Source organism: Papilio machaon, chromosome 23 (assembly GCF_912999745.1).
Source record: "Papilio machaon chromosome 23, ilPapMach1.1, whole genome shotgun sequence".
Classification (NCBI taxonomy): domain Eukaryota; kingdom Metazoa; phylum Arthropoda; class Insecta; order Lepidoptera; family Papilionidae; genus Papilio; species Papilio machaon.
In genome coordinates this window covers 6,054,708-6,107,402 of record NC_060008.1, presented here as the reverse complement: position 1 = coordinate 6,107,402, position 52,695 = coordinate 6,054,708, and the positions used below count along the sequence as shown (strand labels likewise).

At 50.1% G+C, this 52,695-nt stretch overlaps 3 protein-coding genes across 7 annotated transcripts; 2 read left to right on the top strand and 1 right to left on the bottom strand.

The window, feature by feature from the left end:
• The first annotated feature begins 10,704 nt into the window (after positions 1–10,704).
• Positions 10,705–13,249, top strand: LOC123722331. The gene is made up of 2 exons (XM_045683812.1): positions 10,705–11,837; positions 12,082–13,249. The coding sequence occupies exons 1-2, from the start codon at positions 10,705–10,707 to the stop codon at positions 13,247–13,249; spliced, it is 2,301 nt and encodes a 766-aa protein (XP_045539768.1).
• A 20,307-nt stretch (positions 13,250–33,556) lies between these two features.
• Positions 33,557–34,306, bottom strand: LOC106707755 (Na(+)/H(+) exchange regulatory cofactor NHE-RF1). Its single transcript, XM_014499173.2, has one exon. It carries the CDS (start codon positions 34,278–34,280, stop codon positions 33,768–33,770), a length of 513 nt encoding a protein of 170 aa, XP_014354659.2. The 5' UTR covers positions 34,281–34,306; the 3' UTR covers positions 33,557–33,767.
• Positions 34,307–34,370: 64 nt separating this feature from the next.
• LOC106707756 (epidermal growth factor receptor kinase substrate 8) lies at positions 34,371–52,214 on the top strand. Of its 5 annotated transcripts, none has more exons than XM_045683752.1 (16): positions 34,371–34,552; positions 43,194–43,487; positions 43,926–43,996; positions 44,179–44,378; positions 44,973–45,072; positions 45,962–46,515; positions 46,908–47,000; positions 47,087–47,245; positions 47,360–47,466; positions 47,689–47,813; positions 48,058–48,222; positions 48,522–48,570; positions 50,806–50,928; positions 51,162–51,271; positions 51,370–51,558; positions 52,054–52,214. In XM_045683752.1, exons 2-16 carry the CDS (start codon positions 43,274–43,276, stop codon positions 52,123–52,125), a joined length of 2,331 nt encoding a protein of 776 aa, XP_045539708.1. In that variant the 5' UTR covers positions 34,371–34,552; positions 43,194–43,273; the 3' UTR covers positions 52,126–52,214. The 5 variants fall into 5 exon arrangements, with proteins under 5 accessions (XP_045539708.1, XP_045539712.1, XP_045539711.1 ...); XM_045683756.1 differs by lacking the exon at positions 34,371–34,552 and adding an exon at positions 34,559–34,722; XM_045683755.1 differs by lacking the exon at positions 34,371–34,552 and adding an exon at positions 38,517–40,567.
• Positions 52,215–52,695: the final 481 nt, after the last annotated feature.

Here is a 52,695-nt window from a genome sequence, read left to right as displayed (position 1 = left end):
GAAATGCTTGAGTATCTAAAACAGATGGACCCCAAAAAGGCACCAGGACTAGACGGACTGACTGCTGACATCTGCTACCAATTCGCGTCTGACTATCCCCAACTCATCACGGATATTTTTAACAAATGCCTCGAAGCTCGACATTTCCCTAGGCAGTGGAAGGAGGCTTACGTCAAAATCGTCCCCAAACATGGTAAACCAGATAACACCCAACTAACTTCATTCAGACCTATCGGGCTCCTCCCTGTTTTCGGAAAACTTCTTGAAAAATTATTCATCAAACGAGTCACATACACAGCTTACAAAAATGATAAACTCAACACGAGACAATTCGGATTCAAAGAGCAGACCAACACAATATCAGCCATACACAGCGCATTGGATATAATTAAAACTGCCAAATCAGAGAAACGTCTTGTAATAGCGGTCTCTCTAGATATTAAAGCAGCGTTTGACAATGCCTGGTGGCCGGCACTCTTTCATCGCCTCAGATTACCTAACTGCCCTAGAAACATTTTTGAACTCATCCAAAGTTACACACAGAATCGTAAAGTCACTATGGAGCATGCTGGAGCACGAGTCACCAAAAGCATGACCAAGGGATGCGTCCAAGGCTCAACCTGTGGACCCATCCTTTGGAATATAATCCTAGATGAACTTCTCGATCTACCCCTCCCCCCAGGATGTCATATACAGGCGTTTGCTGATGACGTCTTCCTCACGATTACCGCAAAAAACGTCGAAGAGATAGAACACCATACAAACAGCGCCTTAGACACAATAGTTAAATGGGGAAGGAGCGTTAAACTGGAGTTCGGCCCATCTAAAACTAAAGTAATTTCATTCACACCCAGATGTAAAAGAGCCATTATTAAAATAGACAATCACAACCTCATTTTTGATAAAGAAATTAAATATTTAGGCTTAATAATAGACGAGAATTTGACGTTTACCAGCCATGTGCATTTCATTATAAATAAAGCGAGTCGAATTTTCAATAAACTTTGCCTTTACACAAGACCCACTTGGGGCGCACATCCAGAGAACATCAGGACCATCCACAATCAAGTAATAACACCTATAATCACTTACGCGGCGGGTATTTGGGGACACATTGCCCATAAACTATATATAAAAAATGACCTACAGAGATTACAACGAGGCTTTGCAATTAAAGCGATCAAGGCATTCCGCACTGTCTCCACAACCGCAGCGCTAGCGCTCGCTCAGTTCACTCCTTTTGACCTAAAAATTTTAGAACAACATGCTATAGAAACCACCCGACTCACAGGTGCATCCCCCATCATACCCAACAATATCCCCTTAGAACGTCCTACCCCGCCAGGCAAGCTTCTTCACCCTGCACTCAGAATAAATACTGAAATCAGTAAACTAAGCAACCAGGAGGAAATCGTCCAAATTTGCCCCCCACACGCCTGTCAAATTTACACTGACGGCAGCAAACAAGAGGACGGGGCGGTAGGTGCAGCATTTGTATGCTGGGACCCACATACCAATAGATCCACACCCAAAAAATACAAACTCCACCACACTTGCACAGTTTTCCAAGCAGAGCTTTTTGCCATCGCAGAAGCATGCAACTGGGCACGCAATAAAAAATTCACAAGCACATATATCTTTTCCGACTCTCTCTCATCCATACAGGCCATTCACAATAGGAGTAACACCCATCCACTAGTCACTAAAATTCATTACATTATACACTCACACAGAGATATAGGGGAAATCAAAATTTTATGGGTCAAAAGCCACATTGGCATAACTGGCAACGAGACCGCAGACTCCTTAGCCAACTCAGCAGCCACATTACATAGAAGCCCCGATTATGCCTACTTCCCCCTTTCACACATCAAGCAACAAATACGTCTTCGTCATCGTCAGTCTTGGGAGAGGAGATACCAGAGCGCGCCTCAAGGGAGTCACACACGTTCTTTGCTCCCCACTTTAGACAGCGTTGACAATCTATGGTCTGCTGCTACGACATCTTTTCAATTCACGCAGTATCTCACAGGGCACGGCTTTCACAAGTCATACCTCTACAGATTCAAAATCGCAGATAACGAAGCGTGCCCCTGTGATGATACCACTGCACAAACTTTTGATCACTTAATTAAGGACTGCCCACGCTTTCAAAATTATAGATTAGACCACAAGCTCCTTTGTAGGTGCCTCAAGGTGTCTCCATACTCCCTGCCCGAACTCCTGTCTAAGAAATCTGCCCTTGATTCTTTCACTAAATTCATCACATATATAGTTGACCATTTAAAAGAATTCAACAATCCCAACCCTTAAGACTCAAATTGACCCTTCTTGTTCATTACATTTACACATATGTCATATCCATTTATATGTTTTATTTTGTTGTATAAAATTTTTCTATAATAGTCTAGCTTTAGGTTTAATTTTAAGTTAGTCTTTATTATGAGCACTGTGTCCAGGCAGCAGTCAGACAATAGTATCAAATCGCTAAGGAAGACTGCTGTCTGGACCACGCGAACAATGTTTTATATAATTTAATGTGTAAGACCATGTATAAAATTTTGTGGAACATGACAATATACTCCCACCCGGGAGGGTGTACTCTCGGGTGGAAAATCAAAAAAAAAAAAAAAAAAAAAAAAAAAAAAAAAAAAAAAAAAAAAAAAAAAAAAACCTACCTACCTACCTACCTACCTACCTACCTACCTACCTACCTACCTACCTACCTACCTACCTACCTACCTACCTACCTACCTTAAGTCGGGGGTGCTAGGGTCGGAAACCTCCACGTTGGGCCGCCGCTTGGATTGCTCTGGGACAAGTCCTGGGGGAATGGAAGCGGTTGGTCCGGTGCACCCTGGACGGCGGCAGATGGGTTCCTTTTCCTCTACGGGGGGAGGGAAGTCATCTGCCGCTGACCAATATCCGGCCAGCTGACCCATGGAGGGGTCGTGGGATGGCGGACCTTCAAGGTCCGCGGCGAGGCGCTCTTTTAAGAGCGCCCCGCGAGTTGCCGGGTCTGCTCAGTGCACGGTTTGGCTCTGTTTTCAGAGTCGACTGGTGAACTGGTGCAGACCGGCGTCGTCGCCGGCTTAGTCGGCTTGGGAGCGGTGTTCTCCCCATTGTCGGTCCTGTTGGACAGCGGTCTTCGGACGTAGTTTCGGCGGGAGTATTCCGCGGCGCGGCGGTTCCCCTGGGTGTGCTAACCCGCACTCAGGGGGATGTCCTTCGGGACAACGTCGGGCAACCTGTCCCGGTCAGACGTGTCAGTTGATCACGTCTAGCGGCGTCGCCGGGACAGGGGGCTTGCCTTAATTGGCCGGCCCAAGACAAGGATCAGTCACTAAAAACCCGACAGCGAAGTCGTTAAAACCTGTGGATACCGGCGGACCTCCACAGTATGTACGCCCAGTCTGGGTATAGGGGGCTCTGCCTGTCTGGAGTATCCTTTCCCCCACACTCGTGGGAACTATATGGATACAGAACACAAAAAACACAACGACGACAATGGCAACGCACAAAGGATAGAAGAGACGCACAACGATGTGGAAGCAGTCGAAGGCGGGAACAGGGCCGCGGGTGTGGCCGTCCGGGAGTTGCGGGTATCGCTCTCTCGGTGCGACTCGCCCATGGTCCTGGAGAGGAGGCAGCTGTCCGATTCGGACAGCGGCAGCTGCGCCTCATTGGAGGCAGTCGGGGGTGAGGGCATGCGCTCGAGATCGCGCTCCCCACCCAGCCGATTTTGGCGGAAGAGATCTCTGACGCCGGAAGAGGGAGCGGCTGGCGCCAAAACAACGGCGCCACGAAAGAGAGGCCGCGGACGCCCCGTAACAACGGGGGAGTACGCCGGCCTGGCCCGAGCAAAGGCGGAGCTCAACGCTCAACGGGAGCGGGAGATAGAGCTGCAGGCGGAGGCGGAGCTGGCGGCGCAGGTCGCGGAGAGGAGCCGGGTGCTGCGAGCCCGGGCCAGAGCGGCGATGCCCGAAGGTCCGGGAGAGGCGGCGTCCGGCGAGCACTCCGCTGAGGACCTCGCTGGCACGGTCGAGGCGGCGCTGGACGTAATTGCCAGCGTCGCCAAGAAATCGGCCAAGATGAAGTGCCAGCACATCGCCAGCGTCCGCGAGGCGGTGGCGACCATCGGCGACGCGGTGCGAGCGCTTCGGTCCCGCACTGAGTCGCAGGAGGTCGCTCACCTGCAGGCCGAGCTGGCCGCTATGAGGGCGGAGCTGGAGGCGGTAAAGCGGCAGGCGGCTGCCCCCCCGCAGATGACCCGGGAGGAGATCTTATTTATGGTAGACTCCCGGATCGCGGGAATTGGCGACCGCCTGCTGCCCGAGCCGAGGCTGCGCCCTCCGCTGGCTGCGGACGCACATAATGCCGCCGCCGCCGCCGCCAACGCAGGAGCGACCAGCACTCGTCGCGAGGCGAAGCGCGCTGCCCCCGCCCCGGCCGTAGAGCCAGTGCCCGCCCCGGCCGTAGAGCCGATGCCCGCCCCGACCCCAGTCCCCGCTGCGACGTATGCCGCGGCGGCGAAAAAGGGTAAGGGGAAGGGCAAGAAGAGCCTGGCTGCCCGCGAGGCCGAGGCCGCCCGCAAGCCAGAGCCGGCGCCCCCCGCTCCCCAGTCCCAACCTGAGGAGGCCTGGAACGTGGTGACGCGGAAGGCGAAGGCCCCGAAGCAGGCGGCAACAGCCCCCGCGACGCCCGCCGCATCCAAGAAGAAGAGGAAGAGGGCCCCCCGACGGCGACTGCGTGCTCCTAAAACGGCAGCAGTCGTCATAACATTACCCGAGGGGTCCATGACGACCTACGAGGCCGTCCTGGACAAGGCCGAGAAGTCTGTCGACCTCTCGGCCCTGGGCATAGAGGGGCTCAGGTTCCGCACGGCGAGAACCGGCGGCCGAGTCTTGGAGGTGGCTGGCGCCGACAAGGGCCAAAAGGCCGATGAACTGGCGGCCAAGCTGCGGGCGACCATCGGTGAAGTGGCCCGCGTCTCCCGACCGGAGCTCTGCGCTGAGATACGCATCTCCGGTCTGGGCGATGCGGCCACCAGCCAGGCGGTGGCGGCGCAAGTGGCGAAGTTGGGGGGTTGCCCTCCCGAAGGTGTGAAGGTGGGCGCCATAAATCGCCCACCTGGCCGCCAGGGCACCGTGTGGGTGAAATGCCCCGTCCTGGCGGCCAAGAAGATCGTCGACGCCGGCCGGTTCACGGTCGGCTGGTCGACGGTGAGGGCAACCCTCCTGGAGGCGCGGCCGCAGCGGTGTTACCGCTGCCTGGTCCCCGGCCACCTAGGGGTGCAGTGCGACTGCGGCGTCGACCGCAGCGCGCTGTGCTTCCGATGTGGCCAGCCGGGCCACAAGGCCGCGTCGTGCAAGGAGGAGCCCTCCTGCGCAATTTGTGCGTCGGAGGGCGTGGAGGCCGGTCATCGTCTGGGACACAAGAAGTGTCCAGCGATGAACCGGCCCCCCAATAGAGGCGGCAAGAAAAAGACAGGCGGGGGCAATCAGGGACCCCCCGCCTCGTCGTCTACAGCAGCCGCTGACACGGAGGCGATGGACACCGCCCAGTAATAATGGCCCCCAGTGTCTCGATCCTGCAGGCGAACGTCAACCACTGCGTCGCGGCTCAAGATTTATTGATACAGACCGCGGCGCAGTGGAAGATCGACGTAGTCATAGTCGCCGAGCCGTACTACGTCCGCGACCGCGATGATTGGGCGGGCGATCGCGACGACTCGGTGGCTATCGTCGCCTGGAGACGCACGGGCCCCACACCCTTCAAAAGTATAACAAAGGGTCGCGGTTGGGTTCTTGCGTCGCTGGGCGGCATTGCAGTGATCGGGGTGTACTTCGCGCCGAGCAGGAGTTTTGCCGACTTTGAGCGGATGCTCGCTGAAGTCGGCGCTCTTGTGGCCGATGTGCACCCCACCCCTGTGGTGGTCGCTGGAGACTTCAACGCCAAATCGAGTGCATGGGGTTCTCCGGTGACAGACCTCAGGGGGGAGACACTGGCGGACTGGGCGGTGTCCACGGGGCTCGTCCTCCTGAACAGGGGGGCGGCCCAGACGTGCGTGCGCAGTCAGGGCGGGTCTATCGTGGATCTTTCATTCGCTAGCCCCGCACTGGCTCGCCGCACGAGGAGGTGGAGAGTGGAGGAGGGGGTGGAGACTCTGTCGGATCATCGGTATATCCGGTTCGACATGGTCTCCACCCCCGCGGACGCTTCGGCTGTAACGCCGGACCGTCCCTTGCCGGGAGAGGGCCCACGGTGGAAGGTGTCCACCCTGGACCCGGAGCTGGCCAAGGAGGCGGCCATTGTGGAGAGGTGGGGCGCCAATGGCACGTTGAACGGCCTGGACGCAGACGCGAGGTGCGAGCGACTAGCTGGAGTACTGACTCGCGTCTGCAACGCGGCGATGCGACGCGCAGGTCCGGCCCTCCCGCGAACGCGGGTGTACTGGTGGAGACCGCACCTGGCCGGTCTTCGTACGGCTTGTCAGGTGGCACGCCGCACGTACACCCGCAGCCGCAGAAGAAGTAGGAGGGACCTCGACCAAGAGGCGCTGCTGCTCGCCGCGTACCGGGCCGCTCGTGCGGCGCTGACCTCGGCCATAAAGGCCGCCAAGGAGGAAGCCTGGAAGGAGTGGCTCGAGAGCCTGAACCGTGATCCGTGGGGGCGCCCATATAAGATCGTGAGCCAAAAGCTCCGACCATGGGCCCCCCCGCTAACCAGGTCTCTCGACCCGCTCCTCACAGAGCAGGTGGTCAGCTCCCTCTTCCCGGCAAGGGAGGAGTGGGTGCCGCCGAGGATGGCGGCGCCGGATCCTGAGGGACCGGCCGTATCGGGCGAGGAAATCCCGCCCGTATCTGAGGCCGAGCTCGGAGCCGCGATTCTGAAGCTAAGGCTGAAGAACCGCGCTCCGGGTCCAGACGGCATCCCTGGGCGCGCCCTCGCCCAAGTCGTGCCGGTCCTTCAGGAGGAGACGCTGTCCCTGTTGTCGGAGTGCTTGGCGTCCGGAAGAGTCCCGCGGCGGTGGAAGACGGGTAAGCTCGTGCTTCTCCGGAAGCCCGGGCGCCCGGCCGACTCGCCGTCGGCCTACCGCCCCATCGTGTTGCTCGACGAGGCGTGCAAGCTGTTCGAGCGAGTGCTCGCTGCGCGTCTCGTCGCGCACATGGAGGCGGTTGGGCCCAATTTGAGCGGTGGCCAGTTCGGCTTCCGTCGCGGGCGGTCCACCATTGACGCCATCACCCGACTCAGGGACAGGGTCGAGGAGGTTGTCGGCCACGGGGGAGTGTTGTTGGCGGTGTCGCTGGACATCGCGAACGCCTTCAACACGATCCCCTGGCCGACAATCGCGGAGGCGCTGAGGTACCACCGCGTCCCGGGGTACCTCAGGCGAGTCCTTGCGGACTACTTCGTCGACCGGGCCATATTTTATCCGGCCCGAGACCAGGTAGTCCGCAGGGACATGACGTGCGGTGTTCCACAGGGGTCGGTCCTCGGGCCGCTCCTGTGGAACATCGGATACGATTGGGTTCTGCGCGGTGCCAATCTCCGGGGTGTCGAAGTTCTTTGTTATGCCGACGACACCCTGGTCACCGCGCGGGGCCCAACGTTCCGGGACGCGGGCGTGCTCGCAACTGCGGGCACGGCCCACGTGGTGCGCCGCATCAGGGCCCTGGGCCTCAACGTGGCCCTCGAGAAGTCCGAGGCCATGTTCTTCCATGGGCCTCGGACTAAGCCCCCCCGCGGCTATTCCATCGTTGTGAGCGGCACCCCCATTGCTGTCGGGGGGACTATGAAATATCTTGGTCTCGTCCTCGACAGCCGATGGGGGTTCGGTGAGCATTTCCGGATACTTGCACCAAAGCTGGTGAAGTATGCGGGAATGCTCGCCAGGCTGCTCCCCAACTGTGGGGGGGCGGGCGGTGTATGCCGCCGCCTATACGACGGTGTGGTGCGCTCTAAGGCGCTCTACGGAGCGCCCATTTGGGCGTCGAGGCCCCTGAGCAAGGATAACATGGTCCTGTTGCGACGTGCACAGCGGACCATGGCTCAGCGGGCCTCCAGAGCGTATCGCACCGTCTCGTACGAGGCGGCGTGCCTCATCTCCGGGAGCCTCCCTTGGGACCTCGAAGCCGGGGTCCTGGCGGAGGTTTACCGGAGAAGGGCCCTGATGCGACAAAGAGGTGTAGAACCCCTCCCGGAAGAGATCGTACGCTGGAGGAAGGAAGGACGTGACGATCTCTTCCGGCGATGGGAGGAGAGGTTGGCGGACACCTCGGTGAGCAGGCGGCTCGTCGAGGCTGTCCGCCCTGTCCTGCGCCAGTGGGTGGAGGCGAAGCACCGGGAGCCGACTTACTTCCTGACGCAGCTTCTCACAGGGCACGGCTGTTTTGGCCGTTACCTGTGTGAAGTTGTGGGAATTGAGTCGGATCCCGGTTGCCGACATTGCGCGACCGGCGCCGTGGACACGGCCGAGCATACGCTCGCCGTGTGCACGGCCTGGGACGCTCAACGCGCCACACTCACTGGCGCAATAGGACGCGATCTGTCGCTGCCGGCCGTCGTTAGATCGATGGCCGGCAGCGAGCAGAGCTGGGCCGCCATCGCCTCGTTTGCACGCGAGGTGATGGCGGCCAAGAGAGAAGCCCTGCGGGAACGGGAACGCGCCAGCGAAACACTGCCGCCCCGCAGGGCCCCAGCGAGGGGCCGCCGGCGTACGAGGTACGCCGCGGCCCTTCAACCAACCTGAGGTGGCCACGCGCGGCAGGCCGGGGGGCCTGCTGCGCCGAATGTGGCGGATGCCCTCTCTCCTGTGTTCCGAGGGAGGGCATCATAGGGTGATGGGAGGGGGTGTTAAAAACAGCCCCTCCCTACACGTGTCGAGCCCCTACCAAGGGGCTCCCCTAGCCGGGTCGTGGATAAACTAACGTAGATGCCACGGCCCGGTCAGGCGAAGGAGAACACCGCGGGGTTTAGTGGGTATTCCGGTCGCCTTCTGCGGCCGGCGAGTCCCACACGAAACCGTCCCTGCTGCCCCCGCAGCACGGACGGCGAAGTGCGTAAATGCATTCCCCGCGTCAACAAAAAAAAAAAAAAAAAAAAAAAAAAAACCTACCTTAAGTCGCGTGCCAACCGCCAGAGCTAACGCACCGCTCCGCGCGGCTCTACAGCAAGAAAATACTAAGTTGTGAAAAAAATATGCAGAATAATATTGTGTCGTACATCGTTGGATGCGTCTCGGTGTTGTGCGTCTAATAGTGAAAGAATTGTGAATTTTGGATAATCTAGTGAAAAGTTACGAGGTAAAAACTAAAAACCGTTAAAGTAAAAAAAATCGCAGAGGAATAACGCGGAAAGTTGATCGAGGACCTATATGTTTTAATATATCATTGCAATCAGTAAAATCAGACCTTTCTTGCAATATATAAATTAGATTTTTCCCATCAATAAATAAAATTTTATAAACATTTTTAATTTCAAACACGTGCCGTTCAAAAAACTGTGAGTGGGAAGTGAATTACATATACGATTTCATCCAAGTGTAGTGTACCTGAATACAGTGAAATAAACTGAAGAATACAATGGTTAAATACTAAAATACAGTGAAAAACAAAAATTTCAACACACGTGCAGCCAGCGACATCTAGCGGCAAGAAGCGGAAACCACGCACCCCAAGGCCAAGACGTTGAGAGGACTGCACACACACCAGAGGGAAGAAATTTTAAAAAAAATATTAAGTTATTTAGTATAACCATTATTTCAACCTTATAACACTTTAAGCCTAATCTAATTAAAACATTAAAATATTATTAGCTAGACTTAGACAAACAAGGAAAACATATTGTATAAAAGTAAATGTTTTTTTTTTTTTAATCTATATTACTAAGTAAAATAAATTTGAAAATAAGTGTAAATTAAATAAAGTTAGAACAAATTTAGAAAACCAGAACAGAATACCGTAATTCATCAACCAAATTAAAATAAACTTTGAAATTTCAAAAATATTATATCAAATTAATTATTGTTGTGTGTAATCCACTTAAGTCTTCTAGAAAATGACCATTGTATTCTAACTGTATTTTTAAATTAGTGACACCTAGCGGCAGAAAACCGAACTGTAGATAATAGCTTTAGGATATAAAGACAGTCACACACCATAGTAGAATAAATAAAAATTTAATTAATATTTTTAACACATTTTTAAGTCTAACGTATTACATTTCATAAGCGACTCAATAAAATAGTATAATATTAAATAAATTAATTAATACATATAGTTAAATTAGATTTTTAACTCTACATGAGCAATTTTAGAAATTCAAAATATTACATTTAATTAAATACTGTCGTGTGACACCTACCTAAGTTATAACACTTGTATTGTAACTGTATTTTTAAAATAGCGCCACCTAGCGACGTAAAGCCGACTATAGATAATAGAATTAAGATATAAAGACTGACACACAACACAGTAGAAGAAATATAAATTAAATAACTACATAAATTAATTAATATAATAAAAACAGTTAATTTTAAACAGGTTAATTTTGTAAAATAACAGGACTACATACATGGAAAACTCATTCTGCTAACAAACTAATATTAATAATCTCAAATTAATCACATTTTGAAACAACGATTCTATTCTATTGTTTTTATAACTAGTAAATTAATGAAAATAGTATTATTTTAACTACAAAATGCCCTCCCCCGCTAGCGACACCCCCCCTCTTCCGGCCATGGCACATGAGGCGGTGGATACAGAGACTTTTAAGACAGTCATATCAAAACTCACCAAATGCATCATTACGGCGGTAATGGACGGCAGAAGCGTCACTGCCTCTAATAAACGAGTTATTATTAGGGCAGCCGAGGAGATCCAATGCGCGACCACAGCTTTTCTCGAAGTTGCGCACATCGCTTCTGCCTCCAGCCTTCCCCCCCCTCAATCGGCGCAGACCGACAGTTGCCCCAACACTCTTAAGGACGAAATAGTGGCATGTGTACGCGAAGAGATAGGCAAGCTAAGGAGCCTAGCCACACAACGCTCTACCTACGCTCAGGTCGCTAACACTCCGCGACAAACATCACCTGCAAAATCTATGGCGCCAACCTTTCCCACTAATAAGCCGGCGCTTATCATCAGCACGGCCAAACCTACAGCAACACGCCAGGAAGTAGTAACCGCTTTCAAGAAACAAGTATCTTTTAAACAGGTTAACTACGCCCCATCAAGTATACGAGGAATATCAAATAATAAACTTCGAATAGAGTTCGATTCGATAACACAACGGGATGAGACACTTAAACGCCTGGAGGGATGCCCAGAGGTAAAGGCCGAGACTGCTCGTTGCCTCAAGCCTATGTGCATCTTGAAAGGCATATCCACTGACACTCCTGCAGAGGAGCTCATCGAACTAATCAAAAACCAGAATGAGGAAGTCGCTCGCCTTATCACAGACGAAGAAGACCTCAAGGTCCGATTCAAGAGACAGAATCGCAACCCTAACCTGTACAATGCCGTTTTAATCGCACACCCCAGGGTATGGCGCCAAATTATTACTAGCGGCCGGCTCTGCGTCGACCACCAACGGGTCCATGTGCAGGACTTCTCGCCATTCCTACAGTGTCACAAGTGTCTACAATTTGGACACACAAAGACCAAATGCACTGTCAGTGAAAACCCTTGTGCCCACTGCGCTGAAACTGGCCACAACATTAACTCCTGCCCAGTTAATGGGGAAGGCAAGGCTCCTACATGCTACAACTGCAATAGACACAATACAAAGTTCAACACAAACACAGACACAAAACATAAAGCTACTGACCCACGGTGTCCAAGACTGCGTGCCATTAAACAAAAGATAATCTCACGAATCGATTATGGATCACAGCTATAAACTTAAAATTTTACAGTGCAACATAGACCATTCAAGAAATAGCCTACAAGAATTTCTAGTAGTTTTTCAAGCTGAAGATTATCACCTGGCATTAATATCTGAACCCTATGTCGGGGCAAGTAATGAACCTAAGTCCATACATGGACTTAATATCTTTCACTTCTCCAACGGCAATAGAGTAAAAGCCTGCATCATCGCCAAACCGCAATGCGGTGTCATCCTGGGTCACAGCGAATACTCTTCCCCCAATCTCTGCGTCGTCCACCTCCAAGTCGGGCAGCAAAAAGTCTACTTTGCCTCTGTTTATGTCGAACCTGACCTAGACCAATCTAACACACTCGAACTGCTGGACAACTTCCTTAAAGCCACTGACAAGTCAACTCACATCATTGGAGGCGACTTCAACGGCTGGCATCACCTATGGGGAAGCAACCGTACGAATGCCAGAGGAAATGACGTCTTAGACATTATCTACGGCAATGACCTAGCGATTTGCAATAATGGCTCTACACCTACCTTTGAAACGGTCACGCATGGCAGGGACCGCTCATCAATCATAGATCTTACACTATGCTCAACCTCAATATACGACCGCATACAAGATTGGAAAGTCAACTTAGATGTCTGCCCCTCTTCCCAACATAATGCGATCGAATTCACCTTAGTAAATAATTGCAGTACCTCCAAACCCGTAAACGACTCCACATTCTCATTCAACAGCAGCAAAGCCAAATGGCCTCTCTTCAAAAACTCCCTTCACCTTCGCATGATTACCTCTGACATATTAGAACGAGATATATCTTCCTTAAACCCCAACCAAATTGAATCTCTCATCAAAGATCTCACTGAAATTATACGAGCTGCCTGCAGCGACTCCATGCCCATCAAGGGGACAGGCCCTCACAAGACCAAGCCCCCTTGGTGGTCAAAATCACTAGAAGACCAAAAGAAAGCCATTATCCAACTGCACCATCAAATTCATCGCGCGAAAGCACGGAACCTTCCCATCACAGATTTGCTGGCGGAACATCACCAGCTAAAACTTAAATACTCACAAAACATACGCTACGAGTCCACTAAAAATTTTAAAAAATTTTGCCAACTTCAAACAAAAGAAAACGCATGGTCACTCACCAATCGCCTCCTCAAAGACACCGCCCCACGTCGCCCTCCCACAACACTAAAGATAGGCAACGGATTTACCAAAGATGCCCATGAAACAGCGACTGCACTACTACACCACTTCTATCCAGATGACGGCCCGGACACCGAACCCATCCAACACAAAATCCGATCCCATGAAAAAGATACTCCCAATACCCCAGACGACTTGGAGGGGCATTAGTGTGTTCCACCTCCTCGCGTGAGTAGAAAGCATCCATCCACGCGGACGTAACACCCCAAATGGATTGATGCTCTCTGCTCCGGTGCTCCCCCGGGCAACGTGGTTAGAGACTGGTACCATTACCTACTCTCTAGCTACGGCTAAGAGAACCACTCGAAGTGCTGTCGGTGACTGTGGGTTTAACCGGCGGTCTATCCAAACCCACCTGCGCTAGGACCTGCGCAGTCGAGCGCCGTACGCAGGGATGAAGGAGTCCTGGGGGGCTGAGCCGAGCGTCATATGGGTTTATAAGTGGCGTAAGGCAACACTCCCCCTTTGGTCCGGATTTCAGGCAAAACGGTAGCCCTACACGCTAGCCACGGGTAGGGAAATGGCCACGCGTCCCGTCAGAGGGCCGCAGGCGAGGAGGGTGGGGTCCGTTAGGTTGTCTCGGGGCACCTAGCGGCGGTGAAGGTCATGCTGACGGGGCAAGTGAAGGTTGCGCAAAGGTCAAGTCGGGCGTTTTTCAACCCGACTGCCAACCGGATCGAGTCCCTGATGTCGCACTGTGAGCCAGCCCTGCCCCCCTATACTTCCCCAGTAGTCCTAACGCCTGAAAATTTTATTATATGAGTAGGGCGTTCCCAAAGGTGCGGGCTCCATGGAGGGTGGGAAGCTGGGGAAATGAAACCTTTTAAGACAGGCTATGGATAAATCAAGGCCAACTCAAAACAAACCAAAGGCGACTGGTTCATTCCACGCCTCCACAAGCCAACCTGTAAAAGCAGGTCCGAGCAAAAGCTCAGCAACAACATCCAAAGGTAGCGGCAAAGCCTCGGCCAATCCAACACCTACAACATCAGCGGATGCGCAGAATAACGAAGCGGCACCAACAGCACCTGTTATGGCGCCGCCCTCGCCACCGCAAAGAATCGATGACGACCTATCAGCTGCCTGGCAGGTAGTCTCCAGACGAGCTAAGGACAAAGCACCGAAGCGTAATCTGGAGCAAACCAAGACCGGAACCACCGGAGAGGAACCTGCTGGCAAGCCAAAGAAATGGAAGCGGCCTACCAAGCTCCAACGGTACAGAGCAGCTCAACTCAAGGCACAGAAGGGTGAACTACCTAGGGTTACAGAGTCGCCAATCCCAGATCAGGTGTCGCCCCAAGCCGGACCTAGTGGCCAATGTGCAACTGGTACAGGTCGTAGACCTCCAGAGCCAACCACTATCTCTGGCAAGGGAAAGGCTCCTGTGAAAGGAAAGGCGCCTCAGCGACCTGGTAAGGAAACCCGAGCCGAAAAAAGAGCTTTGAACAGTTCAACGTCGCCGAGAGGAGACCATAAAAAACAGAAGGTGGAGAGACCTTCCAGAACAACAGCTATCAGCTACAGTGACGCAGTATCCTCCGACCTAAAAGTAGCGGTTACCTGCGCACGATCTGGCAACCTAACCAGGGAGATAGCCAATACCTTTATAAGAAACATGACGCAAGCCATGGTCAAGGTCGCATGGAAGCCAGAAGGCGGAAGTAGTGACCAAATGCCGGTTTTCGTCACCAGACCTACATACGTCGAAGGAGCCATCAGGGTCACCTGCGAGGACCAGCTGACACTTAATTGGCTGAAGGGGATTGCAGCGGACCCCCAAATGTGCCAAGGAAACCAGCTGGTCGTCAAACCACAGGCTGACCTCCCACGACGCGTACGATGTGGCATGTTCGTTCCAGATCAGTTCGACATTCTTACTGATACACGAGACATAGGGCGCTTGCTCTACAGACAAAATCGCTGGATAGACATTAAAGAATGGCAGTTCCTGGATGGTGAAAAACAAGCGGAGGGTTGGTTCATCAAGGTGACCATCCCCGAAACGCAGATCCCCACCGTCCTGGCTCACAACAGACGACTGGCATGCACTATAAATCAGTGCTACCTTAAATTCCTGGGCAAAGGAGGGAAGTATTACGAGACTCCACAGACCTCCACGTCAGCACAACCAACCGACATGCCCACTCCACAAGAACAGGAGCAAAACACCGATGACAAAGTCGCCGACGATGCGTCGAACAACAGTTCTGCAGCAGAGCAAAACAAAGGGGATCAAACATCACAAGATCCCCAGGAAAGCATACCAGGCACGTCAGGCTTGCAACAAGTGTCCTCCCCTGCGGCTGGGGAGTCTCTCGGTACTCTATCGGGAGCCTCCCTCTCCGACGGGGATGATGCTGAAGCAATGCTGGCGAGCCTCTATCTCGACGAAGAAGGCAAAGACATCAAGGAACGTCAAAATGCCGTCCCCTTCGTCGAGTAACCACACACAATTCCTTCAAATCAACCTCCACCACAGCGAGACTGCCACGGCTCAACTACGAAAGTGGCTGGAGGCACACACCAACACCGTCGCCCTAATACAAGAGCCGTGGGTTAGGGCGGACAAAGTTCTAGGACTTTCTAAATTATCAGGTAAGATTAACCTCTTCACAAGTCACGATCGGCCAAGGGCGTGCATACTAACGTCTAAATGTATACGTGCCTTTCCGCTGACGGATTTCTGTTGCAGAGACAACTGTGCCATAAAGGTTACAGACACGCAGGGAAGCGAATTTGTAGTCGCCTCCACCTACATGCCGGAGGCCGACGAACCACCGCCGGCCAATCTCGTCAGACTGGTCAACTACTGCGAATCAGCCGGCCTGGAAATGATCATCGGCACCGATGCAAATGCCCATCATCAGCTGTGGGGCATGGACAGAAACAACGAAAGAGGTAAAAATCTAGTTGATTTCTTATTCACCACCAACCTAAACATTCTTAATATAGGTAATGAACCAACCTTTGTGACGAGGAGGTGCAGGACTATCATTGACCTCACTTTAGCATCAGACCATATTGCGTCTAAAATTGAAGCATGGCATGTCTCAAAAGAGGCGTCATGCTCAGACCACAGGTGGATACGTTTCACTCTCTGCGTTAACATTACAACCACCATGCAACCTAAAAGGAACCCTAGGAAGACAAACAAAAGTTTGTACATTAAATCCCTAGCGGAAAAATTAAAAAAATTAGTCTCAACCACACCTCTCAAGGGGTCAGAACAAGAGTACATAGAAACACAGGCTAATAGTATTTTGGAGAGCATCATAACCAGCTACTACGAAGCCTGTCCAGAAAAATCGATCGATGCTCCAAAACCGGGTCAACAACCATGGTGGTGCAAAGAACTGGACAAAAAGAGGAAGCTGGTTAGGAAAGCTCTAAACAGAGCCATGAACACTTCGTATGACACTGACTGGGACGCCTATAAAAAGGCAAAGTCGGACTACAAAAAGTGCATCAGAAAGCGCCGCACCGCAGGGTGGCGAAACTTCTGTAGCAACATAGACAAATGCGCTCAAGCAAACCGTGTTAGGAAGGTCCTTTCAAGCCAACAACTTGAAGAACCTCAAACTATACGCACCACGGACAATACTTATACAACCTCATCAGACGAAACACTAATAGCTCTACTTAATGCACACTTCCCTGGCTGCAAACTGAGTAGAACTACAGAGTGGTCTGAGGACGTCAGTTCACCCACCTCCCATGATTGGGTACTTGCCGAGCAGGTTATCACGGAATCCAGGCTCAAATGGGCCATCAATAGCTTTCACCCCTTCAAAGCTGCTGGACCGGATGGAGTTTTCCCAGCCCTTCTCCAGTGGGGGGAACGCCTTCTAAATCACAGGCTCGTTAAACTCATGCAAACTTGCCTAGCATGCAAATACGTGCCTAAAAGTTGGCGAGAAGTTAAAGTCACCTTCATACCTAAACCAGGCAAAGGCGACTATACCGACGCCAAATCCTTCAGACCGATAAGCCTAACGTCGTTCATTTTAAAAACGATGGAAAGACTTATCGAAAGATACATCAGGGAGGTAGCCCTAAGGCAAAACCCCCTACACCCTTTACAACACGCATATAGTGTTGGCAAATCGACCGACTCGGCCCTCCATCTTGTAGTTAGCAAGATAGAGAACGCGTTGAATAATAAATCAATTTGTATGGGTTCCTTTATTGACATAGAAGGAGCCTTTGACAAAACCAACTTCAAATATATAGAAAAGGCCCTACTAAATCACGGAGTTGACTCCGCAATATGCCAATGGGTCACACAGATGTTAAGTAAAAGGATCATAAGGACTAATGACTCTAAAATAGTAACAATTATGAGAGGGTGTCCCCAAGGGGGAGTCCTCTCACCGTTGCTGTGGAATCTAGTCATTAACGATCTAATTAGCATCCTAAACAAGAATAATTACTACACGGTGGGATATGCCGACGATCTAACAATACTGATCACAACTATCTCGGCTAGTGTCGCCTGCGACCTCACCCGAGCGGCGCTACGAATTGTAGAACGCTGGTGTAATAAATTCGAATTAACAGTCAACCCAAAAAAGACCGAGATAGTAATGTTCACCAACAAAAGGGTTCTCGGTGAATATAACCCCCCCTCGCTATTTGGCACAAAAATTCAAATATCAACTGAGGTGAAATACCTAGGCGTGATATTAGACAGTAAATTAAATTGGAACAAACACCTAGAAAGCAAGGTAAACAGGGCAACCATAACTTTCTGGCAATGTAAAAAGATGATTGGTAAAAGATGGGGGCTCTCACCAAAAACGGTGCTATGGCTATACACGTCGGTTATAAGACCAATCATCACATACGGAGCGGTAGTCTGGTGGACAAAAACCAAACAAACTACCGCGTGCAACAAACTCCAAAGGTGTCAAAGACTAGCTTGCATGGCGATAACAGGCAGTATGAGGACGACTCCCACAACTGCCTTGGAAGCCCTACTAAATTTGACACCTTTACACATCCATATACAACAAACAGCAACCTCAACGGCCCTAAGGCTGCGCACACTTAATCTATGGAGACAATACAGGATCCCTCATACGTCTATTTTGGACACGCTCACAGCAGCGCTGCCCATCGTAGATGCCAAACATGACCTGATCCCCAAACAGTACATCTTTGACAAGAAATACAAAATACACCTCACTGAGTCCAAACACAATGACACGGGTAGGCACAACCACACCCACCTGATGATCTACACAGATGGGTCCAAGACAGACCAAGGTTCAGGTTCGGGAGTATTCTCGGAAGACCTGAACATTAAAATACACACATCCTTAGGTCAGTACTGTACCATATTCCAAGCAGAATGCATGGGTATAATCTTAGCAGCACACGCCATAGCTGCAAGGAAAGCAAAAGATGAAAACATCTGCATACTTACCGACAGCATGGCTGTGCTCCAGGCACTTAACAGCTACACAGTTAACTCAGGCCTTATACATGAGTGTCACCTAATCCTGAATGATTTAGGAACAGTCAACAATATCAACCTTCGATGGATTAAAGGACACAGCGGCTCCAGAGGCAACGACGCAGCGGACGAGCTGGCCCGCAAAGGTTCCGGTAGCCGAGCAATCGGCCCTGAACCCATCGTCCCCCTGCCTTTAGGATATTTAAGGTCGCAGGTAACAAGCAGAAGCTACGACCAGCACAGCGCGCTTTGGGATTGCATTAGTGAATGCAGGCAGACCAAAGAAGTTCTGCCGAAAATTAATAAGCGTATCACAAACATGCTACTTAAATTAAGTAAGCCACAGCTCAGAGTAGCTGTGGCTGCCCTGACAGGTCACGGCCACTTTAACAAACACCTTTTTAACTTAGGTATCACAGACAGTCCTTTATGCAGGGCGTGCATGGAGGAAGAAGAAACAGCATTGCACGTGATACAACACTGCCCGGCAGTGTCCGACTACAGGGACAGATACCTCGGTCCGCCGAGGTCGCCGCCAGAGATCACCAGCAACATTAAGGGACTGCTGGGGTTCTTTGGCGAGCTGGGCTGGCTGGAGTAACCCACAGCCTGCCTTCACGCAAAATACGCGCTTGTCGTGGAGTTGCGGAGAACTGAGCCCCTACTACTAACTAACTAACTAACTACCCCAGACGACCCCCCATTTATTAAAGAGGAAGTGCTAGAATACCTCAAAGAGATGAATCCCAAGAAAGCACCAGGACTAGACGGACTGACGGCTGACATTTGTTACCAATTCGCGACCGACTATCCACAACTTATCACTGACATTTTCAACAGATGCCTTGAGACTCGACATTTCCCTAAGCAATGGAAGGAGGCCTACGTTAAAATCATCCCTAAGCCCGGCAAATCAGACCACACACAACTCAGCTCCTTCAGGCCAATCGGGCTTCTCCCGACATTCGGCAAACTCCTAGAAAAACTCTTCATCAAACGTGCTACATACACAGCCTCCAAAAACGGCAAAACCAACGCAAAACAATTTGGATTTAAAGAACAAACCAATACAACAGAAGCCATCAATTGCGCACTGGAAACAATTAAAACAGCAAGATCACACAAACACCTAGTCCTTGCAGTGTCACTCGACATAAGAGCAGCGTTTGACAATGCCTGGTGGCCTGCTCTCTTCCAGCGTCTCAGACAACTCGACTGCCCACGTAATATATTCGAACTTATACAGAGCTACACACACGACCGCAAAGTCACTCTGGACCACGCAGGGGCACGAGCCACCAAGACTATGACCAAGGGATGCGTCCAAGGCTCGACCTGCGGACCCATCCTTTGGAACATGATCTTAGACGAACTCCTCGACTTACCCCTTCCTCCAGGATGCCATATTCAGGCGTTCGCCGACGACGTCCTGCTAATTGTTTCCGCGAAAACGGTTGATGATATTGAATATTACACTAACCGCGCCTTGGACACCGTAGTCAGATGGGGCAGAAGCGTAAAACTAGAATTCGGCCCTTCCAAAACGAAAATGATAGCGTTCACACCTCAAGCCAAAAAAGCCAATATTAAAATAAATACACATAGCCTAACATTCGATAAAGAAATAAAGTATTTAGGGATTATTATAGACCAGAAATTAACATTTAACAGCCACGTACACTTCATTATAAACAAAGCGAGCCGAATTTTTAATAAACTTTGTATGTACACTAGACCTACCTGGGGCGCACATCCGGAAAACATAAAAACCATCCATAATCAAGTCATAGTACCCATTATCACATACGCGGCGGGCGTATGGGGACACACCGCCCTGAAAAGGTGCAATAAGAAATCCCTAGAAAGCCTCCAGAGAGGATTTGCCATCAGGGCTATAAAAGCCTTCCGTACCACCTCAACAACAGCGGCGCTGGCGTTGGCGCAGTTCATGCCTCTCGACCTTAAAATCCTCGAGCGACACCAAATAGAAACCTCTCGCCTCAATGGCACATCCCCTTTTCTCCCCAAGGACGTCCCTATGGAACTCCCCACCCCCATCAGGAACCTTCTCCACCCAGCCGAAAGAGTCACAATTCAATTCCAATCTCTTAGCAGCCAAAACCACATTAATTCCGTCTGTCCACCTTCCGCTTGCCAAATCTACACAGATGGCAGCAAGCAAGAAGATGGATCCGTAGGGGCTGCTTTCATCGCATGGGACCCGGGACCAAATGTAGCAACACCAAAAACATTCAAACTACACAAATGTTGCACAGTCTTTCAGGCCGAACTCCTAGCCATCTTAGAAGCTTGTAAATTCGCTCATGAACACAAATTCCCACTAACCTACATCCTCACTGATTCCCTGTCTTCGCTCCATGCTATCCAGAATAGAAGCAATACCCATCCCCTCGTCACGCAAATACACCAAATCATTTACCACCACAGAAATACGGGGAACATTCACTTCGCATGGATTAAGAGTCATGCCGGCATTACAGGGAACGAGGCCGCAGATCATTTAGCCAACTCGGCCGCAGCTCTCTCTTCAACACCCTATTACGCCAAGTTCAGCGTGTCCCACCTAAAACATGAACTGCGACAACGTCAGCGCCAAACCTGGGAAGCCAGGTATCAGAGCGCGCCACAGGGAAGCCACACAAAAATTTTGCTCCCCACACTTGACAGTGTGTCCAACCTCTGGGCGGCTACCAAAGTCTCATTTCAGCTCACGCAATTTCTCACTGGACACGGTTACCATAAGGCTTACCTATACAGATTTAAAATAGTAGATAACGAGACATGCCCCTGTGACGAGACAACGGTTCAAACCCTAAACCATTTAATAAAAGAGTGCCCCCGATTCCATAGCCGAAGACTTGACCATGAATTCCTTTGTGGAAACCTTAAGGTGCCCCCCTATACACTCACCGAAATAATCCCTAAAGTGTCTGCTATAGAGTCCTTCGCTAAATTTATAACTTACATTATCGACAACTTAAAACTGTTCAACTCTTCAACAAACCAGTGAAACATCACATTTAGTACATACCATTATTTGAAATTATCTATTTATTTATTTCTATATATCATTATTTTGAGTTATACTCAAACTACTATTAACATCAAGTATCTATTAATTTATCCACCTTGTGTATTTCTATTGCACATTATAGCTTTATTTATTTGATTATTATCTATTTTTCTCTTCTTGGTTAGGTTATTGCAACACAGACATCATATAACGATAAAAATAATTTCCTATAATGTATTTGCAAATAGTGATATTATATAAATTATGTATCTGTGTTAATCACCAATTCTTTGTAAGCAACTTAAGTCTTATATAATGTGACTTATAAACATGGTGCCAATATAAGGAGTACAGCTCACGATTAATTATATGTTTTAGCTTTTAGTTTTACCAAATATTAGGATCTATTACCATTTGTTATATATGTTAAATATAGAGTTTTATCTCTACGATTTCATAATGCATAGATAAAAAACTATATAATATATATGTTACGTAAGAATTTTCAATTTATATCTAAGTATAAAGTATATAATATGTGTAAGTACAGTTTTGTAAGTATAGAATTAGATATAGTATTAAATTAGCTGGTAGGAGCACTGTGCCCAGGCAGCAATCAGACAAGTATCAAATCGCTTCGGACGACTGCTGTCTGGGCCTTGCGACACAATATGTACGAGTACATGTAGCACATAAGGAAAATCTTAAAAATGTGAATCACTTGAATACATTCCCACCCGGGAGGGTGTACTCTTGGGTGGAAAACCATAAAAAAAAAAAAAAAAAAAAAAAAAAAAACCTACCTACCTACCTACCTACCTACCTACCTACCTACCTACCTACCTACCTACCTACCTACCTACCTACCTACCTACCAAGGGGTGCTAGGGTCAAGGGGTGCTAGGGTCGGAAACCTCCACGTTGGGCCGCCGCTTGGATTGCTCTGGGACAAGTCCTGGGGGAATGGAAGCGGTTGGTCCGGTGCACCCTGGACGGCGGCAGATGGGTTCCTTTTCTTCTACGGGGGGGAGGGAAGTCATCTGCCGCTGACCAATATCCGGCCAGCTGACCCATGGAGGGGTCGTGGGATGGCGGACCTTCAAGGTCCGCGGCGAGGCGCTCTTTTAAGAGCGCCCCGCGAGTTGCCGGGTCTGCTCAGTGCACGGTTTGGCTCTGTTTTCAGAGTCGACTGGTGAACTGGTGCAGACCGGCGTCGTCGCCGGCTTAGTCGGCTTGGGAGCGGTGTTCTCCCCATTGTCGGTCCTGTTGGACAGTGGTCTTCGGACGTAGTTTTGGCGGGAGTATTCCGCGGCGCGGCGGTTCCCCTGGGTGTGCTAACCCGCACTCAGGGGGATGTCCTTTGGGACAACGTCGGGCAACCTGTCCCGGTCAGACGTGTCAGTTGATCATGTCTAGCGGCGTCGCCGGGACAGGGGGCTTGCCTTCATTGGCCGGCCCAAGACAAGGATCAGTCACTAAAAACCCGACAGCGAAGTCGTTAAAACCTGCGGATACCGGCGGACCTCCGCAGTATGTACGCCCAGTCTGGGTACAGGGGGCTCTGCCTGTCTGGAGTATCCTTTCCCCCACACTCGTGGGAACTATATGGATACAGAACACAAAAAACACAACGACGACAATGGCAAAGCACAAAGGATAGAAGAGACGCACAACGATGTGGAAGCAGTCGAAGGCGGGAACAGGGCCGCGGGTGTGGCCGTCCGGGAGTTGCGGGTATCGCTCTCTCGGTGCGACTCGCCCATGGTCCTGGAGAGGAGGCAGCTGTCCGATACGGACAGCGGCAGCTGCGCCTCATTAGAGGCAATCGGGGGTGAGGGCAGGCGCTCAAGATCGCGCTCCCCACCCAGCCGATTTTGGCGAAAGCGGTCGCTGACGCCGGAGGAGGGATCGGCAGGCGCCAGAACAACGGCGCCGCGAAAGAGAGGCCGCGGACGCCCCGTAACAACGGGGGAGTACGCCGGCCTGGCCCGAGCAAAGGCGGAGCTCAACGCTCAACGGGAGCGGGAGATAGAGCTGCAGGCGGAGGCGGAGCTGGCGGCGCAGGTCGCGGAGAGGAGCCGGGTGCTGCGAGCCCGGGCCAGGGCGGCGATGCCCGAAGGTCCGGGAGAGGCGGCGTCCGGCGAGCACTCCGCTGAGGACCTCGCTGGCACGGTCGAGGCGGCGCTGGACGTAATTGCCAGCGTCGCCAAGAAATCGGCCAAGATGAAGTGCCAGCACATCGCCAGCGTCCGCGAGGCGGTGTCGACCATCGGCGACGCGGTGCGAGCGCTTCGGTCCCGCACTGAGTCGCAGGAGGTCGCTCACCTGCAGGCCGAGCTGGCCGCTATGAGGGCGGAACTAGAGGCGGTTAAGCGGCAGGCGGCCGCCCCCCCGCAGATGACCCGGGAGGAGATCCTATTCATGGTAGACTCCCGGATCGCGGGTATTGGCGACCGCCTGCTGCCCGAGCCGAGATTGCGCCCTCCGCTGGCTGCGGACGCGCATAATGCCGCCGCCGCCGCCACCGCCACCGCAGGAGCGACCAGCACCCGCCGCGAGGTGAAGCGCGCTGCCCCCGCCCCGGCCGTAGAGCCGGTGCCCGCCCCGACCCCAGTCCCCGCTGCGACATATGCCGCGGCGGCGAAAAAGGGGAAGGGGAAGGGCAAGAAGAGCCTGGCGGCCCGCGAGGCTGAGGCTGCCCGCAAGCCAGAGCCGGCGCCCCCCGCTCCCCAGCCCCAACCCGAAGAGGCCTGGAACGTGGTGGCGCGGAAGGCGAAGGCCCCGAAGCCGGCGGCCCCGGCCCCCGCCGCCTCCAAGAAGAAGAGGAAGAGGGCCCCCCGACGGCGACTGCGTGCCCCTAAAACGGCAGCAGTCGTCGTAACATTACCCGAGGGGTCCATGACGACCTACGAGGCCGTCTTGGACAGGGCCGAGAAGTCTGTCGACCTCTCGGCCTTGGGCATAGAGGGGCTCCGGTTCCGCACGGCGAGAACCGGCGGCCGAGTCTTGGAGGTGGCTGGCGCCGACAAGGGCCAAAAGGCCGATGAACTGGCGGCCAAGCTGCGGGCGACCATCGGTGACGTGGCCCGCGTCTCCCGGCCGGAGCTCTGCGCTGAGATACGCATCTCCGGTCTGGGCGATGCGGCCACCAGCCAGGCGGTGGCGGCGCAAGTGGCGAAGTTGGGGGGTTGCCCTCCCGAAGGTGTAAAGGTGGGCGTTATAAATCGCCCACCTGGCCGCCAGGGCACCGTGTGGGTGAAATGCCCTGTCCTGGCGGCCAAAAAGATCGTCGACGCTGGCCGGTTCACGGTCGGCTGGTCGACGGTGAGGGCAACCCTCCTGGAGGCGCGGCCGCAGCGCTGCTACCGCTGCCTGGTCCCCGGCCATTTGGGGGTGCAGTGCGACTGCGGCGTCGACCGCAGCGCGCTGTGCTTCCGATGTGGCCAGCCGGGCCACAAGGCCGCGTCGTGCAAGGAGGAGCCCTCCTGCGCAATTTGTGCGTCGGAGGGCGTGGAGGCCGGTCATCGTCTGGGTCACAAGAAGTGCCCAGCGATGAACCGGCCCCCCAATAGAGGCGGCAAGAAAAAGACAGGCGGGGGCAATCAGGGACCCCCCGCCTCGTCGTCTACAGCAGCCGCTGACACGGAGGCGATGGACACCGCCCAGTAATAATGGCCCCCAGTGTCTCGATCCTGCAGGCGAACGTCAACCACTGCGTCGCGGCTCAAGATTTATTGATACAGACCGCGGCGCAGTGGAAGATCGACGTAGTCATAGTCGCCGAGCCGTACTACGTCCGCGACCGCGATGATTGGGCGGGCGATCGCGACGACTCGGTGGCTATCGTCGCCTGGAGACGCACGGGCCCCACACCCTTCAAAAGTATAACAAAGGGTCGCGGTTGGGTTCTTGCGTCGCTGGGCGGCATTGCAGTGATCGGGGTGTACTTCGCGCCGAGCAGGAGTTTTGCCGACTTCGAGCGGATGCTCGCCGAAGTCGGCGCTCTTGTGGCCGATGCACACCCCACCCCTGTGGTGGTCGCTGGAGACTTCAACGCCAAATCGAGTGCATGGGGTTCTCCGGTGACAGACCTCAGGGGGGAGACACTGGCGGACTGGGCGGTGTCCACGGGGCTCGTCCTCCTGAATAGGGGGGCGGCCCAGACGTGCGTGCGCAGTCAGGGCGGGTCTATCGTGGATCTCTCATTCGCTAGCCCCGCACTGGCTCGCCGCACGAGGAGGTGGAGAGTGGAGGAGGGGGTGGAGACTCTGTCGGATCATCGGTATATCCGGTTCGACATGGTCTCCACCCCCGCGGACGCTTCGGCTGTAACGCCGGACCGTCCCTTGCCGGGAGAGGGCCCACGGTGGAAGGTGTCCACCCTGGACCCGGAGCTGGCCAAGGAGGCGGCCATTGTGGAGAGGTGGGGCGCCAATGGCACGTTGAACGGCCTGGACGCAGACGCGAGGTGCGAGCGACTAGCTGGAGCACTGACTCGCGTCTGCGACGCGGCGATGCGACGCGCAGGTCCGGCCCTCCCGCGAACGCGGGTGTACTGGTGGAGACCTCACCTGGCCGGTCTTCGTACGGCTTGTCAGGTGGCACGCCGCACGTACACCCGCAGCCGCAGAAGAAGTAGGAGGGACCTCGACCAAGAGGCGCTGCTGCTCGCCGCGTACCGGGCCGCTCGTGCGGCGCTGACCTCGGCCATAAAGGCCGCCAAGGAGGAAGCCTGGAAGGAGTGGCTCGAGAGCCTGAACCGTGATCCGTGGGGGCGCCCATATAAGATCGTGAGCCAAAAGCTCCGACCATGGGCCCCCCCGCTAACCAGGTCTCTCGACCCGCTCCTCACAGAGCAGGTGGTCAGCTCCCTCTTCCCGGCAAGGGAGGAGTGGGTGCCGCCGAGGATGGCGGCGCCGGATCCTGAGGGACCGGCCGTATCGGGCGAGGAAATCCCGCCCGTATCTGAGGCTGAGCTCGGAGCCGCGATTCTGAAGCTAAGGCTGAAGAACCGCGCTCCGGGCCCAGACGGCATCCCTGGGCGCGCCCTCGCCCAAGTCGTGCCGGTCCTTCAGGAGGAGACGCTGTCCCTGTTGTCGGAGTGCTTGGCGTCCGGAAGAGTCCCGCGGCGGTGGAAGACGGGTAAGCTCGTGCTTCTCCGGAAGCCCGGGCGCCCGGCCGACTCGCCGTCAGCCTACCGCCCCATCGTGTTGCTCGACGAGGCGTGCAAGCTGTTCGAGCGAGTGCTCGCTGCGCGTCTCGTCGCGCACATGGAGGCGGTTGGGCCCAATTTGAGCGGTGGCCAGTTCGGCTTCCGTCGCGGGCGGTCCACCATTGACGCCATCACCCGACTCAGGGACAGGGTCGAGGAGGTTGTCGGCCACGGGGGAGTGTTGTTGGCGGTGTCGCTGGACATCGCGAACGCCTTCAACACGATCCCCTGGCCGACAATCGCGGAGGCGCTGAGGTACCACCGCGTCCCGGGGTACCTCAGGCGAGTCCTTGCGGACTACTTCGTCGACCGGGCCATATTTTATCCGGCCCGAGACCAGGTAGTCTGCAGGGACATGACGTGCGGTGTTCCACAGGGGTCGGTCCTCGGGCCGCTCCTGTGGAACATCGGATACGATTGGGTTCTGCGCGGTGCCAATCTCCGGGGTGTCGAAGTTCTTTGTTATGCCGACGACACCCTGGTCACCGCGCGGGGCCCAACGTTCCGGGACGCGGGCGTGCTCGCAACTGCGGGCACGGCCCACGTGGTGCGCCGCATCAGGGCCCTGGGCCTCAACGTGGCCCTCGAGAAGTCCGAGGCCATGTTCTTCCATGGGCCTCGGACTAAGCCCCCCCGCGGCTATTCCATCGTTGTGAGCGGCACCCCCATTGCTGTCGGGGGGACTATGAAATATCTTGGTCTCGTCCTCGACAGCCGATGGGGGTTCGGTGAGCATTTCCGGATACTTGCACCAAAGCTGGTGAAGTATGCGGGAATGCTCACCAGGCTGCTCCCCAACTGTGGGGGGGCGGGCGGTGTATGCCGCCGCCTATACGACGGTGTGGTGCGCTCTAAGGCGCTCTACGGAGCGCCCATTTGGGCGTCGAGGCCCCTGAGCAAGGATAACATGGTCCTGTTGCGACGTGCGCAACGGACCATGGCTCAGCGGGCCTCCAGAGCGTATCGCACCGTCTCGTACGAGGCGGCGTGCCTCATCTCCGGGAGCCTCCCTTGGGACCTCGAAGCCGGGGTCCTGGCGGAGGTTTACCGGAGAAGGGCCCTGATGCGGCAGAGAGATGAAGAACCCCTCCCGGAAGAGATCGTACGCTGGAGGAAGGAAGGACGTGACGATCTCTTCCGGCGATGGGAGGAGAGGTTGGCGGACACCTCGGTGAGCAGGCGACTCGTCGAGGCTGTCCGCCCCGTCCTGCGCCAGTGGGTGGAGGCGAAGCACCGGGAGCCGACTTACTTCCTGACGCAGCTTCTCACAGGGCACGGCTGTTTTGGCCGTTACCTGTGTGAAGTTGTGGGAATTGAGTCGGATCCCGGTTGCCGACATTGCGCGACCGGCGCCGTGGACACGGCCGAGCATACGCTCGCCGTGTGCACGGCCTGGGACGCTCAACGCGCCACACTCACTGGCGCAATAGGACGCGATCTGTCGCTGCCGGCCGTCGTTAGATCGATGGCCGGCAGCGAGCAGAGCTGGGCCGCCATCGCCTCGTTTGCACGCGAGGTGATGGCGGCCAAGAGAGAAGCCCTGCGGGAACGGGAACGCGCCAGCGAAACGCTGCCGCCCCGCAGGGCCCCAGCGAGGGGCCGCCGGCGTACGAGGTACGCCGCGGCCCTTCAACCAACTTGAGGTGGCCACGCGCGGCAGGCCGGGGGGCCTGCTGCGCCGAATGTGGCGGATGCCCTCTCTCCTGTGTTCCGAGGGAGGGCATCATAGGGTGATGGGAGGGGGTGTTAAAAACAGCCCCTCCCTACACGTGTCGAGCCCCTACCAAGGGGCTCCCCTAGCCGGGTCGTGGATAAACTAACGTAGATGCCACGGCCCGGTCAGGCGAAGGAGAACACCGCGGGGTTTAGTGGGTATTCCGGTCGCCTTCTGCGGCCGGCGAGTCCCACACGAAACCGTCCCTGCTGCCCCCGCAGCACGGACGGCGAAGTGCGTAAATGCATTCCCCGCGTCAACAAAAAAAAAAAAAAAAAAAAACCTACCTACCAACCCTGTTCCTAGTGAAGAGCAACCTACGCTCGTTTGGTCTTCATTCCGACTCCAGGTCTGCCTTCGAAATAGTAGCAAAAGGCGATTCCCTCCATCCCCTTGCCGTGAAAGCGAGAGAGAATGTACGAAAGAGCAGAGAGAAAGGGAAGGAAGTCAGATTGTATTGGGTGAAAGCGCATGCCGGGGTGGAGGGAAACGAAAGGGCGGACGCTCTTGCAAAGCAAGCTGCGGTCGGAATGAAGACCAAACCTAACTACGAAAAGTGTCCCGTTTCATACGTCAAGCGGCAACTCCGTTTGGAATCGCTTGAGGTATTGAACGGGCGCTACAGGGACGGGGAAACTGCCTCGAAAACCATGGTCTTCTTCCCAGACGTCGTACGCGCGTTCCCCGTGCTTAGAAAAATAGACCCGGTTCAGGTACTCACCCAAATTTTCACTCGTTTCAATAATATTGACTCACATTCGTAGTTCATAATGATGATGATGATATATTACATGGTTATCACTTATTCAAAAAAAAAAAAAAAAAAAAAGTACATTTAATAACTCGAAGTATGAAATAGTCACATTTTGCCAGATGTCAAATTTTATATGGACAACAACTAGACCCTTTACTCCAGCAGGAGAGAATGATTGTTTCAAACAGCAGCAGAGAATATTACGCGCTTGAATTCACGAAAAAGTACATAAACAAACAAATGCGACAAGCGCCGAAAGGCTGCGCACGGACTGCGTGTCTCGCACTGCGCATGTGTAACTCTCAGCAGTCGTAAACTTCCGTTTGTATCTCTGTTATAAAAAATACTTTCAGATTAGTTATCTTTTACTATATTATATCATCATCATCATCATCATCAGCTCACTATACGTCCCCACCGAGGGGCTCGGAGCCTACCCCAAGTTAGGGGTGACAAGGCCATAGTCAACCACGCTGGCCAGTATATTATATACCATCTGTGAAAATTTGGCTACACTTTGAAAAATAACCCTGTATTGTTTCGGACAATTCTATCAATTCCAGCTCCATACGAAGTGCCTTGTGTACTGTTTAGTATATATCGAATACTAGATGGCGCTAATCGATATTGCAATGTATTTATATTAATTAAAAACATAAAAGAACAATTATATTAAAGAGTAATGTATTTAATAAGATAGATACATGTAAAATAATAAATATTTAGATTGCAATAATAATATAGATGAATAGTCAATCCCGTACTGGCCACCGAGAATGCCGTAGACAAATATAAATAAAAATGTGAACACCGTCAGTTAAAAAAAAAGTGCAAGATGTGAAGCAACAATGTAACAACGTTTTATAGTGATAATGCAATTTTGTAAACGATTATAAATAGTTAATTTGTCAACAACAAAATAAAGGAGTATTAATCTATGATACTAGTTTACATTTAAACATGTACTATTTTTTTTTTATAAGAGAAGGGGGCAAACGAGCAGCGGGAAAACCAAGGTGTTCATCGACGCCCATGGACATCTGCAATACCAGAGGAATCGCAGATGCGTTGCCGGCCTTTGAGATGGTGATACGCTCGCTTCTTAAAGGACCCTAAGTCGTAGCGGTTTGGAAATACCGCCGAGGACAGACCATTCCACAACGCGGCGGTACGCGGTAGAAAGCTACGCGAAAACCGCACGGTTGTGGATTGCCAGCCATCGAGGTGGTGTGGATGGAACTTGGCGGTCTGTCGGGTCGTCCGATGACGGAACTCGGCGGCAGGAATTGTTCCAAACAATTCTTCTTAGCACTCCCCGTGGTAGATGCGGTAAAAAATGCAGAGGGAACTAACGTCCCTCCGCAACGCCAGAGTGTCGAGCCGATCAGTAAGAACTCGGCCGTTGACGATTCGAATCGCTCTCCGTTGTATGCGGTCAAATGGAAGAAGCTGGTACTGGGGTGCTCCAGCCCAGAGATGGGAGCAGTATTCCATATGGGGCCGAACTTGCGCCTTATACAGCTGAAGGCGATGACCCGGTTGGAATTACTACTTCGCTCTACCAAGCACACGCAGTTTTTTCGAGGCCAGCTTGACCTTGTCTTCCGAGGCACAATATATCAAAAGCTCCTCACGACTAAAACACGACTTCGTCGAACGCCGGACGCTAACGGCCAGACCCCCTACGAGCTTATGTTTGGTAGGGAGGTACGCACGTCGCTACATGCCATGTTCATGAAAGGGGAACGCCGACGACCATCAGTTAAACACCAGCCACATCTTATCAAAGAATTCAATCCAGGCGACCGCATCCAGGCCCGTGATTATACCGTCGGCTCCACGCAGCGCTGGCGTTTCGGGACCATTCAAGAACGTTTAGGGAGACTACATTATAAAATTATAACTGATGACGGCTCTGTCTGGCGTAGGCACATTGACCAGCTCCTAGCTGCTCCCTTGGTCCAAAGCTAGGGGGGAGAAACTGTGGTGTATCACCTCTTTCATAATTAAGTTACTGGCCGGTAAGCCAGTGAGATAATAATCAATAATGTGTCAACATTATGTCATTAATAAAAATAATGTAAATATAGACAACAATGCATTTAATTTCTTTATGTATATTTAATAGAAACAATCCACTTCGTTCGATTTCACGTTTCCTCCGATGAATACACAAGCGAAGAATACGAAGACCTTGTATACTTATTTATTTGGTAACTTACTGCATTTTTATACTTTACAGAGTTCTATAGCATGAGTTATATCCAAGAATACCTTAGTATAGGAGAGCTCTCCGGTCACTTGCCAAGGCCAAGGAGCAAGCAAATGGACCGATTTTAGCCAAAAAGTGGTGACTAGCCACTGGTAATGCCACCCCACCTCAGATTCCTCCATATCAGGTCGTATCGACCACGGACAGACATCATGCATCAAGCAGAAAAAAAACTGTTATAAATTAAGCATAGTCTATAAATGTGAAAAAGTCCGCGGACCAAATGGGATACCAGCAGTTGCTTTTTTTTTATTTATGTCAGCAGTCTAGGAACACCAAGGGAACACACTTATTTTGTAGTAACAGTGGTAGACAATACTGAAGAAAAAAAATATATTTGATCATGGCGCGCAAAGAGAGCCTTAACTGTCGCATAATGATTATAATTTCGTGGTACATTTTACTAAGAAAGTATTATAGTTTCAGATTTGGGCTTTGTCACAGTCTTTGTGTAGTATTTATTTCTGGATGTGGAATTTACCAAAAAAATTAAACTAAAAAACAAAACTTTATTTCACTAGAATATTATTATATTTTTCTAACGCCATCTGTTAGAAAATTATAAAACCAATGAGATATGTTTGTTTAATATTCCTAATATGTAAGGTTTATGAGAATTTTTTATAACTTTAAGTAACATAATAGTCTTAATTATTTAAATGCAACCCGAAGATAGTATTGCACGCGAACGAAGTCGCGGGTACAGCTAGTTTAATAAGTTGTACGTGAATACTGAACCGCGCCCCGCACGCTTCACCCTGCGCCCTCGCCACGCCCACATGACATCACCTTACAACTCTATTATAACAGCATTTACAACTAGAAGGTTTATATTATTATATCTATCAATTGTAATAAACCTTTTTAAACATATTACGATAATACCGTATTGAACTCTATATACATAGCTCTTCACAATTATCTAGCTATTCCACGAATCGCCTTACAATAGGCTTGCCATTGTGGCGGCTACACATGCGGCAGGCGGCCGATCTGAACCATACATCACAAAGTACCAAGTCATTACCAAGATACCTTAACAAGGTTTAGTTATACAAGTACTTAACTCTTCATCCGTCCCATTTTACATCGACAGTTCTCCGTGACAGTGTGCCAGCTGACAGCTGACGCCCGGAACATAATACAAAACTACCACATCAATATGTATTGTTTTTATATTTGTAGATTACTGAAACAATTTACCTAGAATATGGTTCGTGCCAATGTTCAATTGATTCGAACCCACGATCACGCGATCTCATATCTACATCCAATTGGCGCAACAATTCGCTTAAAAATTGGCCTTTAGTAATATTTAAATAAATAAAAAAAAAAAACAAAAAAATGGGACCCACCTGCAAGCACTTCCTTTCGATTAAAATATTTTTCATCAAAATCGAACCACCAGGGGCGGAGTTTCGCGGTAACACACATAAAAAAAAAAATACAGTCGAATTGATAACCTCCTTCTTTTTGAAGTCGGCTAAAAAATAGTTAAGTTTTTATAAAAAAAAAAAAAAAGAATAGGAATAGGTGCTCAATGAATTAACAAGTGGGGGAAATACTGGTGAGTAAGCCGGTTGTCCCCCCCCCCCCGCAACCTCGCACATTTGGTGTTTGGTATTTTATGTGGCGAGTGCCGAGGACATTATAGACTTATCAACTTGTTGTATTTGTTGCGACGAGGCTTCGGCCGCTGACGGCGCGCGTCGCGTTGTTACCGCGCCACTCGGCCCGCTACCACTACCTGTGCTGTGTAGTACACGTCATTTGCCGCTAGCCCCTACGTCATCGCCGCGCCGGCTCGAGAGCATTGAAAATGTTGTCAACTCACAAAAATAACGAGAAAAAATGGGAACACACCGCTGCGGCCGCAGTCACCGACCGCGACGACACGTCCTTGAGCACATTCCCCCCCTCTACCATACAACCTCCCGCGCCCACGCTACACAAATCATTACACGAACACTGTATTTTTTTTAATATCCTTTATTAATCTTTCAACAATAATTGGACTTAAGTATGTAGATAACTTTAAACTACACATTTAGATAATCGGCTAATAAAAATTCAATCGATTTACGCTCATAAAAATAAATTACAATATAATTATAACATATAGGTAGTTCTATCGAAATTCCTTAAAACGTATAATACCTATGTACATTAAAATCAATGGCAAAGGAAGGCGGCGGCGCGGCGCGGAGCGGCAACGCCGCGCGTGCGCCTACAGCTTCTTCACAATGTCAAACTTGGACTTGAGGTCCATCGGCACCTTCTTCGGGTCCACCTTCTTCTTAGCGGCGAGGTGTGCGCGCATCTCTGCCGCCGTCATGGTCAGGTTGAGGCGCGGCGCTTCAGCGTCGCCGGTGGGCGCGGCGGGCGCAACGGGCACCGCGGCGGGCGAGGGCGGCGAGGGTGGCGCGTCCAGCTCGGCGGGCAGGGGGTCGCCCGGCGCTGGAGCAACCACCAGCAGCTCGGCGTCGTCCGGCCGTTGCTTGATGCGCGCCACCACCTGTTTGTGCGTCTCGCCCGCGATGCTCTGCCCGTTCACCTCAAGGATGCGGTCGCCGCGGCGCAGGCCCGCCGCCTCAGCGGGGGAGCCCTCGTCCACCTTGCCGATGTACTGGCCGGGTTTACCCTTTTCCGCGTGCAAGTTAAAGCCATAGCCGTCGAAGTCGGGCACTTTCCGCACGTGGCATAGCCGCGGCTCGGCGGCCGCCGACCCGTTCGCGGACATCGCTGCGACTGCGCGCGCAACGCACACGGCCACCGCGCGATCAGGTCCCCCCTCCCCGGACCGGCGTCGCGCCCCCCTCTCTGCCCCGCACCCTTCTCACCTGTGGAGGCTCCGCGGAGCACGGGGCGCGGGGTAGCGGAGCGCGGTGGGGCGCGGCTGGGCCAGTGCACGTCGGGTCGCCAACGCGGCGCGAAGTATCGTAAGATTAGTGAGTTTGGTGTGTGTTGCGAGAATCCTTGCTGTGGAGTGTCGTCGACCTGCAGGCGGCCGAGGTAAGTAGGGTCGTGGTGCGCGCGAGCAGGCGGCGCGCGATTGCGCGGTGTACAGTTGGAATCGGAACCCTTCAACGTGTGTAGTGCGCGAAGGGGGTCAAAGCTTATGTGACAGCGGAGATAACAGTGGTTGGCGGTCACAGATCCGCTCGTTTGGCGTGTTCAGCGAGGTGAGGCGAGGCGGTGGCTCTTTGTCGTCTCATAAACGAGGTCCACGGGCAGATCAGAGGAAGCGGCGGTCGGAAACCTCGCGCACATAAACTTCCGTTCGCCGTCGGCGCACGGGCGCAGGAGGCGCGGGGGCGCCTCCACCTCTCTAATACTAATGAAGGCGCGAGTAGTTGACCTTTGCACAGTGCACGCTTGTATACTGCTCACTTATCTTTATCTTACTTTCTTCTGGACGTGCTCCTAGTGTGACGCTTCCTTCAAACCTGGGATCCGATAGGCACGATTGATTAGCGGTAGAATCTGAAGCGGCATTAGTTGGTGCACAATTGGCCGTCGCGTTCGGTTCAACAACACTTGTAACAAGCAATTCTGCTTGTGGCAGATGAGCGTTTTTCTAATAAGGAAAGAATGGAAAGTGGATGACGATTTTGCGTTAAAGGGAACGGATAGACAAAGCAAGTAAAATCATTATTTATGTCCATGAAAGATAGGCAACAGATTTGCAACTCTAGCTTCTTCTAGATGTCTGGGGTAAGAGGTCACTTAACACTACTGAGCTGTTTGTTTGCCACCAGATTGATATTATAATGGCCTTGCTTCTAAGCAACAAGCTAGGAGTTCGATGAAACTGCTTCAATTGCCATCGTGCTCACACTACTAGCACACGTCATGGCTCATGAGGGAGTTATCCACATCTCTGGCATTGAATCACTATCTCACAGTCATTGAATTTTGCTATCGCTGGTTTCCATAATAGAATTATTTTCTATGTCAGTTTATAAAGTTTATTTTTCTGTTTGTATGCCCAATTAGTTAAGAGTAAGGAAGAGAGATGCTTCCGGTCGCGTAACTATTTTACTTGTATAAATTCTTCGCCCCCAAAGGACCTGTTTGCCTCAAGCTGGATTCACACACGAAGCTCGCAGCCCACAGCGGGCGGGGCGGGGGCGGGGCGGGGGCGAGCTGTTAACACAACGAGTGTCGCGGACGACTGTTTACATTTATTACAACAAACCATCAACAAGGCATTATTATACAGGAACAAAGGTGAATCTGGGTCATAACAGCTTTCAAATTGCGTGACAATTCATCAGCGTTATCATCAATTACATACATCATTTAAAGTTTATGAAAGAAATTCTCTCAATAAAACAGAGTACCTCACTGATAAAATCCTTTATCATCTAGATGTTTTTCCTATGACCGTGTCATATAGCAAGTTCTCTAGATGAAACGACGTACGTGGAAATTGTAGGGACCATATTTGTTACTTATTACTTAAGTATTGGTTAAACTAAACAATACCACAGCAATACTATAAACAATATAGTATGGATTTGATATGATAAATTGGCGCAAAGGTATCTTAAGAAATCATTAAAAGATTCTGAGTGTGGTAATAAGTGTTTGTGTGTGCATGTCGTGGCTAGTTCACTCGCCCACTTCGTCCCAGGGAAGGTGTGACAGGCCACAGACGGCGCACGCCAGGAACCTAAACATTAGTTGTAACGATTATCGACAGTACAATTTTTCGCGAGAAGTTACTGTGAAGTAAAAGTATTGTGTCCATTGGCTAACGCCCCTGATGCCCGGATTCTGGCGCCCGACCTCCTGCGGCCGCGGGTTATGGCGGTGCTGGTGCCCGTGAATGATATAGGCACAATGATTTAGTACTTGATGTTTGTAGCGTAGCAAGCGAATCCAGGAAGAGAACGTTTGAACATCCTGGCTGAAAAATCTGAGCCAGTGGTATAACAGGAGCGTATGTTCTCTATTTAGAGCTGTAGTGCCAAAAGTTTCAGTAGCCATGATGGTCTACAACCTCCTATAGGAGATGACACTCAAAAGAGAAAAAGAAACGAGCATTTGTTATTATTTATTTATTTATTAATAATACGTTGTTAAACTTGGGATTACAATCAAGTCCCACAAAATTATTTAAAGTAATTTGTCTGTAGGATCAAAAATTATTTATAAATTTAAATTAAAGTAAAAGTAAGTTATTTTAAATTAAAAAAGTTAAATTAAATCAAAGATTAGAGAAAAGAAGTATTACCTATGGCAAAGAATCTAATAAATATTTCTTACGGTTTTTGAAAATTTCCATTTGATAGTTTCATCCCTAATGTCTGCATGTAAACTATTAAATGTACACGTTCTTTAAGGGTTCAGTCTCCGTATGTATAATGTACCCTCGCCATTACATATCCTATTATATTGCAGTCATTGCACGTGTATTATATATGTAGGTATTACATATATTTATTGATAAAAAAACTATGCTCACGATTGTTAACTGCAATTAAATATTTATGTTTGAGACTAATCGGTAGTATTTAAAATATTATTTCATAAAATGCGCATTTACTTAATGAGGAATCATTATCAGAAGTGACATATCATTCAGATGATTCACAAATGCGTTGTGATTACTGCTATCAGTGGACATATTTCCTGCATTACGTCATCGTTTGCTTCACACAGTCACAGCTTGAATTGTGATTATTGTGTAAACACTAAATTATGTTTTTTTTTAATTTAGAGATCCAAACAAATATATATATATGTTATTAATTTAAAAAGTAATCTTAATACGCGTTAATAATATGCGTGTTACTGCAATACATACGAGTAATACTTGTAGCTATATACATACCTCAATCTATATTTATAATTTAAAAAATTACGTACACATGATATATTTACGTTGCTTATAATGGAAAACCATTTTTTTATAATTTCTGTCTGTGTGTCTGTCCGCAACGCCGCGTATTTTCCCGGTTATATTCGAAACGGCTTTAACAGGAACATATTTATAGGTCCCGGTTCGACCCCGCTATGTATTCACTTAATTATATATACTATATATTCACTTATTTTATAAGGCGCATACTATCTTTGTGTTTAAAGTTATTAAAAAATAAGGCATAGTTTGTCGGCAGCCGTGTTGACCGCACACAAGCGCACACGCACGTACCAACACAGAGACACAACTAACGCTCTGCTCTGCCACTCTGCGTGCCACTCTGCGTGCCACTCTGCGTGCCACCATCTTTACTTCATAACTTGATGACGTCGTCGTCGTGCGTCCCTCTCTAGTGTGTGCCATCTCACTCTCGCGCGACTCGCACTACCACTTTGGAATGTCCGATGCAATCTTTTGGATACCTGCGCCTGCGCACGCCTGCATCATACATTGATAAAACTCGCCCCTAACAGAACTAAAGGTTTTTAAAGTAAAATTATAATTACAAAATAATCAATAAAAATCAATGTTTTAGGTTTATATGTAAATAGTAAACATATCTATATATATAAAAGAAAGTTGTGTTAGTTACACCATTTATAACTCAAGAACGGCTGAATCGATTTGACTGAAAATTGGTGGGCAGGTAGCTTAGAACCAGAAATAGGACATAGGATAATTTTTACCCCGTTTTCTCTTTTTTATTCCGCGCGGACGGAGTCGCGGGTAAAAGCTAGTATTTAATAATGTACATTAAATAATTAAAAGTCACGTGTAGTTACACGTGGTGCTGAGCAACCTATATGATGCTTTATTACTTTTGTGGTTTGGTTCAAAGTTGAGTACATGTACATATGTACTTACAAATGTCGGTCATTTTGCGCCGGCGAAGTGTCGCAATCGTGATGACCGTTCCTGCCGCGGAGCACGACATGTAGGCCGAACTTATGTGATAAGATAAGCACCGGAGTTTTAGGTTAATCCTCTAAAAGTGTAAATTTGTCATCCTCCCTCTCAATTTGAACGAAGTTTAATAAAAAGTGTTTCATTGGCTTTTAGATATATTTTCTGCGGTGAGTCTCCGTCGCGTGTTGAGATGACGCGTGCGTTGAAATCTTTTACGGGAAGATTTTGTTTGAGGAATTACGATGCTTGTTTTTGTGAAATGTCTTCTGATTTTCCATTCGGTAAGATCAAAGCGGTCGTCGAGTACATTGAAGTTGCCGCGCACTCGATACACGATTATTTGTTATTTAGTTATGATTTGTCGGTAAAATACAAAGTAGCAATATCTGTTTGTTTTCCTTGACTCGTGTTCTCGACGACGTTGGCGTCGGTATTGCGCCCTGACACCTCCTCTCCATGTACATCATACACTACTCTGTCATCACTATTTCAGTGTTATTAAATATAAGTAGCTTGTTAAGGTGCAAAATGTCAGCGGCCGACTTAGAACCCTCGAGCGGTTTTAATATAAGATAACATCAAATTAATAGTTTATCTATTAATGTAGGAATATGGACGTATTTATCATAAAGACAATCTCCGGCACTTAATTGCCGTATTAACGGTTATAAGAACCGACCATAGAAAAGAAAAACGGTGAACAGACGGCCGGATTTTGTGCGGCAGCGGCACGAAAGCGGCGCGTGTGGGACACGATCGTTGCGCGTAACGTCGCCGTCCATCTCGTCCTAGCGTAGGTTTACCTGTATGTATGACATAAATGCGCTAAGAGCGTCATGTCTGCCACATAATTTAAAGAACACTAATAATATGGTCAGCTCTCTGTTTGTGCGGGGGTTACCACAATTAAAACACACGGTGGGACATCGGTGAGGGGGCGTGGGGGCGCTTTCTAATTAGTGAAAGAGTGACGTCTGCTTGGGCACAGACAATATTTTTTTGTAACATTACACAATGATGTTGTTAAACATACAAATGAAATCCATAATACTACAAATCTGAAAATTAAAAAACTGTATAGAATCGGCGATAACATGTTGTGTCGACAGTTTCGACCTCCGAGCTCCGAGTTTGTCACGTATTGTGTGACACTTGACTTAAATAATGAATTTCTAAGGGATTAAGAAGCCATTCAGCTCGTTGACTTAAGCCGTAAATGCTAATTGGCTTCAATTTGTCCTAATTCTGATCTGTTCCGTTTGGCGCGATACATTCTGTTGAGTTAATTTAAAAATATTTTTGTATCAAGTCAAATAGCGTATTTAACTAACGCCGCTTCAAACAGTACAAACGAAGTAACGTGACCTGTGTATCGACGCCGCCGGCTGCTCCGTTGGCCAGACATTGCCAGCACACGTCATACGTCGACAAGTTGACAATGTCTGTGCAACAGACATCTTGATACATTCAAATGTTATAATATACCCAGGTAAGTTGTTAGTGCGGCGGCTCCGGTGCGGGTGCTCTGCTGCTTAACCGTAAGACCGTAATTGGAATGTGTGTCAAGTTTCCCCGCGCGCCCCGCTCGTCCCGCGCCCGCCCCGCCGCGTCGTGTCACGGTCACACGACACACTATTCATTAGCAGCTCCGAGTGAGACATCTTGCGACGACCTACCATCCCCCACCCCCCGCACACTCATTAACATCACCTCGACAATGCACTTTCAATAACCTACAACCGCTCACGCGACACTAGCGGTTCGACGTGATAATAATAAGGGCTACAATTGCATATAATTGTGTATTGAATAAATTACACACTTGTTCATTTCGCAAGCGAATTCGTCACGCGCGAGTCGGTGCAGGAATGCGCGGGTGTTAGCTAATCGCCTTCGAGTACATATTACACTTGTGTTGTGTAGTGTACAACACGGCCGTGAGCTCTCGCTATGTACGACATGAGGCGTCGCCGCCCGTACCGCCCGTACCGCGCCACGCCATGGTCAACATTTTATTGACAGAGCTAATTCACGTCTCACACAAAGCGCTGAGCTGCAGTTATCTTTAGTGTTTCTAGCAAATAATGGACATAAAGATAAAGCAATTAAAGTGAACGATAACGCGTTGGCCCTGTGTCCGCCACACAACACACAACACGCGAGCAAACACAATAGCCGGCAACGCCGCACAGGTGAGTATGTCATGCCTATGCAGTATGTACGTAGCAAGTGCCGCCGACTCGTAAACATCGCTCTTTATGTGTGTTTAAATTCAAATGACGACCTTCGTCATCGAGGGAATTTCTCATAGTAATGTTGGCTGGAATGTCGGATATTTTAAATATTAAATATCTAGTTGGTACGAGCGAGTATCAAACCAATTTTCCGGATTTTATCGTGTCTATTTCTGTTGCCGCCATTTCGTGCTCTCGGTGCGAGTGCAGCATCAGTTTATTTGCAATTACTTAAACTGATTGAGATTTCTAGAGACGGCGCTCTGTGCATGTCAAAGGCCTCATTTATCGAGGGTCTAGTAAATACTTTCATTCGGGAACCTCCTCACTCACCACACATCCACACCAGGAATTAACTCGCCATCGAGTATCTTAATGACACGTTATTCGAAGTAGTACATTCTATTTAATAATGAACGAAAAAAAGAGCCTTGCGGTCAGACAGAGAGCCTTGCGGTCAGACAGAGAGCCTTGCGGTCAGACAGAGAGCCTTGCGGTCAGACAGAGAGCCTTGCGGTCAGACAGAGAGCCTTGCGGTCAGACAGAGAGCCTTGCGGTCAGACAGAGAGCCTTGCGGTCAGACAGAGAGCCTTGCGGTCAGACAGAGAGCCTTGCGGTCAGACAGAGAGCCTTGCGGTCAGACAGAGAGCCTTGCGGTCAGACAGAGAGCCTTGCGGTCAGACAGAGAGCCTTGCGGTCAGACAGAGAGCCTTGCGGTCAGACAGAGAGCCTTGCGGTCAGACAGAGAGCCTTGCGGTCAGACAGAGAGGCAGACAATTTTTTTTTGTTATATGCAAAGCAAATAATACATCAGGTGTACGAAATGATTTTTTTTGGACGACAGACTTTCCGCTTTTCTTAATATGTACAGCTAAGTACTTACTTACATATAAATAAATAATTATTAATGAAATATACTTCGTTATAAGCAGTTGGTAGTTGCGGTGAGTGCAAGTGTACGTATGTACCTAACATATGTCGCGTGTTGCCCGCGCTCATGTCCTATACATATCTTCAGAAGTCTTCGCGCTTGCAACCGGTTTACATAAACTTTGCATAATCGACTACTACTACTAAAAATTCAATGATCTTCCGAGATGACGGACCTGTCACGTAGGCGCGCTCCGACATAACCACGTGACACACGCAGCGCATACACACACACGCACACACAAACGAAACGAATAAAACCGCAGCTAACAAAAACAAATGCTTCTAGAGTGGGAAACCAAAATAACAGAAACAGGTTTTATATAATTTTTGCCAGGCCTAACTAATGTCTGCACGCAAAGCATTGTAATTTGGAATGATTGATAATTTCTTCACACAATTCTAATAAACTCGTCGGAGTCGAAGTAACGGAGCGACTTCCGTTGGAATATAAAACTATATCCTGTTGCATTCCTGTACGAGTGCGAACAAGACGGGAGTAGAAGAGCCCGCGAGGTGCGAGGAAGACGCCGCTACCCACTCGCGATGCGTCGCACGCGCTGCCCCGCGCACCCGCGCACCCGCGCACCCGCGCACCTGACGCCACTTCCGAGTTCGACTCATCGCGCTAGTTTCTATCGAATTGTTGTCGTGAAAAGCGGACTTAAGTTCGGCCAAGGTGCCGTGCGCGTGAACGAAATGAAAATGTGCGAGACCTGGCGCGACACAGATCTTAAGGGCAATCATTGACAATACGAGTGAACGCGCTCGCCGGGCGAAAGTTGAAAGAAAGTATAAAAGTAAATACTGGTGCGCCGGAAACTGACCAGAAGTTACAAGTACACCAATCGATCGTTTCATTTGATGATCGCGAAATCCTGGCGCGTGCCATGGTGCCCACTGCAAGACACCCACCCACTGCTGCGGGCGCGTCGTTCATTAACAACCTATATTCAATTTCGGATATTCATTTCTGTTGCTCGTTGTTCATTCATAAATAAAGACGTGTTGTACAAAGTGGGCTTTTGACAGAAGCCGGCAAACGAGCAAACATGTCCTTACATCTTATCTCTAATCTAAGTTTAACAGTGGTAGACGTCAGCAACAACAACATCTGTTGTACGAATGGGCCGGCTCGCCCGTTGTAATACCGAGACCACACAGAACACCGGCGTGAAGTGGAAACAATTCCGCGTTTCCTCTGATGAGTGTGGTGCCCGAGGCCTAATTTTAGTCCTCTTGCCCTTCTCACCCTTTTCTTATAAGGAAAGGATGGGCAGTGAAAGTGGATTTGACGGAGGAGGGAATGCATAGGCTAAATAAATATTCAGTTTTTTTATATTATAAGGTAACAAATGAACAAGCGGCCGCTTCGATATTTCTGCGAATTCAGATGGCTGCGCACTCATTTGCCACCTTATGATATATGTATATAAAAAAAAAGTGACCGCTACCCGTAGACATCTGTAACAACATACATTACATTCGTTGTCTACTCTAAATAAATGGACAGAGGCGGATTCTCGCCTATAGGTACTATTCAGTAAATAAAGGAAACATTTCCCTTTCCTATTATAATGTTAAAACATCATTCATTATGTTTAATCTTTTTAATTCGGCTAACTATTTACTTAGATATATGTATTTTTTATAGATATTTAGTGACTGCAACCGAGAGCAACCGAGTATCAGTGCCACGGGGATGTGTGGCCACTTTGCGTGAGGGCTCGAAGGATGGCGATGCGCGGGGGCGGGGGCGGGGGCGGGGCCGGTGGCGGGGGCGGGGGCATGGGGGACACTCAACGTGCGCTCGAGCAGTTCGAACAGCTGGCGGGACTCCGAGTGTACGTGCTGGAGCACCTAGCCACGTTCACGGTGACGCGCGAGACCGGCATTGTGTACCCGGCGGACGGCATGCGTCGGCTGCTGCAGCTTGAGAAGACCAACGGTAAGATCCCCCACCTCACCTCCTCTCACCGCAACACAGTTCTTGCTACCATAGACGATATGATATCCTCCTCTTACTCAATGGTAACAGCGAGTGCCAGGGGGGGGGGAGTCTGGGCCCTCTCAGGGATTCATACACCATATTCACTGGTCATATCACCGTCAACTCACCGAACATCTTCGTGTTACAGACAAAAGCGGCTGGTCTTAGCAGCACGTATCCGACGTAATCACAACAATTAGCTTATTATAACTACAGCAGTTTGACGCGAAAATTTATATCTGTTATTGAATAATGAATACCTAACACAGTCATTTCTTTGTGTCTATACTTAATAACGCGTAGTCGTAGCTGTCAATAATTGATAAACAGGTGACTAAGCATTGACGGGACGCAACTGTCCTCATGACTAATCTGTGTTTTATGACATGTCTTCAGGAATATGGAGTCAAAAAATGCAACTGTGCCTGGAGGACCAGTGGGTGCTGGTCATGGACTATGAGACTGGGGTATGTATGATACTTTCAATATATCTAAGTTTCTCTACAAATCGACATAATAATTCCTCCAATCGAAGACAAACTGCTGTTTAAGCACTCTACTGAAAACAGCTGTTCGAACTTATCTTCTTGCTAAAATAAAGTTAATTTTTTTATTAAAATACTGATGTTTCGTGTATGTTTGGGTACAGAGCATAATGGAGCGCTTCCCGGCGTCGCATGTGCACTCGCCAACGGCGTTCACGTCGCCTGAGCCGGGCGAGCTGTACAACAACGTGCTGGCCTTCGTGGCGGGCGCACCAGACGCGCCGGACGCGCGCCGCGAGCTGCACATCTTTCAGTGCCACGACGTGCCCGCGCACGCTCTCGTCGAGGAGCTCAACGCGCTCAAGTCAGTGCAAAACTCCACCTTATCTCTCCCCTCCCTCGCCCCGGCCACAGACACAGCGGCCGCGATTAAGTTGTAGTAAAAAAATATGTATTATATAGTTAAATAAGATCGCGGAGTTATCGGACGGCGATCTGTTGAGAGGTGTTATCATGGCGATATCTTTTGTACCCGCGACGGCGATGAGATGTGCCGGCTAGACCGCACAGACTGCACAGACCGCGCAGTCGCCGGCAGCATGCGCTCGTACCGCCTCCCGCCCACGGTGCCTCTGCCCGTGTCCGCATACTCCTGGCGCCACCGGTGCGACCATATCTACACACTTCCCCTCTAAGGGACCAGTAATAGGCTATTATGAAAGAAAAATGGATTTACTTTTTATTAAAGAAGCTAGACAAAGAAAAGTAAAAGTTAGGAATTTGTTAGTATTATATGAGTGCGCAATAACAAGAACCCTTTACAATTTTGCTGACCTTGGGAATTAGCTTTTGAAGTTTTGTCCCGCTTCCTCGCTTCAGTGTTGATGTCTAACGTGATAAGTTAACTGGGATGTAGTTGTTGTGTTGTGCCGTCAACGAGTGACGTTGTTGTGTGCAGGGGCGTGGGCGGCGCTGCGGGGGAGTCCGGACGGGACTTCATCATCGAGCGGGAGCGAGAGAGGGAGAGAGAAAACGAGATGGAGCGCCCGCGCCGACAGGTGAGAACTTGTAGTAATGTTATGTACTCATTTTTATCTAAAGGTTAATGATTAAAATGGGGGCATATGTTACGTTGAGATCAAAAGCCATAATTTAAAATATAGCTATTTTTCATGTCAGAAAATTACAAAAGGGCAAGCGGCCACCTGAATACCCTGAAAAAGCGAAGCGGCCGCTGCACATTGACATCTGCAATTGCAGATGCGTTGCCTAATTTTACTCAATGGAGAAGCGAATGCACAGGAAGAGGATATATTCCCTTCTTATGCGTTCCCTCTTCCGCCACCACACATCATACCCATGCTCATTCCCCTCCCTATCATTTCCTTATAAGAAAAGAATGGAAAGAGAACGAGGACTAAAATTCCATTCGTGCACCCAACAAATATTATTGTCGCGGGATCTACCACCGTCAAACGTAATTTCTGCGTGACTCGTTATTAATGAGAAGTGGAAAGGTAAATGCTCCAATGAGGGGGACGTGACTCGAGCGACATCGACATATCGCTCCAGTTCTAGAAGTAAGTGCCCCGCTATCGCAACCGGCCACTTATCTCATTGCTTATCTGCGAGTTTCAATGGAGCCCGCGATAAACAAGAGTATTAACTGTAGCCATCCTCCCGTCTTCCAATCCAATCTTACTAATATTATAAATGCGAATGTTTAGATGGATGGATGTATCTCGATGAAAGTCGGCATAGATGTACGTCATAGTCTGGAGGAACACATAGGCTACTTATTATGTTTTTTTTTTTAAATTTTGTGCGGACGGAATCGCGGGTGTCAGTTATTCATTCTTAATATTAGCCTAGGCGAAGAATACAGATATTTTATTACTAGCTTTCGCCCGGCGCTCTAGTCCTGATTCTCTGTGCTCACGTCCACAGCAAATGGCGGCGCAGCTGGGGCGCGAACGCGGCGAGCGCGCGGGCTCGGGCGGTGAACGCGATGACGCGTCGTCAACGGGTTCGGAGCGGCTGTACGAGCAGGACATTGCAATACTCAATCGGTGCTTCGACGATATCGAGAAGTTCATAGCGCGGCTACAGCACGCGGCTGCGGCGTCGCGTGAGCTGGAGCGGAGGCGGCGCGGCGGGCGGGGCGCGCGGCGCGCTGGCGACGGAATGTTGGCGCTTCGCACACGTCCGCCGCCCGAGCGGGACTTCGTCGACGTGCTGCAGAAGTTCAAGCTGTCGTTCAATCTACTAGCGCGGCTGCGCGCACACATCCACGACCCGAACGCACCGGAGTTGGTACACTTTCTTTTCACGCCGCTGGCGCTAATCGTGGACGCGGCGCAGGACGCGGCAGATGGTCGGCTGGCGGCGCGCGTCGTGCAGCCGCTGCTGACGCGCGACGCGCTGAACTTGCTCGCCAACTGTGTCACCAGCAAGGAGACCGAACTCTGGCACTCGCTGGGCGACGCATGGCTCGTGCCGAGGTAATTAAACGCCGGTTGCTTTACTAGCGCAGTAAACTACGAGAACTTGTCTTCGGCGGCGTCGATAGGTACTACGACTTAAACGATGATAGATACTTTTATTCGGTTAGTCTGTTTCTATTCCATTCCGCCAACGTTGTCAAACAACGAGATAATTTCGTAGATAAGAGAGATATTTGCGATTGTTACTCGGCCTGTAATTACGAAATTCTTGATAATGATAACATGTTATAGCCGGATTTCGATATCCGAGTACAATAATAAAATTGTAACAAAGTAGAAGGTTTAAAGCAATAGAAAACATTTCAGAAAGGGGAAAGGATGAAGTATCGAGGGGCGTGCGGGGTTGTTGCAACACAGAAGCTATGTTCATTAATGACTTTTGCTTGCAGAGAACAATGGAAGACCGCGATCCCTCCATACCAGCCGGTGTTCATGGACGGCTGGTCCCCGGACTACCAGGTGGACGACCAGCCATTGCGCAGGTGAGAGCTCGACTGCCAGATGTCCACGTGTTTGTGTGTCGTGTCGTGTTGTGACGTCTTGTGTCGTTGACATGCGTGTCCCGAAGGGCGTCGCCGCGACGCGAATCATCGCGCGGGGAGCTGCGGGAGGAGGTGCGGGGTGAGGCGCGGGGCGAGAGCGCGGCGCGGGGCGAAGGGGCAGAGGGGTATGGGTACGAACGCGACGAGCCAGACCTCTACTCCGAGCAGTACGGCTCCTACCCGAGGTACGTGTCCCTGCGCTGTTTCGAATTCGGAACTCGGTACTTGCTGTGAGCCTTAGCCTGTGCCGTGCCGAACATTATTCCGAAGCGGTTCATATGAAATTTGTCTCATTACAGGAACACGCGGTCGCGTGCGCGCGAGGACTCCGGCTCGGCGGCGTCGTCGCCCGATCGTAGCGCTCCCGACCGCGGCGTACCCTACCGCGGCCCAGACAGGGACGATGGTGAGACCTTCTTTCTTCGCGTCGCTGAAGTAGGAAATCTAGGTCGCTTCATCCTCCTGGAATGGCAGAGTTCTTAATGACCTATCGAAAACACTATTACTATCCAGTTGGTAACAATCACCTCGGCAGATGCACATTATGAGGCTAGAAGATTAATTTAACTGATGGCGAGATATTTTGTCTGTATTGTGATGCGGTGGTGATGTGATGTGGCCGTTGCAGACGATCTGGGCGAGGCGTGGGCGCGGGGCGTGGCGGCGCGCGGCGGACGCGTAGTGCGCGTCACCTACCCTCGTACCGCCAACAACGACAAGGAGCTGTCCGTGGTGCGCGGCGAGTACCTGGAGGTAGGTGCGAGCGTGAAGTCATCGCTCTCCCGACCGCCTCATTGTTGTCTGCGCGAGGTCGCGGTTTAGCACCACTCGAGAGGCAACTCTCGTTGCTGCGGATTGCGGTCCACTGTTGATTTGAAATATTCTTGTGAAAATAAGCGCAATAGGTGCTGTGCAGCGTCAGCTTAACATTTGTGTAAGTTCCAATGGTATAGAGCGGCGTGGTATGTAAGCGAGCTCGTGCGCGTGCGTGTTGCAGGTGCTGGACGACTCGCGCAAGTGGTGGCGCGCGCGCAACCGGCGCGGCGTGTCGGCGCACGTGCCGCACACAATCGTGGCGCCCGCCTTCTCCCCGCCCGGCTCCCCGCAGCCCGCGCGCAGCCCCCCGCACCTCTACCCCAACCCCATATACACCATGTACCAGGTGCCTGTGTACCTTGCTCGTTACCCGGTACATTACTTGTAAACGTGCCACAAATTTCTTGCTTTTTTCTGGTTTCACTTAAAATCAACGATCAAGAATGCATCGACTTCTTGATTAAAGCTGAATGGACTCCACTTTGGTGAAAATTAGTTTCCCTTTAACGTTTGTAACAATCAAAACTTATTTTTCTATTTTACGCCACCGTCCCGTGCGTTTATGCTTCCATTTATTCGGTTCACTTCATTGCCGACACTAAATAACTCATCGACAAGAATAACAATATGTAAATCTGGTTGCAGGAGGGAGGCGGGCGCGGGTCAGGCGGCAGCAGCCCGACGGGCGCGCCGGGTAGGGCAGCGGGCGGTGGAGCGGGCGGTGCAGCGGGCGGGCCAGGCGGTCAGGGCGCCGACTGGGTGCGCCGCGAGCGCCTCGGCAAGAAGGGCGAGTTCCGATACTTCTAGCGGCGGCCGAGACCCGCGCGCCCTCCGTCCACTGTCCCTCCCTCAGACCGCCTTGTCCTAAATAACAATAATTCCTTCGACATCATGATCGTAATAATCAAATAGAATATGAAGTCAATAAATTTGTTATGGTGCCGCTCATTGCGCGGCGTCCATCACAATATGATGATTGAATGGACGTGCGTCGAAGATTTCACTTAAATTAGTTACAAAACCCCACCTCCCATAGCTCCGGTGACCTCCCACAGCGGGCTGTACCGGGGTGCACTCGGTCGCATTTTGGAGGATATTTGTCATACAACATAAATAGATAATATATACATGTATGTACTTAACATAATATGATAATAAGAAGTATCGGGTCTCGCGCTGTGTGTGTGTGTGTGTTTGTGTGTGAGCGTGTGCGCAGTGATGTTGCGTGTCCCTGCCGCCGCGGCGCTAGTGTTGCTGTTTCACTGTTGTTTGAGGTGCGCTTCACTCGGCTGTCTCCGCGCGGGCCTCGTGCGCTATTTATTACAAAAAACAGTTCTGAAGATCTATCGGAATTGCGATACGCGTTTTCGTAACGTCATCGATAAAATGAGATTACGCCATATAATAATATGGCGTAATACAAGGGCGCTATACAAGTCTAAGACAAATTTTGTCGATGATTTTACGACTATTTTCTCGCTTTTCGTGCTAGGCACTGTGACATCATTTTCACTCACTTTTAATCAAAATTGTGTCGCGTTTTCATCAGCGCGTCTTATGACCGCGGAGCGAAATATTTTAACGCATCGTCGATAAAATCAAATTAATTTTGTTTCCTGTAAACAAGCAGTGATACATTGTATGTGGTTACTCTTAATTTAAAGGTATTAACGCATTGCAGGCGCGTGCATAATACACATATAATGTTATTCAAGTCAGTCACTTTCAAAATATGCTCACATACAAAGATATAATTATTTATAAATTATGTAATTTTGTTGCTAGATTATGTTGAATTACGTGTGGGCTAAATGTAATATTGAACTTTCCCTTCTTTGTAAATTGTCAAATGTACCTACTTACTTGTTTTGTGTCCGCAGAGTCTATAAGAAAATATTTACTGCTATTTAAATTATTATAATATTAAACCGTACTCGTTGTAAAGCGACTTAGATATAAAACAAAATGTTAATATATAGTGTGTGACTGCGGAGTGGACTCCGCGCCGGCCTCGCCCGCGAGCCCGCTAGCCCGCTAGCCCGCGGGCCCGCTAGCCCGCTAGCCCGCGGGCCCGCTAGCCCGCTAGCCCGCTAGCCCGCTAGCCCGCTAGCCCGCTAGCCCGCGAGCCCGGCGCGGACGTCTCGTCAACCGCGATCTTTCTGTTTGTGTATTTTACATTTTTATACATTAAATCCTTCATAACACTTTCGTTGTTTCAAGAACTCCTTTCAAGTGCTTCTCCTTATCGCTAAAACTAGGTAAATTTGTCTTAATTTTTTTTTCACTCAATTGAGTAATTGTTTTCAATGCAATTTGTGTGTTGTTGTGTTGTCCTTAACATAAGTAGTTAACATACAACGGGTTTTCTGAGACCAAAAATCTCCGTTTAAAAACATATCGTCTCCATTTTGTCAAAAACAATGACAGGGATGACGATATTTTTTATATAGACTTTGGTCCCAGAAATCAACGGTTAGTGGTTGTCTCGCGGGTGTCTGTGTGTGCGGCGCGCCGCAACTTGTGCTACTGTTCTGTTGCATTGCTCTGTGTGTTTGCTTGTGTGTTACGGTAAGTTTTGTTGCATCTAGTTTTTATTATGTACACCTTTTTTAACCTTTTTTGTGAGTGCATTAAACTATATCAATTCTAAAAGTGGTGTTTTCAATAATAATTATTATTAATATAAAGATTGTAGAACAAAGTACTGTATTAGCCTCAATAATGTACATTTGACGAAACAATTTAATCACAAGTAAAAAGTGCATGCGAGCAATTGACATCTGCACGAATTTGACACACTTAGATATAGTAATAGGAATTAAACAAGTTAACTGTAGGCGAACAATAAGTCAGACATTGAGGAACAATTTTTTTGGATACCTAGCATTTAGGTCGGATTGTGTAGTACAAGGGCGTGTTGCGTGTACAGAGAGCCCCGCCCCGCCCCCGCCGCCGCCACTGCCGCCGGCGCCCGCGCAGCCGCCGCCGCCGCCGCCGCAGCCGCCCGCACCCCCCGCACCCCCCTCCGTCAACAAAACTGACACCATCAAATGTAAGCGTTGGAGAGCATTTTACCACATAACTAAGTAAAAGCAAACTAACCGAAGAATTTTTGGAATCACTTTTTTAGTTGAGATACGCAACATCTGATAGCGACAACGACCCTGAGGTTGAAAGCGCATGCGGCGCGGCGAGCTGTGGCGATGTCGCAGTCGTACTCGTGTCGTGTACAGTGAGGTGCACTTCAGACGCTGACGATGTGTGTGTGTGTGCTTGTGTCCGCAGCGAGCCGGTCGACGGGCAGCGAGCTGGCGGACGAGCTGAAGGTGGTGCTGCCGCAGATCCAGCAGCGCCGCCTCGACTTCAAGAAGACGCCCGACATCTTCATTCACCAGGTGAGCCGACGGCGTTGCTGGCTCTCCGTACGAGCCCCGCAAACGGCAAATGTTTAAACATTGCATTCAATTGTATACAATATGTGTCCGTATGTCAGAAATCGAACCCGGACGAGGTGGTGGCGTGGCTGGAGGCGAAGGGGTTCAGCGCGGCGGCGCAGCGCCAGCTCCGTGTTCCCGGCCACCAGCTGTTCGCGCTGAGCCGCGCGCAGCTGGAGCGCGCGCTCGGCCACGACGAGGGCAAGCGTCTCTACAGCCAGGTGCTCGTGCAGAGGAACGTCTCCGGGGTGAGTCGCCTCTCTCTCCCTCTCCGCGATTGGAGACTGTCGCCACCCGACAGTCGCTACATTCAATATTAATTGGTAGAAGTCGGGTAGTTGCTTGTCAACAAGCGCGTGTCTTTTTAGACATTTTCAAAATAACAGGTTCTGGATGCAGTGTCCTAACATTTTATAGTAACTAGCTTTTACCGGCGACTTCGTGCGAGCAAATAAAAAATAATTTAGTAAGTGTCCAATGCCAAAATACATCTAGGTCCATTTAGCCGTTTTGGAGCTACCAGCTAAGAAAACATCCACACAAACATTCATAATATTAGTATGATGTTGGTATATAAAAGTGTCACGGCAGACAAATTCTACGATAAAAATTACTTGTTAAATATATATATAAGTACCTACATACACGTTATATACACCACGTCATTGTCGTGTGATTTCTTCAAGTGCTAAGACGTACAGAGAGTGTGTCCAGAATAAAGCAGTTAATTTGACTGTTTGCAGTACAAGACGACGTCGGCCTCCGAGTTGCAGAGCATCCTGCGCAAGGTGCGCGAGAAGGTGGAGGTCACCTGAGCGGGAGGACGATGTTGGGAGAACATATTATTATTATTATTTATTTGTTTTTACTAGGTAAATGAAAGTAATAAAGTGATTTGTATTCATTGTTAGTTTTATTTGATACAAGTTGTCGCCCGCGACTCCGTCCGCGCGGAATTATAAAACGTAATAAGTAGCCTGTGTGTTCTGCCAGACTATGTTCTACATCTGTGACAAATTTCCGTACCGTACCGTTCCTTCACACAAACATACATTCATCTAAACATTCGTATTTATAATATTAGTAAGACTAGCTGTGCCAGATACTTCGTCAACTTGGAAAATGTTTTTCAGATCGCAAAATGTATAAAATGTTTTAATTGCGTATTTTTTTTTATATTTTGCGTCATATTAAACATTTTGGCAGCGATCTTAAAGATTTCAAAGGCAATTGTGTTAAATTTTTAAGATATATGAATGCTTTTCAACGTTTAGATATAGTTAAGGATAAGGAAAAGAAAATAAAACCCATGGTTATAATTATGTAAAATATAAATATAATAATATTATTCAGTATAAACATTACAAAACTCATGCTCCTGCGTA

Coding starts and splice junctions, on each gene's coding strand:
- LOC123722331 (XM_045683812.1), top strand. CDS start 10,705: ATGCCCTCCCCCGCTAGCGACACCCCCCCTCTTCCGGCCATGGCACAT. Junction 11,838..12,081: donor CATAAAGCTACTGACCCACG/GTGTCCAAGACT, acceptor CAACGGCAATAG/AGTAAAAGCCTGCATCATCG.
- LOC106707755 (XM_014499173.2), bottom strand. CDS start 34,280: ATGTCCGCGAACGGGTCGGCGGCCGCCGAGCCGCGGCTATGCCACGTG.
- LOC106707756 (XM_045683752.1), top strand. CDS start 43,274: ATGGCGATGCGCGGGGGCGGGGGCGGGGGCGGGGCCGGTGGCGGGGGC. Junction 43,488..43,925: donor GCAGCTTGAGAAGACCAACG/GTAAGATCCCCC, acceptor ACATGTCTTCAG/GAATATGGAGTCAAAAAATG. Junction 43,997..44,178: donor TCATGGACTATGAGACTGGG/GTATGTATGATA, acceptor GTTTGGGTACAG/AGCATAATGGAGCGCTTCCC.